This window comes from Polypterus senegalus, chromosome 10 (genome assembly GCF_016835505.1).
Source record: "Polypterus senegalus isolate Bchr_013 chromosome 10, ASM1683550v1, whole genome shotgun sequence".
NCBI lineage: Eukaryota > Metazoa > Chordata > Cladistia > Polypteriformes > Polypteridae > Polypterus > Polypterus senegalus.
Genome location: NC_053163.1, coordinates 117,466,627 through 117,538,715, shown reverse-complemented (window position 1 = coordinate 117,538,715; position 72,089 = coordinate 117,466,627). Strand labels below are relative to the sequence as shown.

Genomic DNA, 72,089 nt, shown 5'->3' with positions numbered 1-72,089 from the left:
ACAGGAGGGAGTCAGAATCAGTGGACTTACAATCAATGCTGTTTTTGCAGCACTGACTTCATTGGGCTGTGAACTCCAGCATGCATTGAAACAGTTTGCAATAGAGTGCAAAGTGACAGGGATGAGGATCAGTACCTCTAAATTTGAGGCAATGGTCCTCAGAAGGAAAAGGTAGACTTCCCTCTCCAAGTGGGAGGTGAGTTACTGCTTCAAGTACAGGAGTTTAAGAACCTCAGGGTCTTGTTCACAAATAAGGAAAAAAGGGATGATTTGATTGACAGAAGGCTTAGGGTGGTAAGCAGAGTTATGCAGTGACCATACTCTGAATCTGCAGTGATGAAAAAGGAGCCCAAAAGAATGAGATTGTGGGTACAAGCTTTATACACAGGGTAGCTGGGCTCTCCCTTAGACATAGTGTGAGAAGCTCAGACACACAGACATCTATGAGAGGCTCCGAGTAGGGCCGCTGATCCACCACATTGAGAGGAGGCAAAGGAGGTAGTTTGGGCATTTAATATGGATGCCCACCGGAATGTCTCCTTTTAGAGGTTTTATAGGCACTTCCAGCTGGGAGGAGACCCCGGGGAAGACCCAGGGCTTGCTGAGATGATTATATCTTCCCATATGGCCTGGAAATACCTTGGGATCCGACAGTATAAGTGGAAAGTGTAGCTGAGGAAAGGGATATATGGGCCTCATTGATAAGACTGTTGATCTGCGACTCAGTTTCAGATAAGTGGTGGAAAATGAATGTTTACAAATTTTTTATGGTTATAATTTTCTGGTCATTTATGTCTCCAGATATTCTCTTATGTTTCTTTTGAGCTCCTATTTTCCAAGCATGTTTTAGTGTGTGCACTCATTTCCTTATTCATTGATATCAATTAGTTATTAAATTTTATCACACTTTATTGTTACTTTGTCATTTATATTTCTCTTAATATATTTTTTTTCTATTTATATTTTTTCAGTCCATTATTAACATTTGTATTACTACTATTTGTTGGTAATTTAGTGATTTAATCTTCTCTAGATACTTTCTTCTGGTTATATTTTTTCATTTCCTATTTTTCCATATTGTTTTGATGTTTAGAAAAATGTTTACTTATTCATGGATATAAATCAGCTCTTATACATTCTTTTATTGCACTGTTACCACGTTGCTAACTTTGCATCTGGTTTTATTCTCTCCAATATTTGCCTGAATTGAGAATGCATTAACTTTTTCATTTTCACATTGTTCACTATGTGCATTTATCTATATTACTAAATGAAGGCTGTATATATGCACGGATGCCAGAGGCCAGAAGCACAAGCACACGCACAGCACCCCAGAGTGAAACCCAGCAGCTTCCCAGAGTCAGTAAGTGGTTCCCAAGCAACACGACCTGTAAACTAAACTTCTGGTCATAATACAACCGCCACCCGAACGTGAACACCACCGCATATACAACCTTCGTTTAGTAATGTTTGTATATATGCACAGCTTCCAGAGGCCAGAAGCAATCCATGCACAATACAACCGCCGCCCGAACATGAACGTGCACACCACCACATATACAACCTTCGTTTAGTAATGCAGATCTGCAAGCCGGGGTCAGAGGCCAAAAGCAAGCCGTGCACAATACAACCGCTGCCCGAACGCAAACATGTACACCACCGCATATACAACCTATTGACATTAACCAGATAAATAAACATGTGATTGGATTGCGTCCTGGGGAAAGCCACGTCTTTCTAAGCACTGACAGTGTTGATTCTGAAGACGAAACTGAGCATCTTAAATTTCCCATTAGCATGTCAAACTCACTACCATTGGTGGGCCGCTTTGACTACCATACATGCGTCAGCGGGCCACACTGTAACAAATGCTATTATACGGTTATAAAAACTTACTGTAGCTTTTTTTCCAATACTGAAAACTTTAAAAAATGTAAACACTTAAAGTTTAAAGAAAAGCAATTTATTTCCATACAATCTCCATACAACCGCGTACAATTAGAGTCTTAGCCTCTTAGCTAAGTCCTTATATTATTATATTATATTCATTATATTATATTCATTGCTTATACAAGAGTCTTACAGTGTGAGATTTATTTCTTTTGTCCCAAGACTTGTCTTCTCTTGTTAATAACCAGTTTGTCAAGATCAGGCTTGAAATCTTGTGCAACTTTTATGAGGGATGAAAGGTGCTCGGCAGTAAGTCTTGAGCTATGTGGGGTTTTGGTAGCTTTCATTAACAAAAACAATTGCTCACAAAGGTAAGTGCTTCCAAACAGACAGTACTCTCGATGCCAGCTTATGGATCTGCACATACGAGCCTGGCACACCAACTTCGTTGTATTTTGCCATAAAAATAGAATCTGGCTGCAGTTCATTCAATCAATTCCATTTGGATATTCTCAGGTGAATTCTCAACGTTGTAAGAGTATGGTGACATAAACAGCACAAAGTCCTGTTCGTGTGAACTGAAATTACAAGAACGCTCACTGAATTCATTGCTCAGTAATACATGTTGGAAAACAAATCCTCCAAAAATCTAATTTTACTTTACTAAGTTTACGTCAAAGTTAAGATTGTAAAATAAGCCGATATGCAAAAAGCCCCCTGACCTACACTAATTATAAAAACTCAAAATCACAAAAATATGTTTTAATAAACAACTCACCAACTTCTTGCGTACACTTCAGATCTTCGGCTTAGGGCTGTGCGATATGACCAAAATCTTATATCCCGATATTTCATTTCATATCCCGATATCACGATATAGTACATTTTCTTTGCATTCAGTGAATAGTTTATATAATCACCACTCCTTTTTTTTTCATTTAAATTAAAAAAATCAAAAATGAGAAGTACTCAACTTGTAATTATTTCTGTTCTTTTATTTAGAACATTTGAGCAAATGTTTGACTTAGAATGTAAACATAAAATGTTAATGTATCAAATATAAAACACTTTTCAAAAACAAATTACTAAAGGCCCAATATAAAATACTGCTATATAAAATGCCTGACAAACAAAATGTGAACTGTAGCAGCAATAACTCTCACAACATATATTAAAGGATCAAAGCACTAACAACTAAACTATATAAGGCCAATAAACCCTTTAAACAAAATAAATACAAGTCTAACATTAACTGTCAAAATAAAATGTAAACATTGTACTTCAAACTGTAGCAGCAATAAGGCTTACGACAAAAATATATTAAATATATAATATTAAATATAATATTTTTTAGGCTACATTCTAGTAAAATGTTAATTTGCACATCGTAGTGTGGCAAATCTCCGTTAATGAGTTACAGCTGATCGCCCCGTGCGTGGGACTGGACGGCGCTAACGTGTTGATGCCGTCCAGCCCCAAGCACGGGGCGATCCACAGTAACTCGTTAACGGAGATTTGCCGTGTTAATGCAGTTGTGGCGTAAACGTAATGTAGCGTTCTGTTCTTTATTGTAGAGTTCTGTTCTGCAGTTTGTGTTCTGTGATTTACATCCCTCTCAGTTATTTATTCTGTTGTCCCTGTTATTTCTGATGGACTGTAATAGAGTGGAAGGTAAAGGAGGTTCCGGAGGGATGGGGGGGAAGCGCTGTGAAAAAGGAGGAGTGGACGACGATCTTGTCGCCCCTATCTAAGAGAGTTTGTTTTTGGATTGCTGTCTGTTCGGCGTGGTTGTGGCCAACAGCAACCATTTTTTTTTGTTTGTGTTTAATAAAGAGGGAACTAACCAAGTGACCGTCTCGGATCGTCATTACGTCTGGAAGACGCTACAGTAATTTTAACAAGATTAACGCTGACAGCAAACACTGCAGGGAAAATTATGCCTTAAGCAAATTGTTTTGGTAGCAATTAATCTTCCAAGCTTTTAACATGCTCGTTTAAATAGTACCTTTACAACTGTAATATCCTACGTGGCCTGCCTCTCAGTTGTAAACTCTCTGCATGCTCGCTCACGTGCTTTTTGCGGAGGTGGTAAAAGGGGTTTGTCGTGTTGGAGTCTGTGGTAGCGATCGGTTTGCAGCATAATTTGCACAGTACCGTTTTCTGGTCCGTGTCAGACTCTTCAAATCCAAACCATCTCCATACTACAGAGGTAGCCCCTCGTTTAGGAACAAGGTCCTTCTGTGTGGAGCTACCTGGTGTTGCCTCGTCTTCATCAGCCATGCTAGTGTGTCTGCATCCACGTGGTGGCCATCAAAACAATGAAAAAAATATTGCTGTAAACAGTTTATTTTGCGACACCACGAAACAAACGATAGCGTAATGTGCAGCTATAGACGTTTTCATATTGTCATCCGATATATATCGTTATATCGAACAGCCCTACTTCAGCTGTAGTCTGCACTAACTTTTCATTACAACACTAGCACAAAATTACATAAAACTAGAGCAAAAAAACGTGAAAATATGTGAGCTATTACTACTCTTGATGGTTAGTTCTCCCCAGTGGGAAGTCTCAGCAGCCCATTGTCCGCAACCTTTTTGACACCAAGGACCGCTTTAGTAAAAGCAAATTTTTCCAGGGACGGGTGGGTTATTGGAGGTTGGAGTTTGTAGGGTGATTATGGGAGGGTTCGTAGGGCAGTTTTATACACAATTCACATTACATTTCTATTATTAGTAAGTTATAATATAGTAATAGAAATTATACAGCTTACCATAATGCAGAATCAGTGAGAGCCCTGAGCTTGTTTTCCTGCAACCAGACGATCCCATTTGGGGAGGATGGAAGACAGTGACACGCGAAGTGTGTTGCTTATGTTCAGTCTACTCCGTAATCTCGTTTTGGTTGCTGCCACTGCAGAAAACGTGCATCACAAAGATTCTGTACTATGTTGGAAATGGAAGCAGCTTCAATAGCACTTTTAATAGCGTTATTTTAATCTTCTCCTGTCTACAAGTTATGCTGACGAGAATTTTTCTCAGCATTTCCTTGCGATAATACACTTTCAGGGTGCGAATGATGCCCAAATCCAATGGCTGAAGCACTGCCGTGCAATTGTGTGGGAGGAATTCAACGTGAACATTATGTAAATGCGGAAGCATGTTGTGGTAAGCACAGTTATCCTTTTCTTCTTCATATTGTGAGGTTTCTTAACTCTTTTGGGATCTGGGATCCCCCTCACCCAATGGAATGACACGCTGAAGTGCGTCCCGAAGCGCTATTGCCACATGTGAGATTGTTTGTCCGGGTCCCAAGAGAGTTTAAAAACCACATATTTTGTTGAATGAGTCTTGCATTAATGGGAAACGTGCTTTTGTCAGAAGTAAGAAAAGTCAATAAGTAACGCCGAAGATGCAGAATGATTCAATCACAAACGATAGTAATCATTTTGTACAAGTTTAGTGCTAACTAGGATCTGTCATGCGGGCCGCATGTGGCCGGGGGTGCGTGTGTTTGACATGCCTGCATTAGAATATTTAAACACTATTAACCTGGCCGGATTACCACAACACAATCTTAACCTTAAAGTAGGGACAACAGTCTTGCTATTAAGAAACCTTAATACTAAACAAGGTTGGTCGTGAACAGCATTAGAGAAAATGTTATTGAGGCACAAGTGCTTACAGGATCCCATACTGGCAATACTGTTTTGATTCCCAGAATTGACCTTACAAGTTCTGACCTGGAATTACCTTTTAAACTTAAACGACGCCCAATTTCCTATTAAAGCTGCTTTTGCCAATACGATCAACAAATCCCAAGGACAAACCATGGACAAAGTAGGGATTTACCTATCTGAGCCTGTATTTGGACATGGACAACTTTATGTTGCCTTTTCAAGAGTCCGGCGTTCGTGTGACATTAAAGTGAAGGTTTTAACTACTCCATACCCGGGAGAGCTAATTCAAGGACAGGAAACCATCTTTACCAAAAATGTTGTTTATAAGGAAATTTTGAATTTACCATTTTATGAATTTTTTGTTTTCAATTTACCTCATTTAAACCTTTGCACTGTAATATTTTTTTTGTACTTATGTGCAGCAACTCAGACATTTTGGACTTAAATGATATAACAATTACATTTCAATTTTAGTTTTAATAAATTGGTTAATTTTAGTACAAATATATTTATTTAATTAAATGAAAACTTTCCCAGGATGCTCCCAACCTCCATTTTTCATCCCTCCAAAGATCAGAGGAAACAGAAAGTGATTGCCATTCTTGGATTTGCGATTCTTTAGAGAATCAGGGGTTTATTGGTTTCTTTGAATGTGAACTACAGTTTTCTGCTGTATATATATATTTGTAACATTGTTATCTATTTCTTTAAATATATTATGTTTTGATATATTATTCGTTATATTCTGCTGCTGTTACCTACCATTACTATGAGTCACCCTACTATAAATAAACAGTTTATTGTGATGGCTTATTTTGTAAATAAGCAGTAACATGTTAGCATTTAATATATTTGCACTTGTTGATGACACCAGTGCTTAAGCCCCAAAATAAACGTTCTTTGTACACCTGATTTGGAGATGAGAACGCCTATTTCGCACTATTTTATGCATCAGTGGAAGGCAAGCTCTACTTGCCAACGAAGGTCTGTGGCATTATTATTGTATACATAGGTGGTTGATTAGCATGTTCCATATACAGTTGTTTCAGGTTGGCAACCAGGTAGGGTTCAAGGTACATTCATGTATGCATATTTACCAGATGACTGTAATAATTTAAAGATGAATTGCATACAAATGGGTGTATGCAAAGTTTTATAAATCAGACTTTTTTTGGTAAATGCATGCTTTCACACTCAAATCCACAAAGTTTTATAAATGAGACCCCAGGGCACAGCAAAATGGATCTCTACAGTGTTTCACTAAGTTTAAGGCGGCAAGATATACTGGAAAACCTCACATTAAAAATACAAAATATATTAATAACATTAAACTATTAAAGCAAGGCACACATTTTAAATTAGACTGTGATAAATTACATTTGTAACAGCATATTGTCGACCACTACTTTACTATTTTTGATCACACAAGCTCAGTAGTACTGAAGGAAAAGGCTAAACTCTCCAGCATATCAGTGTTTTACTAGAAAATACTTTAAAATGTTTATTTTCTTGGTTTGTAATATTCATTTTTAAAAATGTAAATAGATTATACATAACTGAACCCATCAGCTCAGGTATTTTTTACAGCCTGCTCATACTACTTGAATGTCCCTGTTGTGAATACCCAGCTGCAATGTATTGAATATAATTTTATAATACCATGAACTACTGACATTATCCAAGGCTATGTTTAGAAGGATGTTGAACAGAAATCAAGCACCCAAATTAGATATGATGCAATCAACTTTACCAGCAATTTTAAAACAGACCATGCATTCTATTTAACGCCACATTTTAAAATGATGTTAATCTAGTTAGGCCTTTTAAGACAACAAAATGGTGACAGAAAAATAAAGTTTGACAATTAATATATAAATATACAAAAAACTTTGTCCCTTTGTAATCTTGGTTATACTTTTATACTACAACTGTGTTTTATTCTGAAAGCTGCCTTTGATAGGACAAGCTTTTAAAAATATATCACATATTCATTCTAAAGTTAGGATCTCAGTTAAGTTTGGCCGCAATAACCATTAGCACACTTCTCTGCAGGAAAAAATTCTTCCAAAAAAAAAAAAAATTACACAGAATCCTCTCAAATTTCTTTTGCAAAATGAATATGCCTTTGCCTTGGCTACTTGTTTGAAATAACACCTTGCTGGGATAAGAATTCAAACATCAGTCATAAGAACAGAGATCTACCAATGATCTTAATTTAGTGATTTTCACTATAAAATACTTGATAGGTGATTATTAAAATGGCAAATCACAAAATAGATTTTTTGGTATCTGGTTTTCTAACCACCTGTGCAATCTCAATGAGATTGGGTGGTTCAAAGCTCATTGGAGGATCAGCCCCAAAAACCATGGATCCAGAGATGTCCAATCTCCTAGTCAGAGGGTCAGCTTTAAACAGCTGCTCAAAGTAGCCAGCCCAGCGGGTCACAATTGCAACGTCGCCCATAAAGCCCATTCCATCACCCGCCCTGACTGCGACTATCCAAGGAACAGATACAGATTGTGTGTAATGCTTTGATTGCTCTGTAAGCAGTACGTGGGTCACTAGATCATAGATGGTAAGTCACTTGCTCACAGATTCCTCTAAAAATACACCTCCTTAACAGTCCTCAGAACCCACGTAGCTGAGGGCAGGAAAAGTTGAAGAGATCTTTGGTATCTGGGGTGAATTTCTCCAGGCTGGTGGTAAGGCTGTACACTGGTACTATGAGTGCTGCAAAGAGTGGAGGAAGACCCCTGCATTTTCCCCAATTGATTCTGATGTTCATCAGAGGTGTGTTCTTGCTCCTACTCGGTTCATGCTTGCATGAAATAGGTATTGGGCAGGGTTGTAGGGTCAAGCAGTTATGGGGCATCTGTTGGTGAAGATTTACTGATCTTGACACAGAGTAAATGGAGGCTCTGATCGGGGCTTTTGAGAGACTGAGTGTCTGGGTTTTGTGAGTGACCTGGATAAAAACAAACATCTAGGCCATGGGTGTCGAACTTCAGTCCTGGAGGGCTACAGTGGCTGCAGGCTTTCATTCCAACCATCTTCTTAATTAGTGACCAGTTTTTGCTGCTAATTAACTTCTTTCATTTTAATTTTAATTAACTTGACTCAGGCCCCTTAGCTGTTTCTTTTTCCTTAATTAGCAGCCAAACAATAATGAGACAACAAACGAGCTGCCACATGACCAGCTCACCTGTGCCCATCACACAATATCTGAAAATAAAGGTGAAGGTCTCAGTAAGGTTGATCTCTCAGGTCACCAAAACATCTTGATGGTGCTCAAAAACAAGCATAAGTAACAGAATTAATGGGATTCTCATTAAAAATTTAGTTGGAGTGAAATTGGTTGGAGTCTGAAGGCCCAATTTAGCTGGTCATCTGTTGGCTTGTTTCTCATTTGTTTGGCTGTCATTTAATGAAGAAAACAATCAATTCAGAGCGCTAAATCTTTAAAAACAGGGCTATTAAAACAAAGGGAGAAAGAATTTAATTAGCAGTGAAAACTGGTCACTGATTAGGAAAAGAGTTAGAATGAAAACCTCCAGCCATTGCGGCCCTCCAGGACTGGAGTTCCACACCCCTGATCTGGCCTTTAATGACCTCTTGGGCACAGTCATCAGCAGTGTGTCCGTTTGTGGAGAGAGTGTTGACTGCATCAAGAAGTTTACTTCCCTTGGCAGTGACTTTCATGTCTCTGGTGACTCTTCCTATAATGTCAGTAGAAGGCTTGGGAGAGCTGGGGGGGGGTCATGAGGTCGCTGGAAAGGATTGTGTGGCGCTCCCGACTTCTTTGCAAAAAGGACAAATGTCCAAGACTTTAGAGTCCTGGGGCCTCATGCATAACACCATGCGTAGAATTCACACTATAACATGACGTAAGCACAAAAGTAGAAATGTGCTTACACACAAAAAAATCCAGATGCATAAATCTGTGCGAACGCCAGCTTCCATGTTCTTCCGCTACATAAATCCCGGTCAATGTGAAAAGTAACACTCGTGCACGTGCCTACTGCCCCACCCCAACTCCTCCCAGAATTATGCCTCCTTGAATATGCAAATCAATATAAATAGCCCTTAACTCAGCGTTCTGTGAAAATGAAATGGCAAAAGCACGAGAGAAAATAGAATTTCAGCGAATACCAATTGGAGGCAAGGAAAAACGTACTATTTGTTGGTTTAAAAAGTGGTATAAACAACAAAAGGAAGTTGATCGAGTGACATAGCATCAGAGAAACTTGAAAGCTCAAGTTCACAAAGTCGCACAGTACCCGAAATAAAAAAAGAAGTTGTCAGATATCAAAGTTTCCGTGAAACGACGAGTCACAACCCTACCGTCTGAGTGTCATATGAAAGCTTATTAGGGTGCAGAGGAGAAAAAAAAAAAAAAAGCCACACAGTGGGGAAAAAAGCACGAAATGTCAACTTTAATCTTGAAATTTCCACTTTAATCGTGTAGTTTATTTTGTCATTAAAGTAGAACATCATAAACTTCATCTTAAAATCGTTTCATTTACTAGTTTCTCCAATCCCATCGTAACTAAAGTAGCACGTTAAATGCTTTGTTTTGTATTTGACCTTCTATGTGCTCTGTGTGTGTGAATCACTATGTGCTTCCGGGCTTTCTCTCCCTGCGACAGGTCACAGAATCCATTACATTTGTGATATTACAGATCTATCAATAATTAAAATACTGAGATGTATACGTAATATTTTCATGATGACAGGAGTTAAAGCATGTTTTTAAACATGGGAACATGGTGGCGCAGTGATTGTTTATGTCTCACGCAAGATGCTTGCTGCGCCATGCGCAACCTTTGATGAAATACAATCAGCTCTGTAATAGACGATAAGCCATCTGTAAGCTTAGAACATCGATTCTTCAAAACTTTTAAGGAACACTGAAATATCTTCCTAGTACGTGTTTAATTATTCTATCCATCTATTCTTCCAGTGTCGCATCAGCACCTGCAAGAATACAGCGCGAGGCAGGAACAATCCGTGAATGGAGCACCAGCAGCTCGCTAGCGTTGGCACTGTGTCCTCACATGTTTAATTATTAACTAGCAGAATACCCGCGCTTCGCAGCGGAGAAGTAGTGTGTTAAAGAAGTTATGAAAAAGAAAAGGAAACATTTTAAAAATAACGTAACATGATTGTCAATGTTGTGAGTGATGAGTGTTGCTGTCATATACATATATATATACACATATATATATAATAATATATTATAATATATATACAGTAATCCCTCCTCGATCGCGGGGGTTGCATTCCAGACCCCCCGCGATAGGTGAAAATCCGCGAAGTAGAAACCATATGTTTCTATGGTTATTTTTATATATTTTAAGCCCTTATAAACTCTCCCACACTGTTTATAAATATTCCCCGCAGAGTTATACAGCATAATCCCTTTGTATTCTCTTAGATGTTAGGTAAGATTCATTGAAATTATGTATATAAACACAGTTTATATACAGTAAAACCTAAATATTATTTTAAAGATATTGAGTGTCTCCGATATCACGTTACAGCCATTACGATAGACATGCCACCAGCAATAAATACGTACAATGCAACAAAAATAGTATACAGTAAATGTGTGGGTACAGTGACACTAAACGTACGTACATGTACTAAGTACTGTACGCAGAAAATTAATTATGGTTACTCACCAACAATGACACGATGACTTGTCCGATAACAATGTTTAATTTTACTGCACAACAAAGGAGAGCGTTACAGCCCTTAAAGGAGCCACTTCAGGTGATTGTGTAGCACTGCCGTTGTTCTTCTTCTGGCAGTCTTCAATCCAAATCCCTAAAGCAGATTCCATCCAGACTACTGCCTTATTACATCCACTTACAACTTGTTTTGCACCCTGGTTAAAAGGACACTGCGGCCAGAGATCTTATATTCCTTTCCTACTTTTTAAATAAAAAGAATCGTAGCCTTCAACAAAACCAAATCGTTTACCTTTTCGGCAATCGTTAACATCTTCCGTTTGCGCTTGGGCACGGCTCCTGAAGCAGTAGCAGTAGCAGATCGTTTTGGAGCCATAATGAAGGGCTTGACTATGCACAAAGATAAACACAAAAGAGCACAACTCTTTACACAGTGAAACACGTTGATGCTGAATGAGCGAGACGAGACTTCCTGGTTAACACTGCATTCAGCAAGCAGGAACTTTACTGCGTGCTCCGATTGGTTAGCTTCTCAGTCATCCGCCAATAGCGTCCCTTGTATAAAATCAACTGGGCAAACCAACTGAGGAAGCATGTACAGGAAGTAAAAAAGACGCATTGTCCGCAGAACCCGCGAAGCAGCGAAAAATCCGCGTTATATAATATTATATATATATAGGTTCCAGTTATGACCATTACGCGTAGAATTTCGAAATGAAACCTGCCAAACTTTTATAAGTAAGCTGTAAGGAATGAGCCTGCCAAATTTCAGCCTTCTACCTACACGGGAAGTTGTAGAATTAGTCATGAGTCAGTGAGTGAATAAGTGAGTCAGTGAGGGCTTTGCCTTTTATTAGTATAGATACAGATTATTTAAATGAAGTTAAAGTTTTATCTGTTTAATACAATAAACATTTTGCGGCATTTCATCTTAAAAATGATAGTCATCATATGTAAATACGCGCTTTATAAAGTGGCTCAGGTTGTGCAATATTATAACTGTATCGCAAGTTTACAGTGAGGTAACTGTACTTATAAGTACAAACAGTTCTACAAGGAGCACTTGATGGACTGATTGAGTGCGTTTAGAGCTCTTGGGATGAAACTGTTTCTGAACCGTGAGGTCCGTACAGTAAAAGGCTCTGAAGCGTTTGCCTTATGAGAGCAGTTCAATAGACAGCATGGCAGCGTGTGCTTGTTGCTGTATATCAATAACTCGCTTTCCGATCAGCTGCTGTACAGCTGTGATTCACACTCAGATACAGTGATATAAATACTCCGAGTGGTGCAGTGAGAGTAATATGGAAAAAGATGATCTACTTTGGCAACCCCTAACAGGAGCAGCTGGAAGAAGAAGGTGGTGCAGTGAGAGTAACAACGCTAAAGTAGTTATGGTATTTGGAATAGTTTGACCATTCTGTGAACCACTATATTGTTACAGGTTAACTAAAATCCGATGCCAAAAACTAATAAACAATATGCAGTTAATTTCAGTGTATTTATAAAGCCACGTCAGGGATGTGGATCTAAAAAAGAAAGGGAAACCACACAGGAACAGTAGCACTGCTTTGACGCTGGGTGCCACCAGTCAGCAAAACTGAGCACAGAACTTGCATACGACAGGGTATGAGTTATCGAAATGTGCTTTTACGCCAAGTTTAGGTTGTATACATTGCGATTTGAACATGGAAACATTCTTGTGCGTACGCACTGTTTATACATGAGGCCCCTGGTGCTTCCCGTTTTGATATATGGTTGAAAGATATGGATGCTATCCAGTGACCTGAGATGAAGACTGAACTCCTTTGGGTACCGCTGGTTTTATTTTGTGTTGGATGAGCAGTTGGTCATGGAGACTATCTGCATTGTGTGGGAGTGTCAGTTACGGCACTACAGCCATGCGACTAGATTCCCCAAGGGTGACGAGACTCGTGGGATCCTTATTGTTGAGGACCCGAGCTGCTGGACCAGGCCAAGGAAATGCCCACGTAACACCTGGCTGTGGCAGACAGGTGGTCATTTCCAGAGGGTGGGACTGAATCATGTGTCTGCCTGGGGGCTGCAAACCTGGACCCCAAGCTGTTTCATTGTGTGGTGGGAGACACAATGCACTGTACCAGTGCATACTCCAAAACCTGACCTGCTTTTCTAAGCTTTACTGTATTTTAGTTGTTTTGCTCCTTTATGCAATGCATTACAGTAGCCGAGCTGGAGCATGTGTTTTGTTTTGCTGCAAACTTTCTGCAAAAACAGAGCAGCAAAGCTGACTTTTGCAAGGAGAAGACTGGATAGCCTTTAAATTAAAGAAAGTGGAATAATAAACTGAGGAAAATGAATGCAAGGAGTTATCCTCTGCAGTTAAGAAAACATCAAGAAAATCTAATTTCATGAATTCAGACCTTTTTATTTTGTCCTTTAATTAAAATGAACACTGCTTATCTGAGTTTAGATGGTGAACAAGCTTGTGTTAAGTACAGCAGCATACATTTTCAATTAGACACATTTTGCTGTTAAGCTAAAATGCCTATTGGTTACTAAGCAGCAATTTCAAATTGTTCTTCCTCTTTTTTTTTTCTATTTTTACTTGTCAAGTTGTTAAGCATGTTAGCATTGCATCTTCTTGATAAATATCTTATAAACATTTGATAGATTTGTGACTCTTTGTATACGTTTGTACTGTTTGTCAAAATTTATGACACACACAAACATAAGAAACATACTGCATAATTAAAATGGTCACCCATATTTATAATTTCATCTCAAGAATTAGGAAGGTCTAGATAGTACACTGAAGAAAACACTTGTATAAACACAGCAAATGTATATTTTAACAGTAAAAACAGCTGTAGTGCAATTAATGATTAAAAATTATTAAAACCTATAAGTATATACTGTACACTTACATTTAAGTTGTGTTGAACCGCCAATATCAATTATTTGAATCAATGCGTGAAAATATATATTTTTGTTAGACAAAATGATGAAAACTACTACTTTCTTTAAAGTTGTTTTGCTTTAGGTAAATACTTTACAGAAGAAACTAATTACATGCTGTCATATTATGAGAAGCATTTTAAATTACTTTTATTATATCTGTATTCTGAATAACTATTTCATGTACATAACAGTGAAACGTACATATTTTTAAGGGAACTGTTTTTATTTTAAAATTTATATTGTCAGAGCTTATAAATTTTCATTTTGTTACAAAAAAATGAACAGGTAACACCTCTGGTTTAAAGTTAAACTATAAAAATAAAGTTCAAACTTAACTAAATGTGTACAAGTCTTATGTTCTTTATTAATGCAGGAGCTTAGTGTAAACATTTCTGTTAAAAAAATAAAATTTGATTCAGAATAGGTGAATCTAGTAACAGGAAATCGGTATCAGCATTAAAAAGACCTGATCGGTGCGTTCCCTGATTTGTGATCCACAAATGTCATTCTATGGTTCTTTTTAAAACCACATACAAGCTTTCTAATTGATCTGTGAAATAACAGAAGGATTGTCCATAACTTTAAAAAGGACCATGGTAAGTTTGTGAATTGATCTTACTTTTCTTGATAATTATGTACTTCCAGACTCACGATAACCTACAACACTATGGCTGAGGGTTCTTCAGATTGTGTTATGCTCTCCTTCAGTACCAAATAAGAATTAGACCAGGTTAACTTAAAATTGTACACTTTATCAAACTTTTGTTTTTATCCTATTTATCTATGCACTGCAACATTGCCTTATAACAATGTACATAATTCATGGAAATAAACAATTTATTTTAAAACCAGAATACGGATTTTATAGTCAAACATGCTGTAAATAAAACTAAAATTCACAGATTTTCAAAAATCACTGCATTACAATTCAAAAAGGATTTCTTCTTAACAGCAATTTACAAGCTTGAATTTCCTTTCATTAACAATAGTTTTGTGTACTGAATTACTCATTTAATTCTGAAGGATGGAGAACATTCTGGCAGCATGGAGCACATAAATTAATAAGTAAAAATTAAAAAAAAAAATACCCTTATTAGCAGGAAGCACTCAATACATATACCCGCACACTTACACCAGGCAAATCAACTTAACACGCACATCTCTGCAACAGAAAACTGAACTCAGGAATCTGGAAAAAAATTTAATGGCGGTTGCACTATAAACCGCTTAATTTATGACCTCCTTCAAACAGGATTTAAATTAAACTTATAATATGGCAACATTCTGGTACATCAGAAATGCCTCACAAATTGAACCGGAGCAGAGGGCAACCTGCACAGAAATTGCATATGCATATTATGCAAAACCATTTCTGCAGGTAACCTTTAAAAGTCAAATTAAACATTTACAGGTGTAATTCAGGATATACACATCTAAACATATATGTCTTATACAGTAATGTAAATTTCATTAATCCGATGGAAGGACGACTAATGCGGAGATGTATTTCAAAAGTCTAAGTTAAATGAAATAAATCGCTCAGTTATAACAACCAATTACGGCATCTGGGTTGAGATAATAATGCAACAACAGGAGTGAACACTAAATATTTGCCAAAGTCAAAGCAAATTCTTCTGCCGTACGTTCTTAACAATTCACACGGGTTTTTAAAGTCAAATACTAATCATGGAAGGCTAAGCTCTTCCTAGGCACTAATCAGTTGTGATCGCAAAACAAAACAAAGGTGGGGCACTTCACTGTACTTCACACGGGCGAACACTTCCAAACGTTCACACACGGTTAAGGGGAAAAAACACAGAGCCGTAAACAGAAAAAATAAGACAAAAGAAACGCACCCGATAATTACGGTGTTGTTCAATGAGAACTAACCGCATCACTCATATTGTTCAACCCTTAAAACTGTACTGTCACCTCAAAGCAAACGATTTGCTAACTGTAAGTCGATGTTTATGCAGATATCTATGGAAACTTTCTTTTCTCTTTGTGAAAAAAGTTAAACTCTTTGCAAATCTATTCCAGCCATATATAATAACGTCGGAAGTGTCAGGTAGTGCTTTCACGGAGACCCTGGTACACTCTTATCACGCAGCCCCGTCTCAACAAATACAATCTCTCTCCGATTGGCTGTCGCGATGTACCCGAAGCAGGACACCATGACTAAACTCCTGCTTAGAGTCGCCATGCAGTGGAAGACACGAACAGATGTGCCCGGTTAGCATATGTTTCTTTGGCAGCGGCTCACCTTCATTGCATTCACCAGCTCGTTGTAGTTAAACTCTGTGGAGGCTTTATCACTCGGCTCTGACAGTCGAAGGTTGAGACGCAGTGTAATGCCACGCTGCTCCGTCTGCTCGGTGTCCACTTTACTTTCAGGGGCACCAGGAAAGAGGCCACCACCGCCTCCAACCGTCGGAAGCCCCGGGGTGCCAGGCTCATCTTCCCGACGGCGCTTCCGCGGGTCCGGTGAGGACAGGGTGATGAAGGCCACTTTCCTGGGCTCTGCCATCACCGGCTCCTGCGCCCTGGCCAACTTCTGTCGTGTTGCGACTCTTGATATCTGTCTTTAGCACAATCCAGGAACAAAAAAAAAGAAAAATGACCAGGCTTTCAAACACAATCTAGCAGTTACACCTCTTGTTGTTTCTTCTCGTTACTGCTTGGCGCTACTATAGGGCGGCCATCTTGACCTGGACGTAAATAGCCTGACGGCACCGGGGCGACCACGCAGCGCAGGCGGGATGTAAAAAAACAAAACCCGCCCCTAAATGGCTGCCAACCAATTGGAGGAGAAAGTAGGCTTCGACCGCACTGCAATTGACGCCATGTCGGCTCTAACTGTGTTGCGTTACTTCACTGGTTTATGAAAGGAGAGGGAGCCACAATGGCATACACGACTTCATAGTTTCATACACTGGAAATGAGCCACCACCCCCGCCACGGTGCTAGAAAACCCCGGGGCGCTCTATAAATACACATATTCCCGGGATTTAAAGCTATAGTAACGATGTTGTCGATGTAAAAGGTGACGCTGAAAGAAAACACATTTGAGACAGTAGTGCTTTGGATCATGAATATTACATTCAGTAATACAATCTGATTCTGCTCACATATTTGTTAACTTTAATATTTTTTTCATCTAAAGCTTTAATCATCGTACACTTTAAAAGAAATACATAATCCCATACGTTTGCTTGTGTTTACTGACTTGTTCTCTGCCTTTGACCTTTTTCAATAGGTTTATAATACAGTATAATAACCTTAATACAAATACTAATTGTAAAGGTAAAACAATAATTTGTATCTTAGCAAGAAGGAGTTTGAACATATATCACAAGTTTCACTATCGTTACGCTGACAACCCTTATCCTTTAGAACTGACTTTAAAATCCTACGGATGGTTTGTAAAGCTCTTCCCTATATTTTGGAATGCTTGCCCCCTCAAGTCAAGTAGAACTCTTTGATCTTCTAATGGTTGTCCACTTATTATTCCAAGAGCCAAGCATAAAAGAAGTGGTGAGGTGACCTTTTGCTGTTATGAACAAAAGTGTTTCCCAATAGATACACAAGACTAACATTTGCATTACATTTAGAGTATTTACATTTATTTGCTTAGCAGGTGGGGCAGCACAGTGGCACAGTGGGTAGCGCTGCTGCCGTACAGTTAGGAGACCTGGGTTCACTTCTCAGGTCCTCCCTGCATGGAGTTTGCATGTTCTCCCCATATCTGCGTGGGTTTCCTCACACAGTCCAAAGACGTACAGGTTAGGTGCTGGTGCCCTGCTTGGGGTTTGTTCCCTGCCTTGTGCCCTGTGTTGGCTGGGAATGGCTCCAGCAGACCCCCGTGAACCAGTGTTAGGATATAGCGGGATGGATGGATGGATGCTTAGCAGGTTCTTCTATCCAAAGTGACTTACAAAACAGGTCAGCATAATCAAGTAAGCAGCAGTCTGGAGACTGTTTGGGTACAAGTCTTACAGGACAAGGGTGCAAAATTGATCATCACAAGTGAAAACACATAAGGAGTTATAATACCTAACAACTAATATCAGTTACACAGAAATTTCTCAAACAAGAAAGTCTTCAAATGTTTCTTAAAAACTTTGTGGGAGTCAAAGAGTTTTGAATAGAGGTGGGCAGCTCGTTCCACCAGTTAAAAGCTACCCTTGAAAAGAGTGTGGACTGAGGCAGAGGCAGCATCACCAGACACCATTCATCATCAGACCTGAGAGGTCGAGACGGACCATACAAGTATCTCCATATATATATATATATATATATATATATATATATATATATATATATATATATATATATATATATATATATATATATATAATAAATGCTTACCCATTGACAATTCTGTAGGGAAGCCTGAAAGATCTGAACTTATACATGCTGCTGCTACCAGAAGCCAGTGTAGTGATCTGAAAAGAGGAGTGACATGTGTCCGCCTTGGCTGGTTGAACACAAGACATGCTGCTGCATTTTGAACCATCTGCAGCGGCTTAGTGACACATACCAGTACTCCTGCCAACAGAGAGGTGTAGTAGTCCAGACATGAAAGACCACAGCCTGGCGCAGGAATTGTGGTATATAATTCTGTCAGATATGGTCTGATCTTGAAGATATTTGTATATAACCGTGGATCATTAAAAAGAATTATCCTGAAAACTAACTTTTTAAATTTGGCTTGTTTGTATCTACCTTTAGATTCTACTCCTAATAGACTATACATATATAGACCTAACATATTCTTCATGGATTTGCAATCATTATTAATCTCTACTCGTCTCTGCTTTCTTTTCCAGTTTTTCTGCCACTAAGTGCAGCATCTGTGATGCTTGAATGAAAGCAGACATCCAAACCTTCGACAAGACCCACTGCATCAAATCCTCTAGGAGGGAGCCTAAAAACAATTAGAAACGATTGAAGTACATTTCTGTTAGGTAGAATGCCCAGTGGGGCTGGGTGCGGACCCCCTGCTTATTTTTTTTTCTTTCTCCAGCTTCTCACCTCTGGAGTTTTTTTTTTTTTTGTATTTTTTCTTTCCTCTCAACAATCAGACTTTATCATCAGACTCATCTTTAGAAACTTAAAAAGGGGGCTCTATAAAAGAACTCTACTTTTTTTACTAATTATATATTTATTTTATGCAAGTGCATGTTGATTTGTTTTTTAAGTTATGCATTCATTATTATTCTTATCTAATTTTTATTTTTCTATAGCATTGTGTATGAAAATGTGCTATAGAAATAAATGATGTTGTTGAAGCATATACGTAACAAATATAAGAAAAGGGAGAATGCCAGGTGAATATCTGTAACAAGAATTGTTTTCCAAAATATATAGGTAAAGTTAAACTTTGATAACAAGTTTTGTGTTTTGGCACCCTTGTTATTTTCAGTATTTTTATAGATGTTAGATATAAGGTAAGACAGGAGTTTTTTGGAATTAATAGATCTATAATATTTTCTTTTTCTGCTACACTGATCCAACTTGTCAAAAGCTCTAAGTTTAAAGTTGATGGAAGGGTTTTCATCCAGAACAGGCAAGAACTTTAAGATGGGTTAGTTGTACATGAATTACATCAAACATAAATAATGAATATTTTTGTGCCCATACACAGATATAAAGAAATGTCTGTGGCACGGTTTCCTCATTTGTATACTCTTGCTTTAGTTTTTATTTTTCTCATCCCTCTTTATTCCAACTTCTTTGATATTTGCCTATCCATAATGTTATCATCTGAATACTGATGATACCCGATACACATTTCTATTAAAGATATCTGTCGGCAAATGATAACAAACTTTCACTAATGACATATGAAAGTAAATCAGAGAGAAAATCTGTTTTGTGTGGGATTGCACAAATCAACTTAAAAAACTGGCCTAATGTGTTTAGTATTTTTACAAAATGGAAAAAAATGGAGTTCAGCTGTACGGGATGTTTCCCAGAGGGCCATCAGAGTCCAAGCTGACTCATGTTCAGAGATTATTATATCACAAGTGCTGTATTATAAAATAATACACTACTTTGTCAAACACGTGAATTGTCTCACGGGATCACATAAACTCTTCTATTTCCATCCTTAAGATGGAGAAAACAATCCTGCAAGGTGCGTGACGGTCAATTTTGCCCTGCCATCAAATGCCCATCCCATTCCAGTCTTGACAATATACAGGTGCCGGTCATAAAATTAGAATATCATGACAAAGTTGATTTATTTCAGTAATTCCATTCAAAAAGTGAAACTTGTATATTAGATTCATTCATTACACACAGACGGATGTATTTCAAATGTTTATTTCTTTTAATTTTGATGATTATAACTGACAACTAATGAAAGTCCCAAATTCAGTATCTCGGAAAATTAGAATATCAATTAAGACCAATGCAAAAAAAGGATTTTTAGAAATGTTGGCCAACTGAAAGGTATGAACATGAAAAGTATGAGCATGTACAGCACTCAATATTTAGTTGGGGCTCCTTTGGCCTGGATTACTGCAGCAATGCGGCGTGGCATGGAGTCGATCAGTCTGTGGCACTGCTCAGGTGTTATGAGAGCCCATGTTGCTCTGATAGTGGCCTTCAGCTCTTCTGAATTTTTGGGTCTGGCGTATTGCATCTTCCTCTTCACAATACCCCATAGATTTTCTATGAGGTTAAGGTCAGGCGAGTTTGCTGGCCAATCAAGAACAGGGATACCATGGTCCATAAACCAGGTACTGGTAGCTTTGGCACTGTGTGCAGGTGCCAGGTCCTGTTGGAAAATGAAATCTGCATCACCATAAAGTTCGTCAGCAGCAGGAAGCATGAAGTGCTCTAAAACTTCCTGGTAGACGGCTGCGTTGACCTTGGACCTCAGAAAACACAATGGACCAACACTAGCAGATGACATGGCACCCCAAACCATCACTGACTGTGGAACCTTTACACTGGACCTCAAGCAACGTGGATTCTGTGCCTCTCCTCTCTTCCTCCAGACTCTGGGACCTTGATTTCCAAAGGAAATGCAAAATTTACTTTCATCAGAGAACATAACTTTGAACCACTCAGCAGCAGTTTTGTCTGTAGCCCAGGCGAGACGCTTCTGACGCTGTCTCTTGTTCAAGAGTGGTTTGACACAAGGAATGTGATAGCTAAAACCCGTGTCTTGCATACGTCTGTGCGTGGTGGTTCTTGAAGCACTGACTCCAGCTGCAGTCCACTCTTTGTGAATCTCCCCCACAGTTTTGAATGGGTTTTGTTTCACAATCCTCTCCAGGGTGCAGTTATCCCTATTGCTTGTACACTTTTTTCTACCACATCTTGTCCTTCCCTTCGCCTCTCTATTAATGTGCTTGGACACAGAGCTCTGTGAACAGCCAGCCTCTTTAGCAATGACCTTTTGTGTCTTGCCCTCCTTGTGCAAGGTGTCAATGGTCGTCTTTTGGACAACTGTCAAGTCAGCAGTCTTCCCCATGATTGTGTAGCCTACAGAACTAGACTGAGAGACCATTTAAAGCCTTTTGCAGGCGTTTTGAGTTAATTAGCTGATTAGAGTGTGGCACCAGGTGTCTTCAATATTGAACCTTTTCACAATATTCAAATTTTCCGAGACACTGAATTTGGGACTTTCATTAGTTGTCAGTTATAATCATCAAAATTAAAAGAAATAAACATTTGAAATACATCAGTCTGTGTGTAATGAATGAATCTAATATACAAGTTTCACTTTTTGAATGGAATTACTGAAATAAATCAACTTTGTCATGATATTCTAATTTTATGACCAGCACCTGTATAAAGTGCCTGACCAGTGGAAATCTGCATTCATTTTCAGAAACCTAGGAAGTCAGACCTCATGGCAGCAAATTCTAATCCTGGCTGAAAACGCTGGTTATACTACCTTCATGAGTTCTTACCAGCCTTACTACAGTACATTCTGGACATTAAATGGGGTATATCTCTAAGGACCCCAGCTCTTTATATGGTTTTATGTGCTTTTCTTACAATTTTTGCAATCTTTATATATAATACGCTACTGTGCCTACTTGTTTGTCTGCCCAGAATTCTAAATCACCTGTAGCTCGCAAACCGTTTGACCTATTGACCTGAAATTTGGTACACTTATACTACGTGACATCTACTATCTGATTTCGGGGTGATGATTGAACTCCAAGGTTATTCCTCTTTTTATTTTTATTTTATTTTATTGTAGAATCAACTCTCGGCAGCATCCAGCAGGGTGGCCATGTGGCGCATGTGTACAGGCACCGTTCTCATCCCTACCACCTTCACCGTCACTTCCTCTGCTTCTTCATATCTTAAATCATTCTTGAGGCAGATTGAAGACTTAAGTACCAGCTTAAGTGAAAAATTAAGGCAAACATATTAAGTAAGTAACTAAGATGCCAACGGAAGAAAAGAAGAAACGGGCCGCTTGGGTGGAGAAAAGAAGAGCTGCTCGGGAAGCAGCAAGAGCATCAAACCTCTGAGCAAACGAATGCTAAACGTACAGAGAAAGAGGATGGAAACTAGGAATGCTCAAGTCAAGTGTATTCACTGCACATTATCGTGCAGTGCGCCGTTACTGGTTATTCAATAATTTATATAAAAAGTACCAACAAGCCTCTTTTGTGTGTTTGTGTGCAAAAGATGTCCAATATTTACTGGGTAGGCTTTGTATACGTTTAGTGTAATGTGATGAAAGGAGCAAAGATCTAAGTTTTACTTCAGCTGGTACTAAAACTGTTTTTAGCTTTCAGGGTTGTCTCTATGGACAAGATTATCAAGACAAAGATGAGGTTTAGGTGGTATTTAATTTAAGAACATTAGAGCTGCATCTCTTCTGTGTGCAGACGTTGCTGTCTTTGGTGTGGACTGGAATGGTTCTGCAAAAGAAATGAGGATTAGTTCATCCATGGTCCTCTCATGCAAAAGAGTGGAGAGGAAATGATGAGCAGCAACCTCAAGTGGAGGAGTTCAAGCTCATCAAGATCTTAATCACGGGTAAGAGTAAGAGTGGATCATTAGATTAGCCAACACATTGCTGCAGTCATGGTGGTGAAGAGGAGGATAAGTCCTCAAGTAAGCATTTGGTTTAGCCTTTGTCTATGTTCCCTTCCTCACAAATGATCATAAGCTTTGGGTTGTGGCTGAAATAAGGAGATTGCAGCACAATGCAGTAAGCTGCTGCAATGAGGTGTCTGCAAAGGATGATTGGGCTCACTCTCCATGAGAGGGTGAGGATCTCAGTAGTACAGGAGTACCTTTGACTAGAACAGCTAATTTTTCCATAGATCCTCATTAAAACCTCAAAAACAGAAGGATCATGAGGCTTTCATGCTGATAATGAAGTTCAAGTATGCTTGCTTTAGCATAACCTGTGTTAGTGTGACATTCATGCTGTCCCAGTCAAGGTCCTTATCTACCGCTGAGCATTCTGGGCCTGTGTTGGTTTAGAGCCCCATGAGGCTGCCTCTACTGCCTTACTGGGAGTGAAAAAACAATATTAGGGGTATTTAACAGTCATCATGGTAGTCCTATGATCAGGTTAAGAGGCCTAGAAATGATATCTGTAAGCATCACCGCCTGATTCATTTCAAAAAGGAAATGTAACAGGCAGAAAACGCAAGGACTGACTGATACGATAACATCTTTCAGACGAGCAACTAAGTTAAAAAGTAGCTGCGCAAAAGAGGATCAATAAAGAGGCCCCGAACGTATTGTCTTAGGGCATTCTGAAAGGCGAAGAGTGTCCTGAATTCTATGGGGCAATGTGTCCATCGCACATCTATTTGCTGCTGTAGGCAAACGAGCACAGGGCCACAGACTTCTTAGACTGGAAGATGGCTGAGAGACGGTCAGACATCAACATTATGACACATAAGCGATAGAGCTGTAGTCACTGAGACACAGAGAGACCTTTCTCCAGATTACTCTATGAATATATTTATTTTGTACATGTTCATTTATGTCTTTTACTCTTTACACTTGAGTGTAATTGTTAATTAATTTGTGTGTGATTCTAGTATACTGCAGTTTTCTCTTGGGAACAATAAAGTATTATCATCATCAATTTAATCTTTGTTGTATTGTGGATTTTGCTGTGCTTTTCCATTCCAAGTACATCTAGGGATGTGTTTGGTGGCAACCATTTCATTGAAATTCAAAGAACTGAGTTTTGTGCAGTGAGCTTAGTTACTCTTCACCATTTGTGTTAAACATGCCTTTTAGAGGTGATTACTTGATGGCTGAGATACACGGAAGTGATGGAGCACAGAGACAAATCATTGCAATACCTTTGAAAGGTTAAATTCAGCACATTCTAGTTCTAATGGACTCTCTGGAGCATAGAATTCTCACTCCTTGATATCAATGCTTGCTCACAGTCAATAACCAGCTGGCATTGCATCACTTCCACCCTTGAGGCTTGACGCTAGTGGCACCCGCGCTACACCCACACATTGTTACCAATGCAACTTTCAATTTCATACGTGAAAGGTTTGGAGGTGTCTGTTCAGACTGTATGTCACCTTGTGATTGTTGTCAAATATGCTGTGAGGGTGAGAGCAATCAAAAACTGTTGTTTGCACGTACAGACACAAGGTGGAAATGAGTGTTGGCTTTAGAGGTCCTGAACTGAATAAAACATGTAACCCGATTCATAACTGATCAACTGATTCATAAATAAGATGTTCAGACAGGAAATCTATTTTCTTTGGCCCACTATTTAGAGATTTAAACCATGTATTCTGCCTTCCAGTTTCTTGTATTTCTCAGCAGAGAAACATCTTGCTGAGCTTTTTGTCTGTTTACCATTTTAATAATTTTATCCTTTTTGTACCTACAGGCCAAATTATGGCTACTGATCAGCCGCTAAGGTAAACTTGCCTGACCTTTTTAACCAAATACACTTTGGTAAAATTTAAATTTTCATGAATGGACTGAGATGGGCTTTTAAGAACTTGATATTTCACCTAAGTAAATGACCCACAGGCACACCACACTCTTTTTCCCATACTCATATTCAAGAAGCTCTATTAAATTAAAACATATTACTTTTAATTATAAACTTTATTTACAATGTACAGTAGGTATTCATATATGTATATATATATATATATAATAAAACAATTAAACACATTCACAAATATGAAATTGTAATTCTTTATATAAAAACAGTACAAAATTATCATTGCTCTAATTGATAAATAAGATTTTCAGATAGGGAACCTATTCTCTTTGGCCCACTTTTTGAAGATTCGAATGATGTAGTCTGCCTGCTGGTTTCCTGTATTTCTCAGTAGAGAAACAACTTCTCGCAGAGTCTCCCTGTATAAGTATAAAATAAAATTATTATTAACGATTACAATTTTATGAAGAACCATTATACAATTTTTAATACATGACCAGAATATCTCAATGAATTTACCAAATTGTGACCAGAGTTAATTGAAAAATCAAAAATGTAATAAAAAAACAAAAAGTGAAAACAATTTGGAAAGACAAAGTTGCTATGTAAAGGAGTGTTGCAAGTGGCATGCGGACTATAATAAAGCAAAAAAAAAAAAATCACAATTGCAACCAAACGCCAAACACCTTCAGAAAATATGAAAGCTGGTTATGACTACATAAAGATTATATAGTGTAAGTGTGTAATTATTTTAAGCCGTGAAACAGGCTCGCCACATGAGGGATATGTGCCATACTCTAGTCATCCATTAAAGAATACACAAATGGAAAGAATACAAATACTGCTAATCAGCTTACCTGGGGGGAGATGCCCCTTAGTCATGCAAAATCTGACTTAGCGGCTGGTTTTTTGGAAAGATACATTTCAAAAAGGAGCAGGGATGTAAAGAATACATGTGTAAAGTCCCTGTGTAATGAACAATACAACACTGAACAATGTACTATTGTCACCCGCATTATCTGCATCAGAACCAAAGAAGCTGGGGCCCACACTCTGCAAGCTTTGCAGAGGCATGGAAATCATTTTCATCAAAGCGATGACTAGATGGGTTCATCCCTAAGGTACAGTTCTAGCATTTTGCCACAAACTTCCTTAGAAAAAAATAAGCTGCCCATAGTAAGAGACGGCAGGCATCCAAACCTGGCCAGGATGCCCAAGAGACAGATAGCTGGGGGATGGCAGCTTCTTTAGGACACTGTCTCCCCCAGAACACTAGATGGCAGCTAGCCTGCTTTGCAGCGGTGCCCCGGATTCCCACAGGGCATCATGGAACTTGCAGTTCTTTACCTCAGCCCTGTTGGGTACTGTGGGTGCTGCTAGAGGGTGCTGAAAAGTCTGAAGCACTGTATTGCATGGGGTTTCAGCCATACACGGAATTGATTACAGACCACATGGGTGGAACAGCAGAAGCACTTCCGGAATGGCCAATACATGAGGACTTGCTGGCCTCAAAGAGGCGAGCCAGAGTCACGTGGAGAGGTGGACGAAGCTCGCTAGGAGGAGCAAAGGAGGAGGTGGCAAAGACAAAGAGACAGAGAGAAAGAAAGAAGAATAACTGTGCTGTACATTTCTTGTACTTGTGGCTGTGGTGGTGGAAAACACTTTGGGAAAAGTTCCCACGCAATTAAAAGACTCTTTGGTGCTTTTAACTTGTGCCCTACGTCTGTTGTGTTGGATTTGGGGAGCTGGAGCACACCCCTCATGTCCACACCATTCAGAAGCCATAAGTAAGAATAATAAAAAAGGAGTGATATTGGAGTCTGTATTCGTCTGTATGCTTTGTGACTACTACAAATATTTTAATATTAAAAACAGCTTGAATAAATTACTTGATATTGACAACTATCCTTAGTTTGATTTTAAACAAGGATACATTTCTTACCTGGGTTCTCTTCCTGCCAGAATCATTTGAAATAAACCAACACAGGCTCCCCTTTTGCCCTCCCAGTATTCAGGGTTTGGATCAAGCCGCTCTAGCACATCAAAGGCTTTTGCTGAATAATAGAACTGACCCATCTGAAAACAGACATGTACAGAAGAATCAGTTCCATTCATCCTTTACTGAAATCACTTAATCCAGCACAGGTTACTCTAAACTATGGAATAAAAGGCATTCTGCACTTGTTAAACATTTGTCATGATAGCAAAAATGCTACATAAGAGATAAAGAACAAGCAACAGCTGAAAATTAATTAAAAATAATAATGCTTGATCAAGCAACATTGATAAAGACATTTGTGACTTCAGTGGTGGAATAACAAATGTAACCATGTTGTCTCAAAGAACTTTACTCTTAGGTTGACTTGTAACAGTGCATTAGAGTAGTGTGAGAATGTATATGCTACATGGGAAAGGCGCTATATAAATAAATGTATTATTACAACTGAACTCATATTTTTAGACGTTACATGTAGCCCACAGGTGCTACGTTATAAATGTGTCTAATGTTTTGCAATACTATGTTTTATTTATAGACGAGTATACAGAGGAAGAGGGTTGTGAAGAAGAACTGCAATAGTCAGACAGATGGAGAAAGTAGACAAGAGTATAAGGAGATAAGGTGCAAGGTGAAGACAGAGGTGGCAAAGGCTAAAGAGAAGACATGATGAGTTGTATGAGAGGTTGAATACTAAGGAGGGAGAAAAGGACCTGTACCGATTGGCTAGACAGAAGCTGGGAAAGATGTGCAGCAGGTTAGGGTGATAAAGGATAAAGATGGAAACATACTCACAAGCGAGGAGTGTGTGTTGAGCAGATGGGAAGAGTACTTTGAGAAGCGTATGAATGAAGCGGATGACAGAGAGAGAAGGTTGGATCATGTGGAGATAGTGAATCAAGAAGTGCAATGGATTAACAAGGAGGAAGTAAGGACAGCTATGAAAAGGAAGTAGAATGGAAAGTCCGTTGGTCCAGATGACATACCTGTGGAAGCATGGAAGTGTTTAGGAGAGATGGCAGTGGAGTTTATAACCAGATTGTTAATGAAATCTTGGATGCCTGAGGAGTGGAGAAGAAGTGTACTGATACCGATTTTTAACAACAAGGGGATGTGCAGAGCTGAAGTAACTACAGGGGGATAAAATTGATGAGCCACAACATGAAGTTATGGGAAAGAGTAGTGGAAACTAGGTTAAGAAGTGAGGTGATGATTAGTGAGCAGCAGTATGGTTTCATTCCAAGAAAGAGCACCACAGATGTGATGTTTGCTCTGAGGGCGTTGATGGAGGAGTATAGAGAAGGCCAGAAGGAGTTGCATTGTGTCTTTGTGGACCTGGAGAAAGTATTTGACAGTGTGCCTCGAGAAGATTTGTGGTATTGTATGAGTCGGGAATGACAGAGAAGTACCTAACAGTTGTACAGGATATGTACGAGGGAAGTGTAACAGTGGTGAGGTCTGTGATAGGACTCACGGATGCATTCAACATGGAGGTGGGATTATATCAGGGATCGGCTCTGAGCCCTTTCTTTTTTGCAATGTTGATGGGCAGGTTTACAGCTGAGATTAGACAAGAATCCCTGTGGACTATGATGTTTGCTGAAGACATTATGATCTGTAGCGAGAGTAGGAAGCAAGTTGAGGAGACTCTGGAGAGGTAGAGATATGCTCTACAGAAGAGAGGAATGAAGTTCAGTAGGAACAAGACAAAATACATGTGTGTAAAAGAGAGGGCTATCAGTGGAATAGTGAGGATGCAGGGAATAGAGTTGATGAAGGTAGATGAGTTTAAATACTTGGGATCAACAGTACAGAGTAATGAGGATTGTGGATGAGAGGTGAAAAACAGAGTGCAGAAAGGGTGGAATAGGTGGAGAAGAGTGTCAGGAGTAATTTGTGACAAACAGGTATCAGCAAGAGTGAAAGGGAAGGTCTACAGGATGGTAGTGAGACCAGCTTTGCTATATAGGTTGGAAATGGTGGCACTGACCAGAAAGAAGGAGACAGAGCTGGAGGTGGCAGAGTTAAAGATGCTAAGATTTGCATTAGGTGTGATGTGGATGGACAGGATTAGAAATGAGGACATTAGAGGGTTAACTCAGGTCGTAAAGTTGGGAGACAAAGTCAGAGAGGCGAGATTGTGTTGGTTTGGACATGTGCACAGGAGAGATGCTGGGTATATTGGGAAAAGGATGTTAAGGATAGAGCTGGCAGGCAAGAGGAAAAGAGGAAGGCCTAAGTGAAGGTTTATGGATGTGGTGAGAGAGGACATGCAGGTGATGGATGAAACAGAGCTAGATGTAGAGGACAGAAAGATATGGAAAAAGATGATGCGCTGTGGCAACCCCTAACGGGAGCAGCCAAAAGAAAGAGAAGACGACAACTATATTTTTGTGTCATCACTAACCTTTGCTGTTTAAAAATAAAGCACTGTGATTTGAACATTATTCATAGCTGCAGTACCTTCAAAATGAGATCTGCATATTCTGCCCATGTTAAAAAAATGCATTGTCATTCAGCAAGTCAAAACTGATCCCATGTAAGCATGAATACAGCAAATGTGGGGCATGCAAGGAAATAGAGTGAAATACAATTTACTTCAATGATGGGATCAACTTCTGACATCTTGTTTGGAACAATGAATGTTTGCAAAGTGAATAGGATATTTAATGCTTATAACCTGCCAACATAAAATTTCCAATTGGCTTTTTACACAGTGATGATGGATTACTTTTGACCGACATTAAGTATCTGTAGGGATTTTGTTTCTGCTCCAAGGTTACAGCAAAACTTAATATTTATGATTACTGCACCTAAAAAATTAACCCATAAATCTTATTTTCCTTTAAGCTGCAAGTAACATAACATAATGAATCAAAACTTAACACTGTCTTAGGACAGAACCTGTATTGATAGCATTTGGTGAGAATCCACTAGAAGGCTCACACATACTTCGATTCACAATTTAGAGTTGGAAAGTAACTTAAGATGCAGGTCTGTGGGATGTACAGTATGAGGAAAACTTCCCAAAAAATCTTTTGATTAATCTATCTACATGATTTATTTAAAGACCTATAATACATAAAGGCCAAGTGATGGCAGCTGCGTGTCTTACCTTGTAGCAATCGTTAGCAATGAGCTGCAGCAAACTAAATGACTCTCCAGATGTCTCCATTTTCAAATACAGTTCCCAAGCTTGCCGGGGCTTCTTATTAATTATATCTGAAAATGAAAAAATGTATGTATAAAGGGATTTACAGTTTAACTGCAAAAAAGAAATACAGTATGATCTTGGATGACACCTTCTCCTTTAAACTACATATTTCTTGAATGGCTCCGCTGTGCTGATTTTTTCTTTACAACATTCCTACAATCCAACTTTGCCTTGCTATCTATGCCTTGTTCAGGCTCCACTTTTCTCCAGTCTGGACTATTGCAATTCTGTGCTGGCAGAGCTCCCAGCAAATGCTAAGTCACCTCTTGTAACTATTACAGAATACCACTTACTCTTCAAGTCTCTACTCCCTGATCTGCAGATACCCCTCTATATTGTCTCAGTTCTAGTATGTTATTTCTCAGTTCTTGCTACCAAGTTGTGCAATGCACTTCTATGACTATTCTAACCTCTCCCAGCCTCCTTATGGTCAGGGAACTCTTGAACACAGAGTCTTCCCTAGGCATCTTGAGGCGCTGCTTAATCTTTTCTACTCTTCCCGATTCTGTAGTAGTACTGATGCAATTAACCATCATTCAACTGTGGGTTTGTTGGACATCTAGTTTTCACTTAGCATTAACATTAAATGTAGTACTAAGCTTCTTATATTTTATTTCAAATTTAAGTTAGTGTAACACATCCACTGCAGAGGTATATGAGAAAGGTGATTTGGAAATTCTACACTTTCAACACTGGCCCGATATAACTGGTCCCTGCAATGGTATGGTACATCATTCACGGTTGGCTCCTGCTTTGCATCCATTGCTGCCAGGATAGATTCTAGCCCTTTGCAACTGCAAAATGGATTTTTAATGGTTTTCAGAATGTTCAGCTATGCTTTATGTCTTCCTAGACAGAGGCATCTGCTAAATAATAATAATAGTAACTACAACATTAACAAGTATTATCCGGATATGTAAAATGCAAACAAGTGAAGCTAGAAGTTAGGATACTATGCAAGAATTGAGCTGAGCTCCAGAGGCTATGCTGCACATTATAATGTACTGCAGTCTAGAGAATAAGTTCACATTTAGATATGGACCGATCGGCAGCTGGTGTACAGTGAACCTGCTACGTTACAAATATATTAGAGAGGTATTATTTAGTTATGTACATTAAATGCAGTTCCACAGCTTCACATGGTTTTGGGGCTACATTATAATTCCATCCACTGATCTATCTACAACCAAACCACCATATAATATACAGTACATGTCTACTATAAAGTATACCATTCCACTGAAAGAAAAAAATTATCTGGAGAAATGTATGAATAGATTTACGTTTTGTTAATTTCAGAAAATTGTAGTCACTCTTACTGTCTTCAAGCATTTAAACATGTTCACCAAAATAAGTATAATATTCACACTTGCAGTTACATTCAATTCAGAATATAATGCTTGAAAAGATCCCAGTAACAAAAAAATAATTTTAATTTAGCAGTAATATTTAAACACGCACAACATCGTGCCAGCCAGCTCAGGTAAGTATAGTCATTCTTGATCTTCTCGCTTTGGATGAGAAGGAATACCTGTTAATAATAAAATATACTTGTTTACTGTTTTTGGAATAATAAAACACAGCAGACTATTAAACAGTTATTAAAAAAGACAGTCTGAAAATTAATTGGTAGTAACAAAAAATATTTCTCACTATACAAACAAAAATGTTAGCTTCTTTAGATCTGTGTGAAATTTATTATCATACATACCTCTTCGGCTTCCTTGAAGTTGCCCACAGCAGCTTTTGCCTGTGCATAATTAAAGTTAAATGTGTCTTCATTGTAGAAATAGCTCTGTAATGAGGGAAAAGCAAGAAAGGACTTAGCCGTACATAAGTATAAGTGCAGTACATAAGTAAAAGTGTAAGTTCTGGAGCTTACATAAGAAATCTTTGTACAAGAACTCAATTTAGATCAAATGCTGTTGTTGTCCAGGTTTAGTTCCTTCCTTGCTCACAATGCTGCTGAGCTAGTCCTTAGTTTCTCACAACCCCAAACTGAATTAAGAACATTTAGGGATCTTTTATTACATTAAGATACAGTTAAAATGTATAATGTCTCCTCTTTATCTATGTGTGCTTATACTAACACCAGTCTTTACAACTCATAACTTGCAGTCTTTAATTTCTTTATGACATTTTGTGTAATGTAGAAACAACAACTAGACACAGCATTTCAAACTTGGTCTATCCACCTATCAGTCTCTCTAGGTGACACAGATCAGTACAACTTCCACAAAAAATTCAAGTAATTTATATTTACTTCAGGTAAACATTCAGAGATCTGCTTTAATTTGTGCAATGCCTTCTTAATGCTGCATAATGCTGGTAATCCACCTTAATTCATAGTATGAAACTTGTGCTCAACTTGATTACAAGTGTTTGAGAAAGAGGCTTTTAATGCTGCTGAGAAGTATTGTTCACAAAAATTCTCACATGTGCTGAATTAATTTACAATTTAAATATAAACCTTGCATTAATTTGTACTTATTTAAAAATAAAAACAACCATGCCGACATCCACATTTTTTAAAATCAGTAAATATAATTTCCGTTTCTTGTTTATTGATATGCCAAAGATTAAATCTACTATCTTTAAAGGTTTGCAAAACTAAATTAAGAGCAGGTCTGAGCTACAGTTCTGCCTGAAATTACCAAAAGAATTTGAGAGTATTTTCAATTTTGCATGGAACTGAAAAAAAAAACAATTTAGCAATGAAAAGCAAATGAGTTCTTTATAAAAAACACTTTAATATCTAATAGCTAACAGAACAAATGTACATAAATAACACTAACCTTAACAGAGTTGAGGTAGACAAGCACATCTTCAAATTTTTTAAGAAGGAAAAAGCAGGAGGCCATGCATTGTCTTCCTGGAATGGTGTCTAGCAGAGATTGGAAGGAAACAGGGATGGAAACTCTTTTCTATTTCTAGGTATCTTAACTGAATTTCATTAAGTGCCAAGTTTAGTTAGCTAGAGTCTCGATCAATCAGAACACTACTAATCTTGATTAAATACAACTTTGGATTTTGCTACAAACAAAACTAAAGAAAATTATTTATAACTGATTTGATTACTTTCCAGTGAGCTTAAGGCAATACTTCATAGTCAAGATCAGGATGAACTTTAAGGGGCAGTACTGAGCAGTGCTGCCAGTTTGGCCTCTGGCTCATGTATCTTACTGGGCTTATAGATGTTCCACTAGCTCACTAAACTATTGTAGATTCCTTCAGCTATGGCACCATTCCATGGTGCCTTTTCCACAGTAGAATAACTGACTACACCTAACATTCCTTAATCAGCTATCTGTCAAGTCCTTCCTGCTTATTTCTAACACTTTCACTTGATTGTCAACAAACATCCAGGAATGAGTTACCTTAAATTTATGAATCTCAAAGCAAGAAGAACTTTGCTACTATTACCCAACTTTGAACATATCTTAGTCATGGTGACTTATTTAGCTATTCCTTGCTACCCCATTGCATTTTAAAACAAATAAAAGGAACAACCCTTTAACATAATAAGATAATGAATGAGCAGTATACTTTATACAGCCATGTTCTCATTTACAATATAAAAAGGGATGTAAAAAACTGTTAGACATTTCACATCGGTTTTCATTTTGTCATTTCTGTTATCACTGAAGCAGAACGTTATTTCTTTTTCTTCAGAAACCCAATGGTCAAGGTTTCTGTACTAAACCTTTACATAATAAATAGCAAATGAAGCATAAATTACCATAGCCTTTAAGATACTCTTTTAAACTGGCAATTCACTGTCGCAATGCATATGAGATAAAGGGGATTATCAGAGAAGGACTTGAACAGAAAGTTTCTCTGCATGTAGATAATATGGTACTGTATATATCAGACCCACAAAATACTGTGCCTGCAGTCCTAACACCACTAATATAATTTCAAAAGACTTCTGGTCTCAGAATCACTTCTGAATAAAAGAGTGCTCTTCCCAGTGAATTCTCAAGCATGCAATATTAGATTGGATACCTTCCCTTTTATCATTGCAGATCAATTTAAATACCTAGGGGTAAACATCAGAAGTAAACATAAAGCTCTTTATTAACAAAATTTAGCCGTCTGTATGGAAAAAATTAAGCACAACTTGCATAGAAGAATTAACATTGTTAAGATGAATATTCTTCCTAAGCTTCTCTTTTTATTTCAAAACATTTCAATATACATCAATAGATGATTTTTTAAGAAATTAGATTCAACCATAACGTCATTTATTTGGAATTCAAAATGTCCACGTATCCAAAAGGTGACCCTACAAAGACCTAAGGTGGAAGGTGTCATGGCTCTACCTAAGTTTTAGTTTTATTACAGGGCAGCAAATATACAAGCTATAAAAACCTGGACATGGACACAAATAGATGAACATACAGAGGCTTGGTCTGCAATAGAAATCAAATCCTGCTGTTATATTCCTTGCTTTGCACCACAATAAATGCAAGTTATCACCAATATACTAACAACCCAATTGTGCTTCACTCGCTCAGAATATGGAACCAATGTAGGAAGTATTTTAAGATAGAGAAGCTTTTATTGGTGGCACCAAATTAACATCATTCTGGACCAAAATCTTTAAATGCCTTTCAGACATCCTTGGTGTCACAATACCTCCTAATCCACTAACAGCTGTGTTTGGTGGGCTCACAGAGGGGCTTAAAGTGGAGAAGGACAAACAAACTGTGTTCACCTTTACTACATTATTGGCACGTTGACTTGTCTTGCTCAACTGGAAGAATCCTAACGCTCTTATTCTAAGTCAGTAGGTAACTGATGTAATATATTATTTGAAACTGGAAATAAATCAAATTCGCACTTAGGGGACCTATACAAACTTTTTCAAAAACTGGCAGGATCTAATCAATAACATTTTAGAAGAAGCATTTAAATTAGGAAGCTCCCCTCTTTTACTCTATTTATCTTTATTAATTTATTTATTTACTTATTTTTATTAGCTTTAAGTTTTACTCTGCAGTCCTAGCTCTCTTTCTCAGGGGTGGGGGTTGATTTGTTTCAAACCTTTTTTTGTAAAGCTTAACTTATTTGTATGGAATGTTATTTGATTTTAATAAAATCAATAAAATACAAAATAAACTGAAAAATATCAAGGAATTCATGGACGCTATAATCCATTAAAAGAATATAAACATTTCCCTGTAGATGCTGCATCACGTCTTGCTGTTTTTTGTATTTTTTCAAAAACAAAATCATATGTTTTCAGATTATAAATTTCACAGCAGTTTTGAAAACTCACCACATTCACTTGCTGATCCACCAACCAGCTGAAAGAACTGCTGTGCAATCTTTAGGTGATCCCTCTGTAAATAACAACAAAAAATTCAGCCATGATAGCTGAGTTGAAGCCGGATTGCCTTGATAAGATATGGGAAGTCATTTTACTTACTGAGCCATTTTCCTGACCCAGGGCTGCATTAACCACTGCTTTAAGAATGTATTCCTGTGGGAGAGTAAATCATCAATATTAAAAGTCATAACACTACAAAACATATGGTAATTGCTAATTTGATTATACTGGGAAATGAAGACATGCTTAATTTAAAAAAGAAAAAATAAATTCTACCATGGTTAATATAAGCAGATATTCATAGCCAAATTTTGAAGAAGATGACAGTTTTGAAAATTTATAAAAACTGTTTTTCTATGACCTCATAACAGGAATCAAGGCAAGAATTTCAAGGTATGCCAGTATAGACCCTTGAGTACAAAACAAGGGAATGGTTAATTATGTAATGTTGTACATTACTAATGGCAAAATTGTTTAAATGTAATATGTAGCAGTTAAGATTACAGTAGAATAAATTTTAAAATTATTAAAAAAGACAAAAAATGAATACTGGTATTTTTATGTTTACCGTAATGAATTCAGCAATTAGTTCTGTTCCAAGAATTCATACAAATTCAATCAAAACAACTTGGGCAAAAACAATCCACCATTTAATCTTCACACACTAAAGTTTAAATATAATGTATGAGAACCACTAGGTGGTAACAAATAAAAAAAAAACAAACCTGAATATAGTAACAAAAATAATTAATTCATAAAACAACAATGCAAATAATCCAAGAAAAGACAAGATAATGTGATGTTACTGTGATTCAAATTAAATTTGCAGATAAACAAAATGAGTCACAGTGGAACAAATGTTTTAGTGCACTTGAGTCTGTCAAGTTTTTCCTTATTAAATTTGTAGAAAACCAAAGAGCCTGAGAGGGTAAGTTGGAAGGAAGTGAAATATTACCAAAATGATACTGTCCTCAAGGATAAAGTTAGTGATGAACAACACATATTCCATGTCAATTCAACTTCCTTTCCGTAAAAGAATATTAAAGACCTGAAGATAATCCTGACAATGATAACCTCTGAATGTATGCAACCAACTTTCTGTGATAATGAGTGGCACTAAACAAGTATATTTTACAACTTTTACAGAAGACAGCACTATACAACCTAAGTTGAAATAAGACTGCAAATAAGCTTCTCTGCAAAATAGGTTTACACAGTTATATTTAAGTAGTGTGGTCAATAGCAAATAAATGAAACTCAACATAAGATGAACAGACACTGCAAACCAGCTTAACACTTGCAAGGTTTAACAGGCTCTTATTTTTCATCAACTAATAGGACATATTCCAATACTGGGGATGAGAACAAGTGTAAAAAATACATATACAATGATAATTATATAAGTATATGATGATAAATATATCATCATTGACTAAAAAAACAACTGAACTTCAAATTGCTTGTGATAAAATTTAAAAATACTCACTAGATTTTGCAAATAATGAAAAAAATGCCAATGCACCCGACAGCCTGATGAATGTTCATTTTTTGTGTACATTTTAGTTCAATTGTGAGCAGAAGGACAAGATAAACGGTGGAACGCAAAACTAAAACAAAAGATATCATCACCTTTAGTATATGGCCGCTAAACTTATTCTATGTTAATTAATGTTGACTTATTTTGTTTTCTTACTGTGTCTTTTATTTTTTTATTCTTTATTATGTAAAGCACTTTGAGCTACTGTTTGTATGAAAATGTGCTATATAAATAAATGTTGTTTGTTTGTTTGTTAAACTTAATGGCTTTAATGGGAACACTGGAAAAAGATGAAGGTGCCCAGGGACTGGCTGTAGAGTACAAGATGTTCTATTGTTTTTTACAAACTGTTGTCTGGAAAGGCTGATACTTCTTATGATAGTGTATTAAAAAAAGAAAGATCAGAATAAAGAGAGGCTATCTTAGCCAGGGCAGGTTGTAAAAATTGTTGTTTGAGACTGCGCAAGGAGATGATTGAACTTTGCAGACAATGCACAATTATAACCTTAATGCTTAAAATATATCAAATTACACTCTATGAATGAAAAGTCACTGCTGGAGTTGATATCGAACATACAAAGGAAAAACAGACACAGCCAGTAAGGAGACCAGCAGATTGATCTGAATTCTGTTGCTTTTGCAGCCCACCATTAGCTTTATTTATTTCAAAGAGTTTGAGTTTGTATGTCTATAAATCCAAACAAAGCTTTTAATATGGCCAAAGTTTAAAATAAATAAATAAATACATAAATTGTGTTATACATCTAAGAATCTTAGGAGGCTTTCATAATACTCCTTATAAATATACATCAGTAATGCTGATATAAAAATAGCTAAAATATAAACTAAAATAGGTGCATTTCATTAATAACTTTAGTATTGAACATGTTTATGTATTACCAGACATAACTCAATATGGACTATGAAAGTAGACACAGAAAAATGAATCTCAGCATTCAAAAGAAAGGCACAACATTATGTTATGCCACACTAAAATGTAGTTTTACCTGAGGTGTTATTGGCTCAAGATCTTTAATCAAGTTGAATGCTTCTTCTACATCATCTGCAGGCAAATAACATTTAATCAAAAAACATTATAATGAGGAATGTAGGTTATAAATGTTAAATTAGATTTCACATATGCTTTTTGTGTCCGTCGTACCTTTTACTGTCCTTTTTGTATTTACCTATATAAGGCACTAGACCAGCTATTAAGGGTTACATTTAGTAGGTTTGTTCTGCCTAAAAATGAAACTCATTTACTGTGTTTTTTGCATGTTCTCCCCAAGCCTGGATAAATATTTCCCTCCATTTCCCAAAGATATGCATGGCAGATTTATTGCCAATTCCAAATTGACACCATGTGATAATGAGTGCTGGTTTCTGTCACTAACATTCCAGCTACTTTTAATGTATTGCATTTACAATTTTTTCATAAATTATTTCATCAAAGGGGTGATGTGTCTTTCTATACACTGATGTAATTATAATGGAAATGACTGACAACAATTGCATTCAGCATCTCAGCCTATAGGAAAGGCACCTATGAAAACAACTTGCATTAATTAAAAATAAATACTGAATACCAAATTTTGTATTCATTATTCACTGGGGGCAATTTTTATGTAAGGCTTTTGACTGTGGAAAAAAACAGAGCAAACATTTTCACAATACTGTAGGTGAGGATGAGCGAATTTCTAGGAATAAAAACACTTCCCAGAGAGGCATGTCAAATCGAAGTGCTTGTAACTACTTTCAATTATTGCCAAAAAGCTAAGTTTTTTTTTTATTATGTGCACTAGGGACAATGATAATTCTTTGCTCAGGTTTTTGTTTAAATTTAATCTAGTACAAAATTACCAGAAGCTCAAATTAAACTTCATGCGTCAGCATTATACAATGAATGAGAAGGTTAGGAACGCCATGCCTATATACTCCTATGTTTTCAGAGATAAATATTACTTACTAATCTACTAAAACTCAAATAGATATTAACTAGTTATTTTTCTATGTAAAAGACATCACAATCTAAAATGATTAAAAATGAATTTGTACTCCTGTGTTAATCTTTGCTTTACTTTATCCTAATGCAGAAGATAGATTCCTGTAGGTCACTTTCTACCAGTTTCCTAAAAGAGCTACTCACCTTGCCTTAGGTAGTAGATGACTAGATTTAGCCTGGCTTCAGGAATAACATCAATCAGAGGAGGTAATACCTGGAGAGCACCTTCACCTCCACGAAACACAACCTATTAATAGAGAATAACAGTAACAGAGCTGTGAACACACTCTAAAAAGGTGTCCAGAAACTGGCAAGCACCATGACCGCAAAGGAAAAAAGGAAAAAAGCACCAAAAATAGAAGAGGCGTACTTTCTAGAGAGTTAATGATGATAGAATCTTCTCAAAGTACATCAGATACAGATACTAGAACTATAAAACTAGGCTCTGTTTGGATCTAATAAATACCTAAATCAACTGCACATTAGAATCAGATAAAAGTTTATTTACCCGTTATTTAAACAATGTTCTTTTTCTTGGTACACCACAACTATTCACAAATCAACTGCTTGTTTATTTAGAACAACCTGCTTCCCTTGGTCAAATCTTACCATTCTGATAAAAATGCACTTTCTGACCATGCTGCTCTTTTCTTGGAGAGAGGAATTATAAACCACAATATACAAACTTGAAACTGGCAGTCCAGTCCTTTATTAATATCAGATGATTTTATTTTAAATTTTTTCTCCATTAAATGATTTTTATAGAAGTTAACATTTCTCCAGACAGTGCTAACAGAACATTTTGGGAAGCGCTTAAGAGGACAAATAATTTATTACATTTACATACACTCATACACGAAAACAAACAAGCAATACAGACGTCAGAATTATTTACAGATACCTCCATATTTAATGATGAATTTGCAAAACCCTCCACCACTGAGGTTTATTTAAAAAAAAAACATTAAAACAGTTTAGTAAAATTTTTACATGCAATACACCATTACTCTCCTGTTCCATTAAGTCATGACACTCTTAATATTAGCACATTAAAAAGGCCAATAAGATTCTAACTCGAGAACTAGATAGGAAAGACATTTGAAGTCATCAAAATAAAAATGATAACTTTACACTGAATGTGTTGATCTAGGCTTAAATGATCAAAAATGTACCCAAGGCCAAGATCCTAATTGTGAGAAATGTTGTCAAGCACACATCTTAAATGTTTTGGGACTGACCCACACCCAGACTATACTGGAAAAAAATCTTACCTGTCAGGAACCTCGATTACTTCTAATCCACTTATAACAGGATTCAGAGTATTTCAGATGGGATAATATTGCACAGAGAAAGTTTTATTGCAATATCTTAAACTACATTGTTGTGAACTGCCGTATGACTTCAGTTTAAAAAAATCCCAATCCAAGCACTGTGCCACAGTGGGAAAAGGATGCTCTATTCTATTTAAAATTTAAAAAAAAAATAAAAAATTCAAGGAACTTTTCAAAGCTTCTTCACAATTTGGATTTTTTAACGGTGTCCTTAAGTAAGAATGCCTGGACTCAGTCAACCCTAAAGAGGCTTCAGTATCTTTAAGTCACAAACTCATAATGGGTTATCTGATTTCATAAACTCTCCAGGTGGACTGAGGATGATGTTGAAATTGAATTTGAATTGTACATAAAATATTGACCTACTTATTGCATGTTTTAATTGTTCTGTACACCAGTTATTGCGTTTTTACCAAACTAATCAAGAGGAACAAACAGTTAAAAGAAACATTTTTTGCATGGTTTACAAGATATAAAGCTTCAAAGAGCAAAGTCTTTAAAAGGCAAGAGTGTTTATTAACCTAAGCAATAAAAGAGAAACAAAAGGGTGAAAGTGATTTTGTACAAAAGCTTTCAATGAAATAGAAAGGGCAATTTTATCAATAGCTACACTCCTTTCAGAGATCAAGATATAAAGCATGTAAAAACATAAAGGCATCTAATTCAACTGTAAGAGCTTACCAGATTGTGTCTGATTAACTCCTTAGCAAACTCAAAAGATGTTGATGTAATGTCAATCAAATTTTTCAGTTCAGCCTGAAAAATGGATACATGTTAACTTACAGATTCAAATAAGAAAAACTGCATTTATCATGGAAATATTATTAACTGTGCAATGTACACTTGTATTTTCCCATCAAACCATTTTTAAAGCCAATTGCATAAAAGTGATGCACTCTGGGAAGATGGAGCTTAACCCAGAATCCTCGGGTACAAGCACTGAAAGATATTTAAGTCAGTCACTATGCAAATATATTCAATCTGAGAGGAATGGAGAAATGCTAGTCAATCTCACCATATGGTAATGTTTAGCATGCAGCAAACAAATGTATCTTAGACTTTTTTTGTGAATACTTTCTGAATTCAGCAGCCAGGTTTACAGCACAGAGGAGGCTGAAGCCAAACAAAGGTAGGCTCAGGAATGTACACTAGTTTTTCAGGGAGCACATGCTATTATACCAGAAACAAGTGGGACATGCCAATCTAAAAGACTACAGTATATATTTTGTAGGAAATGAAAAAAAAATCTTACTTTACAGACAGGAAAAAAAGCAAACACCCAAAAAAGAAGTGTTACGTAAATCATTCAATACCATGATCTTTTTCTACTTTGTCAGTGCATATTGCAACACTTTACACTTTTGCAAAGAACAGCTGTAGGTTTTTGGTTTTAAATACTCTACCACAAAGCTAGATCATACCTCAGCGGCTTTGCCATTGTAAAGTCTGAAGTGATTGCATGCTTTTAAATTCAAAGCAATAGTGCTGTCTGGGACATGTTGCAGATAAACTGCCAGGACCTCCTGTGAAACATCATAGTAATCCAGTTTGTAATAGCACAGTGCAACATACACATTCAAAGCCAGGAAATCTCTAGGAAAGATGAAAAATATTATTACATCATACAATATATGTTGTAACTAAAGAAATCCATTTAAGGTATATCTAAGCAGGCTTCTAAGATTAAATGTTAAAGTTTACAGTAAATATCCTAAAAGGTGTGTCTGTGAAAATCTAACATCATTCTCAGGGTAATACAAGTTATAGCTGCAATTTCCAAATGGATCAGTGATTTAGATCCTGCATGTGCTTTTTTTTTTATCTGCAGGTTAGCGGGCAGACACTTGATGCCAGGTTAGCGGGCAGACACTTGATGCTTTACCTACCTGTTGTCTAAAAGCAGTCTCTTGTAGATGTCTATAGCCTCTTGATAATGGGACCTCATGTAGTGTATAGAGGCTAAACTCAACTGATCCTCAGTAATGTCTTGAAGGTTCTGGTGAAAGTTCATCAGTTTCTTCTCATCATTGAACTTGAACAAAAAATCATCAATAAAGTTGTTTAAATGTAATGATAATCTATAGCATTAATGTAGTCTGAAGTCTTTTCTACTGTCTGTGATAAACTTCACTTTTTTGAGACCAGTACATTGCTATTACGTGTACAATTATCATTAAACATAAACAAAACAATGCCATTAATTAAGGAAATACTGACAATTGTAATGAGAAAACTGACTTCAAAACTGTCACTCACCTTGTGTGCTAAATGGAACAACAGACGATTTTGTAAACGACTTTTGGGTGCTAAAGAGGGAAAAGAAAATTAACAAATCAGTAAAACACAGGATGAACAAAAACACAGTATATCGCACTGGTCTCTTAAGTGGAATTGTGCTTAATAAGAGTTAATGGAAATTAAAATTGAATTGGAATACCAGCTATCATTTTAAGAGGAATTTTAAAGATTTCACCCTGAAGATGTGACATATTGAAATGTTTTTATAAATGAGCATTTCAAAACCTATGAAAATAATTCCTAGTTATCTGCATCTACATCTGAAAGAGTTTTTTTTTTCTTTTTAATAAAGTAAAGCAAGGAGCAAGTACTTTTATAAAATTTACTTCTTATTATGGTGTCCATATTTTTGCATGTTACAGAAGACTTATTGGTCTGAAATTACCAGGATCCTTTTTATTTCTTTTCTAGTAGACTGTCACAATTGCAATTTTTCAGTCATCTGGTACTTCACCTCCATGAAGTGACTGTTCAAATATACCTAAAATCTATATATATATATAATTCACTAAGGTAACACACCCATGGAAAGCACGCCGGAAGGGGCGTGGATTCACTAAGCCGCCAACAAGTAAGACACCTATGGCGCACGCAGGAAGGAGCCACGCCGGGGGTGAATCGCCATATGCAGCGTGTAAAACGGTTTGCGAGTGGTATCCCATGGGATCCTTAAAACAAAACAATCCTTTACAACTGAGGTTAAAACACAATGAAGTACGCAGTCTTTAAAAACCGAGTTTTTGGTTACGACGCACGACCGCGTCCACCATAGCAAACTGTTTTACACGCTACATACAGCAATTCGCATCCGCGACAAACATGCGTCTTCTTAGATGCTCCTGCAGGAACACGGAAAGTGTACGTGAGTCACAGGTGCATCTGGACTGTGCAAAGACGACAACGACTCAAGTGACGAGTTGGAGGTGGGCACATGAGTGATGGCGGTCCGCCAGTTTTCAGTCACGGACGATTGTGTGTTGGTCCGTTCCGTGCATTGTTACAATGTTGCTTTTCTTGCTGATTTATTACATTACCGATTTTTCAAATGTTAATTTTCTCCCTGTGCTTAGAAATCATTAAAAAACCAGCCTGATTATGCGCCGTATGGTACGCCGTGGGTTGGCTAGTAGGTTTATAAATGTTCTATTTCACTTCTCTCAGTACAACTGGTAAAAACATTTATTATGCCAAAAACGAAGGTGACAGATCTGTGGGATTGAGGTTAAGTAACCTTATGAAACACTGAAATCTCTCAGTGATTATAAATTGCAATAAGAAGTAGCTGTCATAAGGTGCATAATTCATTTACAGGTGCCGTGGAATGTAAAAATCAGACTTTAAACGATTATCCATTCTTACTGGGATTACATTCCAAGAGTAGTTACTATGTGAAGTTGTGTATGAAAAGTTATGCTGCATTCAAAAACTTGTTAGGAGAAGATTCTAGGTTCTCACTTTAAAATTGCTGTGAATATGCAGGATTATGCCTTGTCTACTCGCAGTAAGTCCTCCGACAACTTCCAAAAGAAATAGTGAGCCATTGACCCAATGAAGACAATGTATAAAAACAAAGTACAGTACATCATATTTGAGTTTTACTTATCACAAATGATTTAGTCTTGTCAGTGAAGATAACACATTTATAGCAATATCTACAAATGTACATTATAAAGTTCAAACTGTCTATTGTCAAGCAATATATGGGCGGCAAAAGGAAATTAATAATGTGAACAGTGTAAGTAAACTCAGATTTTTTCTAACATGATTTTTACTTGAATTATTACCAGGTCCCATGGCTAAACAGTCAAGATCACCACCAGACAAATGTATCTGGGCATCTCCGTTTTAAATACAATGAATGACATGAAATTGTGAAAAGGTAAGTAGTAAACTGCCTGAGGTATAAATTTAAAGTTAGCAAAAGGAAATTACAAATGGGCCTTCTTTAGGGCATAACTAATAGGTTACAACCTGCAGATGTTCTGCAACAATTAAAGTTAATTAAACCTTGCAAATTGAAGAAAACAATTTGCACAGGTATCCCAACTTCTGTTAATTATTAAAAAAAAAAAAACCCTGTCTTAAAGCACAGTTTGAACAAACTGTGTTACTACACACTTTAAAATACTACTTGGACAAGATTCCAGGGACAATGGCAAGAAAACAGCAATTAGCAAATGATTCCAGCTTGCTTGATATGTGCCTCACAGTACAAGAGCTTCAAGCACATCTTTACATCCATCCATCCATCCATTTTCCAACCCGCTGAATCCAAACACAGGGTCACGGGGGTCTGCTGGTGCCAATCCCAGCCAACACAGGGCACAAGGCAGGAACCAATCCTGGGCAGGGTGCCAACCCACCACAGGACACCACATCTTTACAGTACAGGTCAAGTCTCAAATCAAGTCTCAGTTTCTACTGTGAAGAGGAGACTTTGTGCTAAAGGTTTGACAGGGCAAGTGGCAGTAACAGCCATTCCTCAAAGGACAAAACAGGGTCTAGAAATGCTGGCTGTCGACTACTACAGACTGGGCAAAATCTCATCTTCACAGAAAAAACTGAGACCTGCATTTCTTGACCACTGTTAAGAAGTGCTTAAAGCTGTTGTGCTGTGAGGTGGCTATCACTCAAGCTTGTGACCCTCAGAAACTTGTCTTCTGATTGGGTTGTGACTTTAGGTCTGCCAGATTTCTTCCTATCACAGTTTCTACTTACTGACACTTTTTTTTGTATTTTCTCTAAATGAAAGGCCTACACTTCTAAGGGTAGTAATGCTCTGTCTCATTTCATTTGTTAATTGCAGTTCTCTTGGCATTATCACTAGAATATTCTTCAAGTAGCACTTCAGAGGGTGCAGTAACACAGGCTGTTCCAACTCTGCTTTAAGATAATCAGAGGATTTGTAAGTAATCAACAGAAGTTAGGACAACTGTGAAAATTGTTTGCTTCAACTTGCAAGGCATAATTTACTTTAATTGCTTCCCTTCGTGGAATTTGCATGCTCTCCCGTGTCTGCGTGGGTTTCCTCCCACAGTCCAAACACATGAAGGTTAGGTGACTTGGCCATTCTAAATTGTCCCTGGTGTGTGCTTGGTGTGTGTGTGTGCCCTGCGGTGGGCTGGTGCCCTGCCCGGGGTACGTTTCCTACCTCATGCCCTGTGCTGGCTGGGACTGACTCCAGCAGACCCCCGTGACTCAGTAGTTAGGATATAGCGGGTTGGATAATGGATGGATGGATGCTTCAGACCATCTGTAGATTGTAACCTATTAGTTATGTTCTAAAGAAGAACCATTTGTAATATTCGGATGTTTCCTATTTTTATCATTTTTTGCCAATTTTAGATTTAAACCTCAGGCAGTTTACTGCTTACCCTTTCACCATTTTTGGTCATTCAATGCATTCCAACTGATCAAATTAGAGGAAAAACTGGAAAAATTGAGGTGTTCTAAAACTTTTGACCGATACTGTAGATGGAATTGCAGGATGTAAGAGCAAATAACTAAAAAAATAATAATACACACTGATAAGCCATAACAATAAAACCAATGACAGGTGAAGTGAAGAACATTGATTATCTTGTTACAATTGCATTTGTCAGGGGATGGAATATATTAGGCAGCAAGTTAACAGTTAGTTCTTGAAGGTGATATGTTGGAAGCAGGAAAAATGGTCAACTATGACAAGGGCAAAATTGTGATGGCTTGAAGACTGGGTGGGTCTGAGCATCTCCAAAATGGCAGATCTTGTTGGATGTTTCCTGTAGGCAGTGGTTATTACCTACCAAAAGCAGTCCAAGGAAGGATAACCGATGAACAAACAATAGGGTCATGGGCTCTCAAAGCTCAATGATGCTCATGGAGAGGAAAGGCAAGACCGTTTGTCTGATTCCACAGTAGAGCTCCTGTAGCACAAATTGTTCAAAACCTTAATGCTGGGCCATAACAGATAGATGTCACAACACACAGTGACCCACAGCTTGCTCTGTATGGGGTTGTGTAGTTGTGCCCATGCTGCCCCCATGTCCATCGCTGAAAGTGCCTACAATCTGCGCTTGAGACTGAGAACTGAATCACGATTTCCTTACGATCAGTAGACAGCTTGGTCTGTGTACACCATTTACCAGAAGTTGAGATGGTAGCAGGATGTACTATAGTCAGAGCCCAGCTAGTGCAGGCAGTGTGATGTTCTGGGCAATGTTCTCCTGGGAAACCTTGAGTCTTGGCAAGTGGATATTAATTTGACATGTATCACCTATCTAAAGATTGTTACAGACAATATGCAGTACATCCCTCTTCATGGCATTGGAATTATCTGATAGCAATAGCCTCTTTCAGCAGAATAATACCCTCTTTCAGCCCTGCCAGAGTGAAAAAAGTGTTCAGAAATGGTTTGAGGAACAAGACAAAGAGTTCAAGGTGCTGATCTGGTCTCCAAATTCTCCATATCTCAGGTGAAATAAGCATCTTTGACAAGTGCTAGTAAAACAAGACCAAATCATAGAGGCACCTCCTTGCAACTTACATCACTTAAATGATCTGATAAAAACACCTTGGTGCCAAATACTACATAACACCTTCAGATGTCTTGTGAAGTCCATGCCTCGATGGCTGGCATGACAGGGAACGACATAATATTAAGCCGGTGGTTTTAATGTTGCTGATCAGTATACATAAGTAAGTAATGAAATAAAATTAGGGTTGGGGTAAGGCAAAGGGCATAACACTCTCCATATTCTTCTTTTTGCAACAATCTCTCAAGTATTGTTAGATATTATCAATAAATAAATGGAGCACATAGCCTAAATATTAAAAAATGGTATGTTTTAGATTGCTTTTACCTCGAAGGGCAGCCTCCTCTGCCTCTTTGTACATTCCCAGAAAAAAATAAGTACAGCCCAGGAAGACCCACACGTCAGGATGGCAGCCTTCTCTCCGAGTAAGACTTGTGTATTCCTTAAAAAGCCACAGGAACAAAGACAGAGAATAAAAACTTACATATGCTATTTTTCCTTTTAATTTAATTATTTATTTTTCATATACCTCCATGGCGCGCTTGTAGTCCCCGAGATGAAAAGCACAATAACCAATCCAAAGGTCTAAATCTTCCTCTTTTTCTCCAACGCTACGTTTAAACTGCAATGACCAAAAAAAAAAAAAAAAGTTTAGGGTAATTTAGAGAACAAATGTCTATGCTACTGAGCTTTACAGGTAAATATTTTAGCCATTATGTCTAAAAGTAGAAACACAGTACAGAACTACTGTCAGATGTACAATAAAATCTAAAGCAAAGATAAAATCATCCACAGGAGGTAAATGATTAACACAATCGTCAGTTGGTGAATTTTTACAACAGAAGTTGCCCTTTCTGATTGACTGGTATTTATTTTCTCTGTTTATTCCTGAAGAAATGTGAATTCTCTCATTCTATAAATAAACAAATCACCTCTAGTAAAGTAATGGCTCCCATGTAGTCTCGCTGGCTTAAGTATTCATCCAATTTGGGGATTTTCTTGTTTTTTTTCTTCTTCTTGTCATTTTGCTGGGCGTCCCCACCCAGCGCAGGTTTTGCACGTGAAAGCATCTGAGCCAAACAAAAGAAGTAGTTACTTGAGAAAAGGTTTTCTACATTGCACACCTGCTTCACAAGGCTGTCCTGTAACATCTGCACCAATGTCTTTTACTTTATCTTTAACTAGCAAAATACCCGCGCTTCGCAGCGGTGAAGTAGTGTGTTAAAAAAGTAATGAAAAAGAAAAGGAAACATTTTGAAAATAACGTAACATGATTGTCAATGTAATTGTTTTGTCACTGTTGTGAGTGAGGAGTGTTGCTGTCATATATATATATATATATATACAGTGGTGTGAAAAACTATTTGCCCCCTTCCTGATTTCTTATTCTTTTGCATGTTTGTCACACAAAATGTTTCTGATCATCTAACACATTTAACCATTAGTCAAATATAACACAAGTAAACACAAAATGCAGTTTTTAAATGATGGTTTTTATTATTTAGGGAGAAAAAATCCAAACCTACATGGCCCTGTGTGAAAAAGTAATTGCCCCCTGAACCTAATAACTGGTTGGGCCACCCTTAGCAGCAATAACTGCAATCAAGCGTTTGCGATAACTTGCAATGAGTCTTTTACAGTGCTCTGGAGGAATTTTGGCCCACTCATCTTTGCAGAATTGTTGTAATTCAGGTTTATTTGAGGGTTTTCTAGCATGAGCCGCCTTTTTAAGGTCATGCCATAGCATCTCAATTGGATTCAGGTCAGGACTTTGACTAGGCCACTCCAAAGTCTTCATTTTGTTTTTCTTCAGCCATTCAGAGGTGGATTTGCTGGTGTGTTTTGGGTCATTGTCCTGTTGCAGCACCCAAGATCGCTTCAGCTTGAGTTGACGAACAGATGGCCGGACATTCTCCTTCTGGATTTTTGGTAGACAGTAGAATTCATGGTTCCATCTATCACAGCAAGCCTTCCAGGTCCTGAAGCAGCAAAACAACCCCAGACCATCACACTACCACCACCATATTTTACTGTTGGTATGATGTTCTTTTCTGAAATGCTGTGTTCCTTTTACGCCAGATGTAACGGAAATTTGCCTTCCAAAAGTTCAACTTCTGTCTCATCTGTCCACAAGGTATTTTCCCAAAAGTTTTGGCAATCATTGAGATGTTTCTTAGCAAAATTGAGAAGAGCCCTAATGTTCTTTTGCTTAACAGTGGTTTGCGTCTTGGAAATCTGCCATGCAGGCCATTTTGCCCAGTCTCTTTCTTATGGTGGAGTCGTGAACACTGACCTTAATTGAGGCAAGTGAGGCCTGCAGTTCTTTAGACGTTGTCCTGGGGTCTTTTGTGACCTCTCGGATGAGTTGTCTCTGCGCTCTTGGGGTAATTTTGGTCGGCCGCCACTCCTGGGAAGGTTCATCACTGTTCCATGTTTTGCCATTTGTGGATAATGGCTCTCACTGTGGTTCGCTGGAGTACCAAAGCTTTAGAAATGGCTTTATAACCTTTACCAGACTGATAGATCTCAATTACTTCTGTTCTCATTTGTTCCTGAATTTCTTTGGATCTTGGCATGATGTCTAGCTTTTGAGGGGCTTTTGGTCTACTTCTCTGTGTCAGGCAGCTCCTATTTAAGTGATTTCTTGATTGAAACAGGTGTGGCAGTAATCAGGCCTGGGAGTGGCTACGGAAATTGAACTCAGGTGTAATACACCACAGTTAGGTGATTTTTTAACAAGGGGGCAATTACTTTTTCACACAGGGCCATGTAGGTTTGGGTTTTTTTTCTCCCTAAATAATAAAAACCATCATTTAAAAACTGCATTTTGTGTTTACTTGTGTTATATTTGACTAATGGTTAAATGTGTTTGATGATCAGAAACATTTTGTGTGACAAACATGCAAAAGAATAAGAAATCAGGAAGGGGCAAATAGTTTTCACACCACTGTATGTATATATATATATATATATATATATATATATATATATATATATATATATATATATATATATATATATATATATATATATATACTGTATACACACACACACACACACACACACACACACATATATATACATACATGTATTTACGGTGGGATGCAAAAGTTTGGGCAACCTTGTTAATAGTCATTATTTTCCTGTATAAATCGTTGGTTGTTACGATAAAAAATGTCTGTTAAATATATCATATAGGAGACACACACAGTGATATTTGAGAAGTGAAATGAAGTTTATTGGATTCACAGAAAGTGTGCAATAATTGTTCAAACAAAATCAGGCAGGTGCATAAATTTGGGCACCACAAAAAAGAAATGAAATCAATATTTAGTTGATCCGCCTTTTGCAGAAATTACAGCCTCTAAACGCTTCCTGTAGGTTCCAATGAGAGTCTGGATTGTGGTTGAAGGTATTTTGGACCATTCCTCTTTACAAAACATCTCTAGTTCATTCAGGTTTGATGGCTTCCGAGCATGGACAACTCTCTTTAACTCACACCACAGATTTTCAATTATATTCAGGTCTGGGGACTGAGATGGCCATTCCAGAACGTTGTACTTGTTCCTCTGCATGAATGCCTTAGTGGATTTTGGGCAGTGTTTTGGGTCGTTGTCTTGTTGAAAGATCCAGCCCCAGCGCAGCTTCAGCTTTGTCACCGATTCCTGGACATTGGTCTCCAGAATCTGCTGATACTGAGTGGAATCCATGCGTCCCTCAACTTTGACAAGATTCCCAGTCCCTGCACTGGCCACACAGCCCCACAGCATGATGGAACCACCACCATATTTTACTGTAGGTAGCAGGTGTTTTTCTTGGAATGCTGTGTTCATTTTCCTCCATGCATAAACGCCCCTTGTTATGCCCAAATAACTCAATTTTAGTTTCATCAGTCCACAGCACCTTATTCCAAAATGAAGCTGGCTTGTCCAAATGTGCTTGAGCATACCTCAAGCGGCTCTGTTTGTGCTGTGGGCGGAGAAAAGGCTTCCTCTGCATCACTCTCGCATACAGCATCTCCTTGTGTAAAGTGCCGAATGGTTGAAAGATGCACAGTGACTCCATCTGCTGCAAGATGATGTTGTAGGTCTTTGGTGCTGGTCTGTGGGTTGACTCTGACTGTTCTCACCATTCGTCGCTTCTGTCTATCCGAAATCTTTCTTGGTCTGCCACTTCGAGCCTTAACTTGAACTGAGCCTGTGGTCTTCCATTTCCTCAATATGTTCCTAACTGTGGAAACAGACAGCTTAAATCTCTGGGACAGCTTTCTGTATCCTTCCCCTAAACCATGATGGTGAACAATCTTTGTCTTCAGGTCATTTGAGAGTTGTTTTGTGACCCCCATGTTGCTACTCTTCAGAGAAAATTAAAGGAGGAGGGAAACTTACAATTGACCCCCTTAAATACTCTTTCTCATTATATGATTCACCTGTGTATGTAGGTCAGGGGTCACTGAGCTTACAAAGCCAATTTTAGTCAATAATGACTATCAACAAGGTAGCCCAAACTTTTGCATCCCACTGTACATATCTACATATAGACACATACATATACATACACACATACATACATACACACACATATATACAGACAAATACATATATATATATATATATATATATATATATATATATATACATACACACACATATTTAAACATATATATATATACATACATATATACATATACACATACACACACACACACACACACACACTTTGGGGTGCAAGCAACTGTTGCAGGAGGTGCCAGAATCCATCAAGGAAGAAAAATGAAACACATTATTTGTACAAAATCTTAATTCATTTATCCATTCCTAAATAATTAAATGGGCAGGCTATTTCGTATCAGTGCAATACGCTGCTTGTTAAAACGGATGACTCCCGCTCTTACGTGCAAGTCTGCGTGGATATTATGAGCTGTTCAAGTTCTACTTAAATTTTAAATAGAAGGAATTTTTATTTAGTCAACAGAAATGTCTTTGGTAGGAATGTAAGTTAAATGTAGGCATCACTGCATACATTTTTATTCACCATACAAATGTAAAGAGTAAATTCACCTTACATTCCAACTAAAGATATTTGTGTCGACTAAATAGAACTTGAAAAGATATATTTTTTCGAATGTGATCGCGCAATTCAGATCGAGTTGACGTGCTATTGTGGTTTGGCCTGCGTGCCTCAATAAGTCACCCTCCCCTCGCTCTTACTTTTTTACTGTTCATCTAATGATTACACTGAGTATGGCTTTACCAAAACAATCATTGATGGCGAATAAAGTATTCATTATTCATAAAGCCTCAATTGGTGATCTGTCTTTCTGTGTTAACCGCATATTTTTTTTAAAGGAACACTTTAAAGAAACACATTAGATACATCAGATCTCAATATGAAGTTGGATATCTATACAAATAACGACAGGGCAATGTCTTAGGAACAAAAGGATGCCAAGTCTTTTAATGGAAATAAAAGTTTTCTGCCTACAGAGGGCTCAATTGTGTAGACACCCTAAAATCAGAGTGAAATGAAGATATGGCAGGCTAGTCCATTTTTTCAAAAACTTAATTTCTGCTACTCAAAATGCTTTTCAGTATCTTGTGTGGCCCCCACGAGCTTGTATGCATGCTTGACAACGTCGGGGCATGCTCCTAATGAGACGACGGATGGTGTCTTGTGGCATTTCCTCCCAGATCTGTATGAGGGCATCCCTGAGCTGTTGTACAGTCTGAGGAGCAACCTGGCGGTGCCTAATGGACCGAAACATAATGTCCCACAGATGTTCTATTGGGTTTAAGTCAGGGGATCGTGAAGGCCATTCAATTGTTTCAATTCCTTCATCCTCCAGGTACTGCCTGCATACTCTTGCCACATGAGGCCGGGCATTGTCGTGCATTAGGAGGAAACCAGGACCTACTGCACCAGCGTAGGGTCTGACAATGGGTCCAAGGATTTCATCCTGATACCTAATGGCAGTCAAGATGCCGTTGTCTAGCCTGTAGAGGTCTGTGAGTCGCTCCATGGATATGCCTCCAAGATCATCACTGACCCACCACCAAACCAGTCATGCTAAACGATGTTACAGGCAGCATAATATTCTCCACGGCTTCTCCTGACTCCTTCACGTCTTTCACATATACTCAGGGTGAACCTGCTCTCATCTGTGAAAAGCACAGGACGCCAGTGGTGGACCTGCCAATTCTGGTATTCTATGGCAAATGCCAATTGAGCTCCACGGTGCTGTGCAGTGAGCACAGGGCGCAGTAGACATGTGGGCCCTCAGGCAACCCTCATGAAGACTGTTTCTGATTGTTTGGTCAGAGACATTCACACCAGTGGCCTGCTGGAGGTCATTTTGTTGAGCTCTGGCAGTGCTCATCCTGTTCCTCCTTGCCCAAAGGAGCAGATACTGGTCCTGCTGATGGGTTATGGACCTTCTATGGCCCTCTCCAGCTCTCCTAGAGTAACTGCTTGTCTCCTAGAATCTCCTCCATGCCCTTGAGACTGTGCAGGGAGACACAGCAAACCTTCTGGCAATGACACGTATTGATGTGCCATCCTGGAGAAGTTGGACTACCTGTGCAACCTCTGTAGGGTCCAGGTATCGCCTCATGCTGCCAGTAGTGACACTGACTGTAGCCAAATGCAAAACTAGTGAAGAAACAGTCAGAAAAGATGAGGAGGGAAAAATGTCAGTGGCCTCCACCTGTTAAACCATTCCTGTTTTGGGGGTGATCTCATTGTTGCCCCTCTAGTGCATCTGTTGTTAATTTCATTAACACCAAAGCAGCTGAAACTGATTAACAACCCCCTCTGCTACTTAACTGACCAGATTAATATCCCATAAGTTTCATTGACTTAATGCTATACTCTGATTAAAAAGTGTTCCTTTAATTCTTTTGAGCAGTATATATACCTGCGCTTCACAGCGGAGAAGTATTGTGTTAAAGAAGTTATGAAAAAGAAAAGGGAACATTTTAAAAATAACGTAACATGACTGTCAATATACAGTATTTGTTTTGTGAGTGTTACTGAGTTTTGCTGTCATCAAGGATTTGATTATCATTATTTCTTTCAATCAGGGTCGTATTTGTACGATGTGTTGTGTTCAAGTTACATTCCGTGTTTGTCAATCGTTGTAAAGATAACAGGTTTCATTCATCGATTCGTTCCTTACTGCATCAATAAACAGCTCGTCTTCTTCTTTATCTGAGATGTGACACACTGCATGCACGGGTTTTTTTTACACTGTCTTCCTTTAGCGGACATTGACTTTTCCACCGTGTGCTTTGTTTCCACAGTAGCTGCATTTATGAATATGCTTATCAGACGCTTCATATTTTTTTGCTGCCTTCTCAATTGTGTAATTCGGTTTTTGTTCAGCACTCTTTGGAACTGTTGCTTTTTGTCTGTGCACTGCGTCAGTTCACGTGAGCCACTCGGTGTTCATGCATCGAAGGTTCCCAGCTGTGCTGGTGCCATCTCGTGCGATGTCCACGGCTGTATGTAATATTAGCTAAGACCCGGCACTTAAAAGTTTCTCTCGCAGTTTTGCTGAGTTTGTGCCAAACACCACCCTGACCATCTCATCTTCCTCTGCATAAGCACAGTCCTTCACCCGTGAATATTTAGAAGCAGTGTTTCTATTGGATTGCCGCTGACGGACGGCCTTATATGGGCAGGCACTAAATTACGTGGAAGGCGTAACTCCGCCTTCCACGGCCATCGAGCAGACGTCTATTATAGTATATGGACGAAAAAATAGGTTCCAGTTATGACCATTACGCGTAGAATTTTGAAATGAAACCTGCCCAACTTTTGTAAGTAAGCTGTTAGGAATAAGCCTGCCAAATTTCAGCCTTCTACCTACACGGGAAGTTGGAGAATTAGTGATGAGTCAGTGAGTGAGTGAGTGAGTGAGGGCTTTGCCTTTTATTAGTATAGATTACTATCAAGCTGTATTTACATTTTTTTTTATTTATGCTATAGGGCTTTGCCCTTCCTTTCCTGTTAAATCAAAAACTAGTTACAGCTGATTAAATATCATTGGCATGCACAATATGCTTCACTTTCAAAATTCTGAAAAAAAAAAAACAATTTAACACAAAGAAGATTAGATTTTTTTTATTTTTAATACATTATTAACAGATGATAAAGAATTTATTAAATTGATTTCAAGCTGATATTTTGTTGAATCTAACGTATCTCTTGAAATACTCTATGAAAAACAATTTGCTGTTTCCTTAAAAAAAGTGCATGCATAAAGCACAAAAGAATAACTTCATCACAAGCCCAAATTGAAGATTATCCCTAAAGATCTCCTGCAAATCTTGCTTTTTCAAACAAAACTCAACAAAAAGACACAAGAGAAATGGAGAAACTATTCTTTAAATGTCACCATAAACATGGAGATAAAGGCTAAGAAGATGACGGCAAATTTGCAGAAACTGACAACACAGCCAGAAATCAAGTTACTAAATATGCACAGATAAGCAGCATATTTTAAGAATATTACATGAAGTGCTGCTCATCACAACATAATGAAAATAACTCTCTAATTAGACTGTTTTAATAAAATAGAAATAATGCATCTCTAAGCATCATAGGTGGAGTGGTGGCTCTGAGGTTAGGGATCTGCACTGGCAATCAGAAGGTTGCCAGTTTGAATCCTGTAAATGCCAAAAGGGACTCTGCTCTGCTGGGCCCTTGAGCAAGGCCCTTAACCTGCAATTGCTCCGTCCTGGGTATGACGTTAATCTGCATCCAGCCCTGCAAGTAGCCTTCCAACCTGCAGGGAAAAACCTGGGGGTTGGTAGCAGCCTCCATAAAAAACCTCACATTGTTCTACTCCATCCGAACTAGTGTGGTGCTGAGGTGTCACCCATTGCATGGCTGCTCTTGGGTCCTAATCTGGGATCCTGAGTTGGTTTGTCATGTGGTGGGTGCGGCAATACGCTGTATCAGCATGTGCTCCTAACCTCTCCTCTCCTCTCTATGCATCATGCAGAAAAGTGCTGAATAAACCTTTAGGATTCTCCAAAATTGCAGATGCTGTTAAATCTCAACAAAGCAGAAAAGCTCCATGTCCAAACGGCTACAACAATTAAAGAAGATTAGTTAATCCTTTTCATGTTTATTCAAGTCAGAGAGAAAAAGTTTCTATATAAAATGCCACTCCAGACGACAATTTCTTTTTTTTCCCCCATAGAAAAATGAAAAACAACTTAAACAAGTATCCTGATAGAGAGACTGAAGAAGAAAAATCATAAAATTCTGCAAACTTAAGGATTTTTTTTGGCACTCCTCAGTATATTTAATGACATCATTAAAGCACCAAACTTGTTTTTCTTGTGGGTACCACAACGATATTCTAGTTTTGCATTGCTATGGCCGTGTTGTTTAAGCTAACACTCCCTCTTGACTGGACATTGAAGTTATGCACAAGACTTTATCTATCTATTGGATTCAATTACAAATCAAAACAAACTTCTTTTGTATGTTACCTGGGGGGAATATAATTCTAGACAATGCAACATCCTTTTCACTTGCTCTCTTCAACCTGATTTTTCAATTCCATGTATTAGACTTTTGACCACTGGTAGTTTTAAATTCTCTCTAGTATTTGGAACCTTTTCATATCCTCAATCTCATTTCTACTCCATCCGGCACTTTGGGATCTCAGTTAGGTTTACATGAAGTTAAAGTCCTTTTCCAACAAGACTTTAGTGCATTGTCGGGCAACCGGTGCGCCGTCGCGAAAACATTTGTAAAATATTTTAAATTGCTAGTGTTTTTGAACTTTTGGTTGATTAAAAAAGATAATGTTTAAACATATATATTTTATGTTGAAAAAACAGATAACGGAACACTTACGGAAATGAAGTCTAAGAAACGCGAGAGACTTCAAATGATCGACAAGGAAATGCGTGTCTGTCTTTCGAAAATTGATCTTATATGAGCTGAAAAACAATCTTAATGTTCACATTAATTAAATTTAAGATTTATCCATTGATTCCTTTATTAATAAAATGTCTTTCAAACTTGTAAAATTAACTGTTTATTGGCGATTGTCCATAGATTGTGTCGTCACGACTTTATTTATGGGCAGTCCCTCAAGTGCGCCTTTCGTGCGCTGCAACTCGAAAAAGGTTGCCTTTCACTGCTTTAGTGGTAGGTTCCTTACTCACTGGCGTTTGATGCACATTTCTGGATTGCCAGCTCTTGTTCTCCTCACTCCCAATAAAAGACCTGCCTGGATAAATTGTGTCCTTTGATCTTCCTTTTTTTTTTTGGAAAGACAGGATAATATTGCAGATATTTAACGTCTTGATAGAACATCTTAAACACAAGCTTATAAGTTGGTTACACGGTCATGTTCCATTTTTTCGGACAATTAACACTGTTAAAATCTATTTCCATCTAAAATGTTAATACATTTTCCAAGGCTTTCCAATATCCTCAAACCCATGTTTGTTTGTTTTTTGTTTTAAAAAGGATGCTATTGCAGTGATTTTAAATTGGAATATGAAGAGATTGCATATTAACAGAGCAGGCACAGCACTACAAATTTAGAATTCTGCTTTTTTATTGCAAATATCTTTACTGTGAGATTATAAAAGGAAGCTGACAGAAATGAATTTGCACACGTTTCATTAGGCATGGAGAGGAAATCCCAAACAAATTCCTCCCTGAATGGTTTGTTCGTGTAACAGCTACTATTAATTACTACCTGTAATCAATTGTCGCAGATGTTTTGATGCCAGCCCCTCAAAGGTCTTAACAATGTGTGAGCTCCTGGTCTGGAAGTCCTATCAAACACTGACGCACTACACGTCTAGGTACTGGCACTATGCAGGACGTCTTCCCCAGCTGTAGCACGTTTTATGGGATTGGGGAAACGGTGAATAGGTGCTGCAAGACAGGAGCTGTCTGATACACGTCTTCATCACCGTCAGGTCAAGGCATTGGTCAGTGTTTAATAGTTAAAAGGAAACTAAAGTTCCACAACACACGCTGTTTCCACGGATCCAACCAGAGTTAATAATTCAATGAAAATATCCTGGCATATCTCAACAGGTTCTTTGGTACTTCTCCTCTCAGCAGTGGTTCAGATAAAACAGGCTATTTAGAAAAGTCAAACCCCAACACAGTCAAAAGAATAATGGAAAAGATGAGCCAAGTGAGATGCAAATAAAGACTTCTGACATTTATTACGACAATAATGGGAAAATGTACTCAATGCCAGGTTCAAAAACTCTCATGTCTTTTAGTTTTATATTACTGTCCAGCTGGCTCTTGTTGCCTACAACTGTGGCGGCTGCTTTTAATGAAGAAACACAAAAACTAGCTAGATCTTAAATGTTCTGTCCCATTGTCATTATAATGTACAGGTTAGATTAAGTTAAACATACAATAGTATGGAGAATGCTTTACAAAAAAATGACAAAAACTGACCATCTTTAAAATAAACATGATTATTGCAACTGTAATGCCCAGTGTTTAACAGCTACAGATTACAAAAATATTTGCAGGAATAGCATTCTTTTAATAAACATACTGATTGTCTGAGTTAACTTTATATTTGGATGAAAAGACTAGATTCTTCTTTACTCATTACGTTTCTAAAATGGCTGCTTTCTTCTTTCACTTCATTTTCAGAGCTGTGATGATTACATGCTTTGCCCAATCCACAGCAAAGTCTTCCTGGAGAATTCAAAGAGACAGCCAGGCCTGTTGACAAACAAAACCCCTCTAGCATTCCCTGGGACTTCTGCAAGTGGCTATCATCCACTAGGCATGTGAATTATATGCCAACTGCCTCCTTTCACTTTGGAGAAAAAACACTTCTACTCTAAATGACTTAATCCCAGCAGTACACCAAGTCCAGCAACGGTGCACCAGAACCTCATTTTTGGGATTTTGTACTTACAATCTCATTATTTTGGACACAGCCCAGAGATCATAACCATAAGTGATGGTGGAGTGGTACATTCACTCTTCATTGCTGTGGGGTGGCACAACATTGCACCAATCTGTTGGTCAATCTTAAGATCACACACTGATTGACCCTCACTCATAAATGAGGTCTCAACATACTTGAATTTATCAACAAGGGAACAAGCTATTCTTCTCCATGACAGGACCATGATCTGACATTTGGAGGTACTAACTCACACCTGAACAGCATTAGATTTTAACTGCTAACCATTAGAGTGTGTTTCGGTGATCTCAGTTCAATAAAGCCAAGTGGACATCAATATCTGCAGACAGCAGGGATGCAGCTTCTCCCAGGTTCCAAAACGGAATACTTTCCGAGCCGAGGAGGAGACAAGACACACCATTTTATAAGTTCAAAGCCTATACTTACAGGTCTCAACATATGTTTTTGGTTATTGTTGTATTATTTTTGACTAGTTTAATTATATAATAATGGTTATAGTTCTAGTCGCTGAGTTTTGCATGTTAAGCCAAAAGGGGACAGGGCACTTGACACCGAGGCTGTGGCCACAGACACACAGTCTACTTAAAGGTCTCACATACCTCCGTTTCAGCCTTGAGTTGTTTGGCTGCTTTTTTTTTTGGCCTCTCTTGTGTTTTCTGTATATACATGTTTGGATTATTTACAGTGGGATGCAAAAGTTTGGGCAACCTTGTTAATAGTCATTATTTTCCTGCATAAATTGTTGGTTGTTACGATAAAAAATGTCAGTTAGATATATCATATAGGAGACACACACAGTGATATTTGAGAAGTGAAATGAAGTTTATTGGATTTACAGAAAGTGTGCAATAATTGTTCAAACAAAATCAGGCATAAATTTGGGCACCGTTGTCATTTTATTGATTCCAAAACTTTTAGAACTAATTATTGGAACTCAAATTGGCTTGGTAAGCTCAGTGACCCCTGACCTACATACACAGGTGAATCCTATAATGAGAAAGAGTATTTAAGGGGGTCAATTGTAAGTTTCCCTCCTCCTCTAATTTTCTCTGAAGAGTAGCAACATGGGGGTCACAAAACAACTCTCAAATGACCTGAAGACAAAGATTGTTCACCATCATGGTTTAGGGGAAGGATACAGAAAGCTGTCCCAGAGATTTAAGCTGTCTGTTTCCACAGTTAGGAACATATTGAGGAAATGGAAGACCACAGGCTCAGTTCAAGTTAAGGCTCGAAGTGGCAGACCAAGAAAGATTTCGGATAGACAGAAGCGAAGAATGGTGAGAACAGTCAGAGTCAACCTACAGACCAGCACCAAAGACCTACAACATCATCTTGCAGCAGATGGAGTCACTGTGCATCGTTCAACCATTCGGCGCACTTTACACAAGGAGATGCTGTATGCGAGAGTGATGCAGAGGAAGCCTTTTCTCCGCCCACAGCACAAACAGAGCCGCTTGAGGTATGCTCAAGCACATTTGGACAAGCCAGCTTCATTTTGGAATAAGGTGCTGTGGACTGATGAAACTAAAATTGAGTTATTTGGGCATAACAAGGGGCGTTATGCATGGAGGAAAAAGAACACAGCATTCCAAGAAAACACCTGCTACCTACAGTAAAATATGGTGGTGGTTCCATCATGCTGTGGGGCTGTGTGGCCAGTGCAGGGACTGGGAATCTTGTCAAAGTTGAGGGACGCATGGATTCCACTCAGTATCATCAGATTCTGGAGACCAATGTCCAGGAATCAGTGACAAAGCTGAAGCTGTGCCGGGGCTGGATCTTTCAACAAGACAACGACCCGAAACACTGCTCAAAATCCACTAAGGCATTCATGCAGAGGAACAAGTACAACGTTCTGGAATGGCCATCTCAGTCCCCAGACCTGAATATAATTGAAAATCTGTGGTGTGAGTTAAAGAGAGTTGTCCATGCTCGGAAGCCATCAAACCTGAATGAACTAGAGATGTTTTGTAAAGAGGAATGGTCCAAAATACCTTCAACCACAATCCAGACTCTCATTGGAACCTACAGCAAGCGTTTAGAGGCTGTAATTTCTGCAAAAGGCGGATCTACTAAATATTGATTTCATTTCTTTTTTGTGGTGCCCAAATTTATGCACCTGCCTGATTTTGTTTGAACAATTATTGCACACTTTCTGTAAATCCAATAAACTTCATTTCACTTCTCAAATATCACTGTGTGTGTCTCCTATATGATATATCTAACAGACATTTTTTATCATAACAACCAACGATTTATACAGGAAAATAATGACTATTAACAAGGTTGCCCAAACTTTTGCATCCCAGAATTTTGAATCTAGAATTTTGTGCACTCTCTTGGTTTTTTTGGTTATTGCCTTTTTGAGTTTGATTTTATTCACTTTTTGGGTTGCCTCTTTAGAGCAAACAATTTGATATAGATTAAATATTCCTGAATCTTTATTTCTTGTTTTGCTTTTTCCCCACCTTATTTTCAATACACTTTATCTATTCTTAAGTAAAGTGGTTTTGTGTATTACTAGGATGTATTGTGTTATGGCTATGCATATTACTGCTGTTAACTGAGTGTTAACTCACTTTTTCTGTCAGATTTTTTGAAGACTGGTTGTAAAGCACTTTGTAAGGCTTGTTCTTGAAAAATGCTACATAAATAAAATGTACTTACTTACATTGTGTTCGACAGGCCAGGGGTTTACAGGTTCTCTTTCCCATTTTGGGAATTACTGATCTGGGCCACTTTATGTGTGCAGGTTTTGAATTTCAGGACCAGGCCTGCTTTACATTTTCAGGCTTGTTTTGGATTTCTGTAGTCAAGTGTTGTGACAAGTCAAGTAAAATGACGCCTTTTATTGGCCAACTAAAAAATGATTACAATATGCAAGCTTTTGAGGCAACTCAGGCCCCTTCTTCAAGTAAGGATGTAATCAGGATGTAATCATCTTGCCTGAAGAAGAGGCCTGAGTTGCCTCAAAAGCTTGCATATTGTAATCTTTTTTTAGTTAGCCAATAAAAAGCGTCATTTTACTTGACTTGTCACAACATTCATAATGGCTAACACGGTACAACACCCCAGTACTATAGCCCTAGGGATGTAATTCTGTGGGCTCTCAAAAAGTAACATAACCACATCACAACTGAATAATGTACCACGTTATGTGTGTAGATGGTATGACAATAAAGCTCACTTGACTTGACTTTTAAATCCATTAAAAGAATTTTAAATCTAATTCTAAGCAAAACATGCCTCCAGTGAATTAATGCCAAAATTGGTTTAATATGTTTCATCATTCTTCTGTCTAGTAGCATTTTGTACTTAGTCTATTTATCATATTTTAGGTGTCAGCATAAACAAAGCATTACAATAATCTAAATGTGAAACAATAAAAACAGGAGTCAACTTCTTAGTATGATTTTGTGTAGTGAGAAGATCTAGAATAAGCTGTGTGGTAGAAATTGTCATCTGATTAAATTATTAATAGCAGTGCACCTTAAAATGGTTTATAATTTCAGATTGGATTTTTTAATTTGCTTGATAGCCTAATTTGAAAAGATTTTAAACCGACAGCATGTACAATACACCAAACATCCCATTAAAATTGAAGCTGCGTCAGTGTTTTTCGTTTTTTTCTTCCCCGACTCTCCAATGTGACTCCCACATCCCAAAGACATGCATGTTGGGTTTGATTAGATTGTCCTGTTGAGAGAAAGTGGCCCTGCCATCTCAGGTTTTATACTGGTCTGTGTCCAGTTCTGGCCCTGCAGCCTTGGACTGAATAAAGCAGGTACAAAATATGACATCACGTTCCTATTTTACTAAATACACAATATTTGTATATGAGAGAAGGGTCCTCTCAGATTAGAAACTAAAATAAAAAGTTCTGTTATTTTGCAATTATGATATACACCACCAGTCAAAGGTCTGGACACACCCCAACTTTTTCATGTTTTTGATAATAATTGATACGTTTTGTAGTTTTGCTTTCAAGATATTAAATCGTTTAAAAAAAACTAATACTAGTGTTAATGGCTAGTACTGCTTGAAATGACTGTTTTTGAAATGTATTGTTCACATATGACCCCAAAGCCCCATTTCCAGTAGCCATGTCTTTAATGCGTTTATGGTCAATATCAATATACTTTTAGAAACTACATAATCTAAAATAACATTCACAAACATGTTTAACTAAATGTAGCGTCAGCCAGTCTATGGCAGGGTCCTCTCTTTTTTTTCCCACCCACAATCACAGAAAGTCAATTTTTCAGCATAAAAACTACTGCATTGCTTTACTTATACAGTATATCCATTCAACCCTGAACAAACCCTCTTACCAGGCTGATGAGAAATAACTATTAAAAAAAGTTAAAATTATTTATATTATTAAAATAAGTTCACATACTAGAAATGCAGAGCGACACATTTTAAAAACCAGACTGAACGATACGTGTAAGGATTTGTAGCGAGCTAGCGGATACATGAAAAATATTAAAGTTTATTTATTAATATGAGTTCCTCAGTTGGTAAGAATGCTCTCGCGTTCTCCAGATCACAGCGATATGAAGCGGTTGCTCTGTAACTGCGATGAAGTACTGCCATTAAACATTCAAACACTGTAAAGACATCGCAAGGCGTTCATTGCATCCACTAGAAATGTGATAGCCGTTACAAGAAAAACGCTACAGTCAATTAAATCCACTGGGGCAATTAAAGTTTCAAATAGCAAATAAGCGCGATACGACTGGTATGGTTACGTAAATGTATACTTTACAGCCATTACATAAATATTATTATATTTCCGTAATTCAGGCCAGGATAGCAGCAAAAATTAAAAGGGTTACTTACCATTTTGACACAGTTTTCGCTTGATGCCCTTAAAAACAGCAAATGAAATGCAAAAATAGTGACACAAAATAGTACAAATGAAGAAGTACTTGGCATCCGCCGCAGCCAGCCAAGTATTGTCGGTTGTCGTTTCCTAGCAACATATCATGAGGTCCGGAGCCGATTGGAAACACGGAACTCAAACTATTCGTTCCCAAGAGAAGTATTTCCTGCTTCAGTAAGAAAATGAAGAAAAAAACTCTATAATAAACATTTTAGCAAGTACTTTCAAAATGCAAATACACACTGATTTTATACGTGACTTGCAACTTTGTTTTTACCAAAACGGTACTATAAAAAAAAGCTTTATAAAAATGACGTAAATATCAAGCGACACACTCGAAGTACTACCGGGAGTGTGGGTTATAGTGACAACGCAACACCTAAAGGCTTTGTTACGCACAATACAGAAGTCTTTTGAAAAATTCTGTAGTGTAGAATGTTTTCTTTTTATGAAAGATTTATATAAGTAGGTAACAGATAATACATTTAAATTAATATATACATGTTAAATTGCGAAGGAAACTATAAAATAGCCTTAAAAGGAAGTTTTGTTAGTGATTATTTGTATGACAGCCCCAGTGGCCTAATGGATAAGGCACTGGCCTCCTAAGCCAGGGATTGTGGGTTCGAGTCCCATCTGGGGTGAAAAATATAATTTTTGTTTTGTTCTGTATGCTGCTATATTAATCTAACTAACATGGCTCAAAATTAAAAAATAAAAAATCAAGAATAGATATAGTATTTATATTCTCCCCTAATTTATCACTTCTTGAAAATGCAACTCGTATAACTGTTTCCTTTCTATTGTTTCTGTATAATGCCTGAAGGCCCCACCCCCTATCCCAGAGCAGCCGTGTAGCGAGGTAATTCTTGGTAGCGAGAACCAATCGGATCGCTTTCTGCTACCAAGATTCTACCAGGAATTGAAAGCTCGGGCCAATCGCAGCACCTCTTGTCAGTTAATGTATTCTGCAAAAGCTTGTTCGAGTCGGCACACAGACGCTTTGCGATTTGCGTTTCATTTCGAACTTTCTAAAAATGATACTCACGAGTGTCGGTTTGTGCAGATATATTTACATTCACTTACACATTTTTAATGATTTTTTAAAATATTCTTGGCGCAGTTTATTACATTTATTAAATATGTGTGCAATACGTGTAAAGACAGATATAACAACATTTGGCCAGGGAGGACAGAAAAAAAAAAAAAAAACAAAACTCCAGAGGGCTGGAGAAAAAATAAAATCTGCAGGGGTTCCAGGCCACGAGACCGCCCAGCACCCTCTAGGCATTCTACCTAACATAAATGATCAGGTCCTCATTGTATTCAGGGTTCTCGTGGAAGGACTAGATAAGGACGTTCACGTAGACTTCTGGCCTTTAATCCATCAATGTAAGGACTACATGGTGCTTTGATTAGGTGGTGGTGGCACAGGTCGCCACCACAGAAAACCAGAAAAAGAACAGAAGAGAGAGTAGGGGTTAGTATGGATTTTGGAGCCACCATGAATAGTGATGATAATTAATTGAATATGCAGAGCATCAGGATTAAATTGAAATTAAGTTATGAGAAAGACATGTTAAAGTAATGAGTTTTTAGCAGTTTTTTAAAGTGCTCCACCGTATCAGCCTGGTGAATTCCTATTGGCAGGCTGTTCCAGCTTTTAGGTGCATAACAGCAGAAGGCCGCCTCACCACTTCTTTTAAGTTTAGCTCTTAGAATTCTAAGCAGACACTCATTTGAAGATCTAAGGTTACGATTTGGAATATAAGATGTAAGACACTCCGATATAGAAGATGGAGCGAGATTATTTAAGGCTTTGTAAACCATAAGCAGAATTTTCAGTCAATTCTGACTGACACAGGTAACCAGTGTAATGACATCAGAACTGGGGTGATGTGCTCAGATTTTCTTTTCCTACTTAGGATTCTAGCAGCTGCATTCTGCACTCGTTGCAGTCGATTTATGTCTTGGGTAGTCCTGAGAGGAGTGCGTTACAGTAATCTAGACGACTGAAAACAAAAGCGTGAACTAATTTCTCAGCATCTTTAAGTGATATAAGAGGTCTAACTTTACTTATGTTTCTTAAGTGAAAACATGCTGTCCTAGTGATCTGATTAATATGAGATTTAAAATTCAGGTCACAGTCAACAGTTACCCCTAAATTCTTTACCTCCGTCTTGACTTTTAATCCTAATGCATCAAGTTTATCCATTATTACCAATCACTAAAATTTCAGTTTCTTCTTTATTTAGCTTGAGAAAATTGCTACTTATCCACTCAGAAACACAAGTAAGACATTGTGTTAGTGAAACAACAGAGTTGGGGTCATCAGGTGCTATCTATCTATCTATCTATCTATTGATAAGTACAGTTGTGTGTCATCAGCATAGCTGTGGTAGTTCATGTTGTGCCCTGAGATAATCTGACCTAACGGAAGCATGTAGATCGAAAAGAGCTGCAGACTCAGAATAGAGCCGTGTGGAACACCATATAGAATATCATGTGTCTTCGAGTTATAATTACCACAACTAACAAAGAATTTTCTCCCTGCCAGGTAGGATTCAAACCAATTTAAGACACTGCCAGAGAGGCCCACCCATTGACTAAGGCGATTTCTAAGAATATTGTGTGAATGGTATCAAATGTGGCACTCAGATCTAAGAGGATGAGAACAGATAAATGGCCTCTGTCTGCATTTACCCGCAAGTCATTTACTACTTTAACGAGTGCAGTTTCTGTACTGTGATTTGTTCTGAAGCCTGACTGAAATGTATCAAGAATAGCATGTTTATTGAGGTGGTCATTTAACTGCATAATGACTGCCTTCTCTAGAATTTTAATTAAGAAAGGCAGGTTAGAGATGGGTCTAAAATTTTCAAAAGCAGAGGAGTCAAGATTATTTTTCTTAAGTAGGGGTTTAATTACAGCAGTCTTAAGACAGTCTGGGAAGACCCCCGTATCTAATGACGAGTTTACAATGTCAAGAATACTATCAATTAGCACGCGTGATACTTCTTTGAAAAAACTTGGTATTGGTTCAAGGACAAAGGTGGAGGATCTCAGTTGAGAAATTATTTTATATAAATCAGGTAAATCTACCCAGGTGAAAGAATTGAATTTGTTTATAATGGAGTACTGGGGCTTAAGAGGATGCGCAGTGTTGGGGAGATATACTATATTGTTTCTAATATCATTCATTTTTTGATTGAAAAATACAGCGACAGCCTCACAAGTTTCACTGGAAGTATTCTGGAGGCATTCCATTGAGTTACCTGGGTTTAGCAGACGATCAATCGTAGAGAATAAGACTCTGGGATTACTTTATAATCTATTATAAAAAAAAAAAATCCTGGAAAGGAAAAGGAGGGCGATGAGATGTGGTCTTCCTGGAAGTTCTCAGAAGACACTTAAGACATGCGAGACACAAACAATATCAAATGAGAGCACGGCCAGCAAAACACTCAGTGGTGTAAAGGCACATAGCACACACAGATCCTGTGCTCTCAGCACATATAAAGCGTATAAGGACAATACGTTCTAGATGAAACGTCAATGACTAAGCAAAGAAGAAAGAGCAGCGCGGAGAAAAGATACCCAAAGGCACTGGAGAGAGAAAAAGGCAGATAAGAGATTATGAAAGCAGTGGAATTCGAAAGGCTCAAACAAACGATGGCGCGATACACATGCAGAGAAAGTTAAAGAATGTGAAAGCAGTAAAACTCGATAGTATTGTAGTGTCCCAGCCAGGCTGAAGCCTTTTTTGTTTAAATTGACTGTTAGGTCCGATTGAGGGAGGGCGGAGTACAGCACGGAAAACTGATAGCAGCACGACAGCAGATGATCCAACGGCACCTCCTTAGCAATGCGTTCAGCCGCCCATCCGACAATACGAGCAGCATTATACAGTACGTCCTGAGAAAGAGATTTAACCACGCCCGGGGACGGAAATAAAGTACAAGTATTGATTTTACAATGTCACATGAGACAAGGCAGTGAGACACCATTTAAAACAAGTCCACTGACATCTAACATAGCAGTTGTTGGATTGCTGTTGGCAGACACGCTTCATGTGCTCCCAGCTCTTAAAACAACGACAAGAGACAAGCAAAACACGCAGCTTACCAGCAGCAAACAGCCTGCAGATGATCAGACTGCTTCTCCTTAGTGTGCGTTCAGCCAACCTAACCCTCGCCCCCCATCCCCTTCACAACGTGAGCGACAGAGATGCGAAGTTGCAAAAGGACAGCTGCTGTACAGGCTTTGAAATGATCGGGCAGCGAGACAAGCAGAACAGGCAACTCGCCAGCAGCAGAAAGACAGCAGATGATCCGACGGCATCTCCTAAGCGTGCATTCAGCCGCCCCCCCTTCACAATGCGAGCATCGTTATGCGTCTTGCGAGAAAGAGATGAAACCACAACCGGGCCGGAAATAAAGTATCATTTTTACAAAAGTTTTAAAATAAAAGTGAAAATAATGCATACAATTCCCATGAAACTAATAATCTCTTTAAATTATATACCCGGTAAGCCAAACACAGGGGTGGGCTAGCAGGGGGCAGAGCCCCCTAGTAATGTAGAATATAATAAACATTGAATTGTATATTCATAGTTTCATTTTTTATACTTAACACTAATTTCATAAATCTTTCATATCAATGCTAATACAGAATAATAATTATAGTTATACTCTATATTAACATTGATGTTATAAAATATGCTTATAAAATAGACCTTTAATACTCAGACGATTCTAATTGTGCTGTAATTAACTAAATGGTGGGTGTACTGTTTACTATAAGTATATAAACATTTCCTTTTGCAATACTTCCAAATATTTATTTTTACCTACTTCAAATTAATTAAATGTCAGCATCAACTAGAATATATTACTTCCCAAATGTTATAAATACATACAAATACATGGCTGTGCATTATTATTTATTCATTCTTATTGTGCTTTCATTTTTATTGTACCCCAATTGATTATCTGTGCAACCGTTTCAGACCATAGTAAAGGTGCTATATAAGTAAGTGAAATGCATTATTATTTGTTATTAATTACGATTCAATAGAATGGGCAGGCAGTTTGTTTAAGTGTGATTTTAACTTTGCTTTGTCAAGGAACACATGGAAAACACACAATCATTCATTAAACAGTTTTTGTTTAATCAAAAAAGAAAAATAAACAACTACACATGCAATGTCGGATTCAAACCACCGTTCGTTGAAGAGTTTTTTTTATTTTTTTTTTATTTTAGAGATATATTCTTCCATTCAGCAATAAGGAGGATTCGAACCTGCATCCCTGGGATAATTTCTGGTAGATTGTCTCTCAAGAATCGCAGCTATACCTCGACGAATACGCGCAATCCTTGGCGGAGGCAAACAGAGAATCATTGACACAGACTTCTCAGCCAATCAGAACCCAGGAGGTCTGCCGTATCTCAGAGACCTCCATTCGGTCCCCCGGTGAGAAATGTTTTTTTATTAACCACAAAAGAATACAGCAGATAGATGCAGTACATGTAACAAGGAAGGCACTCTGTGAAAAACGGTTTAGGGCTTTTTAGCTAAAGAACCTGTGCAAGACCTGAACACCATCGGCCAGAGCTCTTAATACTGTACCTCTATCCCACTTTGGAGTTTGTTTCAGCCTTTGATAGAATTAGAGTAAGCAGCCCAAATGTGGGGTGTTAATAAGAAAAGTGATTGTCAAATATTAAATATAAAATCATTCAAATGTGTGCTTCCATTTTAAAGTCTAACTATCCTCACTTGTAATTGAAAATCGTCATTGCTCTCACTCTGAGAGATTCATAGAGGACTAGATCCATAGTAAAGGATCAAAAATAACGTAATTGTAATTTCTGCCTTTAAATAGTCTAACACGGTGTCCAACATAAAAAAAAAATCATTTTTAACGCTTTGTGAGTAGATCTTAAAAGGTTAGAAGCACTAGTGTAAAAAAAAAAAAAATCATTTTCCAAAAATATTGTCATATTCACAAGTATAAATATACAGGTCTATATAACTGATCCCCATTTTTTCATTTTTTGTGAAAAGGATCAACTTTGACCCTTTGTGCCCCATTACAAGGTTACATGCATGCACATTTTCGTTAAGAGAAACCAATTGGTTTACTCTTTACCATAAGGGTGTAATGTTCTGTGCAAAATATGGTCCAAAAAACTGTTTTCTGACTTTAGAGAACCAAAACTAGGGGGAACCCCTAAGAAATGAGTCAAACCAGTGCCTCAGGAAGTTCACATGCAAGTCTTATGAAGACAGTATTTGTGATTATTTTCAATAAGGAAAAGGACACATATGAAAGCGCCTACACACAAGAGAGATGTTGGTGTAGGAATAACAGACGGATTTGGGACTTCCATGTTGGCTTACATTAAGAATCAGTGCTTAAGTACGCCTTTTTTTACTTTAGTTATGGATGTTTGTGCTCCAGGAACAGTAGATCAGACCACATGGTGTATGCTACTTGCAGATTGCATTGTTCAATGTGGCACTACGAAGAATTTAGTGAAAGGGACACTGGAGCAACTGAGGTTAAAGGTGTTTAGATTAGTAGGACAGACTGAATATATAAGATTTAGGAAGATTTTGCCCTCCAGGCAAAACACTTAAAAGTTCAAAGCTCAACAGAGAATGGAAAAAAAGGGGAAGCAATAGAAAAGCACAGGTGTGAAGGGTAAAGTGTATAAAACAGTGACAGTCAAGAATGCACATGAAAGGAAACTGGAGCCAACAGAAATGATCTTGAAATGGATATGTTGAGTAAGGAAGCTTGACAATACCAGGGCTAAGAGAATCAAAAGGTACAATTAAATTACATGTCAGAAAATACTGGAAAAGATAAAGCAGTATGGACACCTCAAGGTAAGAGGGCCAAACAATGTGGAGAGAACAGTCATGGATATAGAGATGTCAGGACAGAGGATGAGAAGAAAAAAGAGAAAGGGGATGGATTACGTGAAGAGATAAATCTACAGGGTTATCGTCAAAGAACTATACACAAGACTAAGAGTGGAGGAAGCTGGTCCAATATAACAACCTCTACCGACAGTGAGAACTTACAAGGGCTGTCATTAAAACAAAACGCAGGGGCCTGTAACATATAAGACTAAAGCAAAGGATTTAAATAAATGAATGGTAACAAAACCCAAGTGCCATGCTGCTGGTTCTCCCCTCGTCTTAACAGGCGCTTTCTCTCACTCACACACACACTTCAGCAGCAACTCCATTTTATTCAATGCCACAGATCCCTGTAGATTCTTTAGCTACTCTTGACAGGTTATGACAATTCCAAGATGCCACCAAACACAAAACATTAAACTTCAGTTTAGCTAATCCCGGAATCAATATGTAGCAATGTTTCAAGATTAGCACATGCAATTTTAGAATTTCACTGTACTCTGCATGTGTTAATAAATGATCCTATAAAACTATATGGTAACCTGAACAGTGGACAGCATAGAGGTGATGGAGGAATGAACTGCTGTTCCATTTGCAGAAAATAATGAAACTCAAGTATCTTTGTAGTTAGCTTTGCCACCTACTCAAAATTTCATAAAACGCAGGCCAACCATGCTGAAGTGTGTCCACAGAAGCACTCTGAGAACAGTGGACACTTCAGTAGCTTCTTTCAAATTGCAGCAGGGCACATGTTCCTGTACACATTCCATCCATGCACCAGCCAAGCACACAACACATGTGCTCCTATCCTGTTCAACTTCACCTAGACCAAACGACGCCTTCAAAATGTACTTATTCACGGTAGTGGAGAGCATCAAAATGTTGTTTTGATGAGCCAAAAAAAAAACCAAAGAATTTCACTGTACTTTGTACATGTCCCTATATATAAACCTATTCTGAAAATTGGGTATAGTGGAAAAACAATTGAA

At 37.8% G+C, this 72,089-nt stretch overlaps 2 protein-coding genes and 1 non-coding gene across 7 annotated transcripts in view; 1 reads left to right on the top strand and 2 right to left on the bottom strand.

Annotated features, from left to right (window-relative positions):
* ubn2a (ubinuclein 2a) overlaps positions 1–16,927 on the bottom strand; it is a 111,389-nt gene extending 94,462 nt beyond the window's left edge. For 4 of the 5 annotated variants that reach the window (XM_039766419.1, XM_039766421.1, XM_039766420.1 and 1 more), the window contains exon 1: positions 16,462–16,926. In XM_039766419.1, coding sequence (XP_039622353.1) covers positions 16,462–16,725 — 264 coding nt within the window. In that variant the 5' untranslated portion in view covers positions 16,726–16,926. Of the gene's footprint in view, positions 1–16,461 lie in introns of all 5 variants that reach the window. The other variant, XM_039766423.1, reaches the window with a different exon arrangement.
* An 8,428-nt stretch (positions 16,928–25,355) lies between these two features.
* ttc26 (tetratricopeptide repeat domain 26) lies at positions 25,356–64,440 on the bottom strand. Its single transcript, XM_039766418.1, has 18 exons — positions 64,127–64,440; positions 48,276–48,413; positions 47,873–47,965; positions 47,671–47,785; positions 42,788–42,837; positions 42,418–42,563; positions 41,953–42,124; positions 41,213–41,287; positions 39,345–39,447; positions 38,206–38,261; positions 35,761–35,814; positions 35,611–35,674; positions 33,125–33,213; positions 32,041–32,124; positions 31,791–31,860; positions 30,231–30,337; positions 27,062–27,195; positions 25,356–25,538 (listed from the first exon to the last, which is right to left on the bottom strand). The coding sequence occupies exons 1-18, from the start codon at positions 64,220–64,222 to the stop codon at positions 25,427–25,429; spliced, it is 1,758 nt and encodes a 585-aa protein (XP_039622352.1). The 5' UTR covers positions 64,223–64,440; the 3' UTR covers positions 25,356–25,426.
* Positions 64,441–64,740: 300 nt separating this feature from the next.
* trnar-ccu lies at positions 64,741–64,813 on the top strand. Its single transcript has one exon. It is a non-coding gene; the product is annotated as a tRNA-Arg (tRNA).
* Positions 64,814–72,089: the final 7,276 nt, after the last annotated feature.

Coding starts and splice junctions, on each gene's coding strand:
- ttc26 (XM_039766418.1), bottom strand. CDS start 64,222: ATGCCAAGTACTTCTTCATTTGTACTATTTTGTGTCACTATTTTTGCA. Junction 42,838..47,670: donor AGAGGAGGCTGCCCTTCGAG/GTAAAAGCAATC, acceptor TTCCCTCTTTAG/CACCCAAAAGTCGTTTACAA. Junction 31,861..32,040: donor ACTTCAAGGAAGCCGAAGAG/GTATGTATGATA, acceptor TATTATTAACAG/GTATTCCTTCTCATCCAAAG.